Source organism: Erigeron canadensis, chromosome 2 (genome assembly GCF_010389155.1).
Source record: "Erigeron canadensis isolate Cc75 chromosome 2, C_canadensis_v1, whole genome shotgun sequence".
NCBI classification, from domain to species: Eukaryota; Viridiplantae; Streptophyta; class Magnoliopsida; order Asterales; family Asteraceae; genus Erigeron; species Erigeron canadensis.
Genome location: NC_057762.1, coordinates 35437895 through 35509983, shown reverse-complemented (window position 1 = coordinate 35509983; position 72089 = coordinate 35437895). Strand labels below are relative to the sequence as shown.

The 72089-nt window shown below is 33.3% G+C and overlaps 6 protein-coding genes and 1 long non-coding RNA gene across 8 annotated transcripts; 4 read left to right on the top strand and 3 right to left on the bottom strand.

Moving 5' to 3' along the window:
• Positions 1 to 5431: 5431 nt before the first annotated feature.
• On the bottom strand, positions 5432 to 6139 carry LOC122586415. The gene is made up of 2 exons (XR_006321987.1): positions 6050 to 6139; positions 5432 to 5659 (listed from the first exon to the last, which is right to left on the bottom strand). It is a non-coding gene; the product is annotated as an uncharacterized LOC122586415 (long non-coding RNA).
• Positions 6140 to 16311: 10172 nt separating this feature from the next.
• Positions 16312 to 19818, top strand: LOC122587503 (leucine-rich repeat receptor-like serine/threonine-protein kinase BAM1). The gene is made up of 2 exons (XM_043759690.1): positions 16312 to 18963; positions 19060 to 19818. The coding sequence occupies exons 1-2, from the start codon at positions 16389 to 16391 to the stop codon at positions 19482 to 19484; spliced, it is 3000 nt and encodes a 999-aa protein (XP_043615625.1). The 5' UTR covers positions 16312 to 16388; the 3' UTR covers positions 19485 to 19818.
• Positions 19819 to 31836: 12018 nt separating this feature from the next.
• Positions 31837 to 34793, top strand: LOC122586661 (tubulin alpha-4 chain-like). The gene is made up of 4 exons (XM_043758639.1): positions 31837 to 32074; positions 33141 to 33375; positions 33458 to 33828; positions 33900 to 34793. The coding sequence occupies exons 1-4, from the start codon at positions 31982 to 31984 to the stop codon at positions 34551 to 34553; spliced, it is 1353 nt and encodes a 450-aa protein (XP_043614574.1). The 5' UTR covers positions 31837 to 31981; the 3' UTR covers positions 34554 to 34793.
• Positions 34794 to 37211: 2418 nt separating this feature from the next.
• On the top strand, positions 37212 to 42291 carry LOC122588552 (cytochrome c oxidase subunit 6a, mitochondrial-like). The gene is made up of 4 exons (XM_043760688.1): positions 37212 to 37420; positions 37988 to 38094; positions 38174 to 38216; positions 41959 to 42291. Exons 1-4 carry the CDS (start codon positions 37300 to 37302, stop codon positions 41994 to 41996), a joined length of 309 nt encoding a protein of 102 aa, XP_043616623.1. The 5' UTR covers positions 37212 to 37299; the 3' UTR covers positions 41997 to 42291.
• LOC122588554 lies at positions 42258 to 43521 on the top strand. The gene is made up of 3 exons (XM_043760689.1): positions 42258 to 42319; positions 42463 to 42665; positions 43384 to 43521. The coding sequence occupies exons 1-3, from the start codon at positions 42258 to 42260 to the stop codon at positions 43425 to 43427; spliced, it is 309 nt and encodes a 102-aa protein (XP_043616624.1). The 3' UTR covers positions 43428 to 43521.
• Positions 43522 to 54349: 10828 nt separating this feature from the next.
• Positions 54350 to 57438, bottom strand: LOC122586957 (dentin sialophosphoprotein-like). Of its 2 annotated transcripts, none has more exons than XM_043759000.1 (2): positions 57236 to 57438; positions 54350 to 56869 (listed from the first exon to the last, which is right to left on the bottom strand). In XM_043759000.1, the coding sequence occupies exon 2, from the start codon at positions 56854 to 56856 to the stop codon at positions 54472 to 54474; it is 2385 nt and encodes a 794-aa protein (XP_043614935.1). In that variant the 5' UTR covers positions 56857 to 56869; positions 57236 to 57438; the 3' UTR covers positions 54350 to 54471. The 2 variants fall into 2 exon arrangements, with proteins under 2 accessions (XP_043614935.1, XP_043614936.1); XM_043759001.1 differs by having other exon boundaries at positions 54350 to 56866.
• A 10150-nt stretch (positions 57439 to 67588) lies between these two features.
• LOC122590184 (EPIDERMAL PATTERNING FACTOR-like protein 2) lies at positions 67589 to 68546 on the bottom strand. The gene is made up of 3 exons (XM_043762519.1): positions 68331 to 68546; positions 68128 to 68168; positions 67589 to 68027 (listed from the first exon to the last, which is right to left on the bottom strand). Exons 1-3 carry the CDS (start codon positions 68446 to 68448, stop codon positions 67776 to 67778), a joined length of 411 nt encoding a protein of 136 aa, XP_043618454.1. The 5' UTR covers positions 68449 to 68546; the 3' UTR covers positions 67589 to 67775.
• Positions 68547 to 72089: the final 3543 nt, after the last annotated feature.

Here is a 72089-nt window from a genome sequence, read left to right as displayed (position 1 = left end):
TTCAAAGGTGACTTCTGGTCGTTTTAAAAACCAAAACTGCTGCTGTTAAACAGCTTTGACCTTACTGACTTCAAATGACCATAACTTGAGTTCTACACAATATTTTGACCTCATTCCAGTGGCCACTGATGGTGTATCCATATTACGCTGCGAAAGACCTACCAAACGGACAAGTGTTAACCCACAGCGTTACGAAGGAACCTGCGTGGGGAAGGCGCCCAACTGGAAATAATATTTGAATAAAAAAGAGATTGTCTAAATCTCTTCTTCCCTAAAATGCGGACGATCAGTTCCAATTAATTTGGGAAGTTAAATCTATCCCTAAAAATCACGGAAAAAACCAATTGACAAGTTTCTCTCTCCCGATCCTCCTATAAAAGCGACTCAAAAGAGTTCGCAAGGGGAGGACTCATCTGCTTATTTTTCATTCACACATAAACTCAAAAAACAACACAACAACACGATCTTAATCGGCTAACATCGCAAACCCTATTCAATTGGTGTAAAGAGGCTTACTCTCTACCATAAGGGAATCGCCAACAAATAGTTCGAACCCCCTAAAAACCCCTTTTTTAACCCTAATGCGATTTGGTGTACAAACAGCCGCTTCTACTTAACACATTTTAACACATTTTATCTTCAGTGACCAACACAAGATTTGACCCAAATACGTGAGTTTTACTCGCTTTAAAAACTGACATAGAATCATTTTTGCTGAAAGATTAGCATGACGCTACTAAATTCAAAAGTTCATAACTGGAGTTCTACTTCGTATTTTTAACTCATTCCAGTGGCATAATTTTCTTAACACACTTAGGTACATTTTCTTTTTAGGACTCAACAAGTGAAAACTTTGTCATAGTGGTGTTAAACTCGTTTCAAGACCAGGGATAGAATCTGTCTAGCTTGTTCTCACTAGTATCCATCAAAATCTATCATGCAACCTAATTAAAACCCTAAATTTGATTAAATTACAAGAACCCTAACTTGTATAGAAGCAATTTAACTGAATTCAATAAAACCCCCAATTTCCAAATAAAATAGTTGCATGAACCCTAATTCTTGAAATTAAAATCAAACTAGGTTAAAAGAAATTATTACCTTAAGAATTAAGAATTGGAATTACAAAGTTTTCTTCCTTCCTCCTATGAAGATGTCGACACACACACAACACCTACAATTCTCCCACTTGAAATACCTTAATTGAGGATTATGATTATTGTTATTATGTTATTTTCTCGAAGGATTTGATTTAGTTAGAAAGAAATAAGAATCATTCACACAAGAAATTCTTGAGAAAAAGGAAGAATCAAGGTGATGGTAATGCAAGTGGTGGAGCTATGAATCATCAAAGAATAAATGGCCTGGTCTTTCCTTCCTTTGCCACGTAACTAAATAATATAAGTGGGTAAAGTCCCCACTACCCGCTAAAGTTCCAACTAAATTAACCCCGTATCTAAAAATAAAATACTAGGAAACTATTTTAATGTTAAAACTATAATAAATATTAATTTTCATTGGCCTAAAAATATTAGGATGTTATAACTCTCTCCTACTTGTAACGGATCACGACCTCGTGATTCAAGCCGCATCTAATGCCGACATTTCAGTAAAGCTTTTCTCTCAATTTTCCCATTAACACATATGACATTCTTCCATGCTTCCATAGCACTTTGGACTATAATATAGTCTTGATTTACACTCTTCTTAGATATGTCATCACAAGGCCAAAGACCCATCAACATTGTTTTATTTAAACTCATTTTGAAGTTTAATTGCTTTTAAAAGTACAGGTGCAACCTTGACGGTACAACACTTCATTAATTAAAAATCGTGAAAGGTAGAAATAATTTCTGAAAGTTTTTCGGACAAATAAAAACAATCAGTAATCTCGTCGTCTCGAGCATGTGTTCTGAAAGAACAATTAAAGCAAGATTTAGCTTCTTCACGTGTAGAATCGTAAAACACTTCTCCATATTATATATATCTATATAAAATTTGATATGGATAAGTTTCTCTCTTTTATCCACCTAAGATTTTTGCTGATTACGACCCTCTTTAAGTTGTTATCTTATCGCTATAACTTTCTTAGTCGATACTCATGTCGTACACCTCTAGTTACTCCACTTCTCTCCGAAAATCAAGAGATCAACATAACCCACCAGCATCATTCCACACGGTAACATCCAAAACTAGCGCGATAGCAATTGCTATACGAGTATTCTATTAGGAATGAGTGTAAATTCTATGTTCCACCAAAGATCAACTATTCATGCTCACAACACGTCTTTAAAATTTTGGAGGATTCTCTCGCGCGACCATCCACTCTAGGGTAATACGCAGTGCTTGTCATTCAACTTGTCCATTTCGTTCTTAATATTTACTTTAAAAGCATGAAGCAAAACGCACATATCTGCCAGAAACATTGAAAACTGAAACTCCATGCCTCGCTACTACTTTCTCGACATAAATGATGACTACAATTCCTGACTTGTGAGCATTCGAATTTGGTAGGGTTTCATGGAGCAAATTCGCTTTGATTCGTTAAAGAGAGGATTCTGAGTTCATTCATGACGTCTAGTAAGATTGCATAATTATTTAGAAAATATATATTTTTTTTTTGTGTGATTCGACTTCTCATTAGTTTAGGTTCTCGTTGCAAAATCTTTTCTTGAGTCTCCTCAGGGCGACACCAAACTTCATAGCCATAATACTTTGAAAGAATTAATCAACTCCTTAAACAGTTGTTGAGTTTTCGTTGTTCAATAAGAAAAGAAAACACTTAAGACTCGTATGATCGAAAACAAGTGGTAAATTTTGACATTTTACTTGTGAAACACTAAAATTTTAAAGTGAAAGCAACTCCAGTGGACTTTAAACCGTGAATGAAACGATTCTTCTTGAGTTCTTTTAGTACTTCGTTCAACTTCTCATTCTTTTCTCCTAGTTCACTTCACATTCTTTCTAATTAATTCGGTCAACGGCGAGGCTATCTTCAAAAAGCCGAAAGTAACGCGACATTTGTCACCTGACAACTACGAAACTTCTAATCTATATTGATCTTGTAGGTTGTCTCCACTTCAACACCGCACTAAACCAAGCCAAATCAACCTCATTTCTTCCTTTAGGTAATCACACGATAGAGATGATCACACTTCTTCTAATCAGACCGCTCATCCAACGAATTGACATGAAATTTTTCCTTTCTATAGTATCTCCTTTACTTCGAGTAAAAGACCTCAGTGGCCGTGTTGACTTTTAGAAAAAATATCATCAATGGAAACAATTTCGAACTTATCACACAACAGAAACAATTGCGGTTCGTAAGACTCATGTGAAATTGCAAAATCATGGATAAAAGTGAAGAGCATAACTACGAATTCAAAGTGCTCAAAACAAGTATAGATATCATTCCCAGAAACATCTTCATCGCGCGCCCTAAGTTGATGATTAAAAGAAGCAAAGGTTCATCTTAGAGTAAGAAAAAGATCGAGTAAAACATAAATTTCGGCAACGGGTACCCATCTTTGATTGTTACTTTGTCGAGCTCACGAATAGATAAACACAAGCGCATAATACCATCTTTGATTTTATTGAAAAGAAATTATACCTCTTGGGTATGACTAGATCGAATAAATTCATGAAAAAGAGGCATTGAGTAAATCACGAACAACAGGAGTATTCGCCGTAGAACGTGGTTTCCTTTCGGCGTCGATGATCCAAACACATGAGACTTGACTGCCATAAAACGATTATCAAGATGCACGAGAAAAAGTATCAACAGAAATCGACCGTTTCTTTTTTTAAGCTGAAGACAATTGTTTTCTTTATAATAGGAATATTCAACTGGGTCGTCTTCTCCTCTCATGAAATTAGGAATCATTCACGCTTAGCCTATCTATTCTCAAACATTATATCACACGCTCCCGACGGAAAAAGAGAACAAATTGGTTCAAAGATTTTAGATTAGGTTTTAACTTCATTACTACCATACTTATCATTTACAAGTTCATTATTACCATAATATTCTTATGTTCTTACTATACAAATTTTATCTTAGTGTCTATCATCATGCATCAAGTAGTCAAAAAACTCGTTCAAGAAGACATTTCAATCAAAATCAAAAAGACATTCGTCATTTTAACATACACTTAAATAGTCATATTAAAACCAGGATTCGCAATTTCCATGACTTTATACTAACATCTAACATGCATCCATCACATTAAACTTGCCAATTTAAACATGTTACTACCCTAATTACTTTTCATTGCAATACCTCGTATGATGTTTCAACATATCATCTAAACAAACGTAATTATACAAGGAGTCTACAACTCTACAACCTTATATTAACACATATTATGTGCATTCAACATTAACCAACCAATTAAATCATATCACTGCATAACTGATTCTTATTATCATACTTGTATGGTCTTTTAACACAATAATGATGCCACGGGTCTCACTACCCAATGGTCTTACACTAAATAATAACCACAACTCATTCGCATACATTCAACATTCATCAATTATCCAACATACTTTTTTTTTTCTACATAAACGACAAACCATCTCTTAAACTTATAAATCATGTCAAATTTTTGCTTTTACGACCTCATCACTGATTATTCAAGAAAAATTTATGCTCTATCACATTCGCATATACCCAAACAAATACACATTAACATACATTCCACATTTATCATGTATTTATCAATCCCATTCCTTTAAATTCATCATATGGCATATTAAACTCAAAAAATCAATTCCAAATTTTTAATCATTATCGCTCAACAAACCATTTAGTCAAGCAAGCTTTTCTAAGGAACCTACAAATCAACAAGCAAGGCTATAAATAAAAATCACATTACCAAGCAAGGTCTCCAATCTTATAGTTTCATGCTAACATACTTCCATATTTAACGGGTTTGACTTGAGCTATTATAATATACAATGATAATAATGCTGCAGTCATTATTATGATTACATATTATATTATGTCTCAAGTCAAATTTGTTAAATACTTTCATATGTCACGGAAAACAAACTAAACACATAAGGCCAAGTCTCATCTACGGTTTAAGTCTAGATATCCATGTATTCGTAAAACACCTAAATCCCTTAAACCTTGGCTCTGATTACCAACTTGTAAGGACCAAACTCGACTCGACCATATTATATGATTTTTTTTAAAACAATATCCCACTGCGGCGCAGTGGGAAAATTCGGCCCAAATTTATCAAAACCCGATTTTGACACTTTTCACGACTTGCACCCTTTCAAACTCAATTCCAAACTTTAGACCATAACATTTATGAGTTCAATCAAATATCTATACCTAAAACTCATTATAAAGGACAACGTACAAATATTAGAAATTTCGGCATGACCCATTCGTAAAATCATCGTCAAAACCTGTTACGGATTAAGAGTTTTCCAAAGGTACATTTCAAACACAATCCAACACATTTCTAATACAAAATGACTCGATAGAAGTAACCAATCAATGTATCATGAGCCATAGTTCAAAGGGGTCTCTACGGGTCCTATCAACGTTACCATTATCCGCATTTAGCTAAAGCAACCAATATCCATAAAGCAACTTTAACTTCAATCTTTACATTACTTAACTTTCTTCCGCACCCGGGACAACCTATAAAAAGGGTAAACAACTAAAAAGAATAAGCTAAACGCTTAGTGAATGCATACACATACAATCATAAACAAGTTACCATAAAAAAGTGCATCAATTATAGCATATCAATTGATAGTCATCTCATTCATATCATTCATAATACTAGTAGGACTTTACCCACCTACTAGCTCTCATAAACAATTTAGCTAGTAGGAATTTACCCACCTACTAGCTCACACAATCAATTTGGCTAGTAGGAATTTACCTACCTATTAGCTCTTACAACAACATGACTAGTAGGAATTTACCCACCTACTAGTTCTTACAAACAATCAACTATGGGTCATAGAAATTTACCCACCTATAACCTCAAATAACAAGAATATGATTATAAGCATATACACTCACCTTATTTGCGACCACAATTGCAAGATGACCATAAAACAACGTATTTGCAATCAACCTATCAATTCACATTAAAAACACACATATGGTCATTCATCACGTATAAGGTCACATAGCCATAATCACTAGCATTCCAACACCCAACCCATCATTTACACTCTTACATTAATCTTCGGTTAGTTCACATAACATGTATCTCTTAAATTATTTTCATATGGTCAGCTCACTTTCATACAAAAAGTACCATTTTCATCATTTGACCAAGCTGCCTTCAAACGAGTGTAACTCAAGTTCTACTTACTCTTTTAACATGATTCCAGTGGCCAAATTTACACGACACATATACCTACCTTTTATCTTTAGTGACCAATACGTGAATTGTCCTTCAAAGGTGACTTCTGGTCGTTTTAAAAACCAAAACTGCTGCTGTTAAACAGCTTTGACCTTACTGACTTCAAATGACCATAACTTGAGTTCTACACAATATTTTGACCTCATTCCAGTGGCCATTTCTACTTAACACATTTTAACACATTTTATCTTCAGTACCAACACAAGATTTGACCCAAATACGTGAGTTTTACTCGCTTTAGAAACTGACATAGAATCATTTTTGCTGAAAGATTAGCATGACGCTACTGAATTCAAAAGTTCATAACTGGAGTTCTACTTCGTATTTTTAACTCATTCCAGTGGCATAAATTTCTTAACACACTTAGGTACATTTTCTTTTATAGGACTCAACAAGTGAAAACTCTGTCATAGTGGTGTTAAACTCGTTTCAAGATCAGGGATAGAATCTGTCCAGCTTGTTCTCACTAGTATCCATCAAAATCTATCATGCAACCTAATTAAAACCCTAAATTACAAGAACCTAACTTGTATAGTAGCAATTTAACTCAATTCAATAAAACCCCCAATTTCCAAATAAAATAGTTGCATGAACCCTAATTCTTGAAATTAAAATCAAACTAGGTTAAAAGAAATTATTACCTTAAGAATTAAGAATTGGAATTACAAAGTTTTCTTTCTTCCTCATATGAAGATTTCGACACACACACAACACCCACAATTCTCCCACTTGAAATACCTCCTATGAAGATGTCGACACACACACAACACCCACAATTCTCCCACTTGAAATACCTTAATTGAGGATTATGATTATTGTTATTATGTTATTTTCTCGAAGGATTTGATTGAGTTAGAAAGAAATAAGAATCATTCACACAAGAAATTCTTGAGAAAAAGGAAGAATCGAGGTGATGGTAATGCAAGTGGTGGAGCTATGAATCATCAAAGAATAAATGGCCTGGTCTTCCTTCCTTTGCCACGTAACTAAACAATATAAGTGGGTAAAATCCCCACTACCCGCTAAAGTTCCAACTAAATTAACCCCGTATCTAAAAATAAAATACTAGAAAACTATTTTAATGTTAAAACTATAAATAAATGTTAATTTTCATTGGCCTAAAAATATTAGGATGTTACAGACAAATAGTCTCAAAATGTATATATCAAAGGTTATATCAAAATAATAAATTACAAAACAGATGAAAAGTAACAAAACATGAACAAAACAAATTTAAAAGAATAAACCCTTTTGTAATAGAGTAGGAAGCTAAAATCAAACTATAATTGATAACAAACTGAACTAAAATATATGAAAAATAACAATAACATAACAATTGAATATATCAAATAATAAACAAATACGAACAAAATAGCAAAAATAAAAATAAAGTAATATAAAAAGAACCGTAGGTTTTTTTGTTAAGAAATTTACTGAAATTGGTTTGTTTGTTAAAGATTGGAAGGAGGTGAATAATATGAATGGAAATGATTAATAAAAATTTATGTTGTATATATAGTATTTTAAAAAAGTAATTGGATGATAATGTATATATAATAATTTATTTGAAGAATTTTAAGGATATTATATAGCTATAAAATTTAAAATGATTTGTTTTGATTAGAAAAAGATTTATGGTAGAGTGTCAAATATAATTATTTATTTAATAAACAAATAAAAAATAATAAAAATAATTTAGATAATAGGAAAAATCTATAGAGTAATTAAGAGAGAATTTTAGGCTTAAAAAAGTGACAACCTTCTGTTTTAATTATAAGAAAAATATATGTGTGTATCCTCGAAATAATAGTGATTTGTTTATAGTTTAGAGATTTGGATTACCTCTACTTAAGAGACATAATTACATATTTATCCAAAGTACAAATTTTTAATGCATAAATACAATGTTTTTAAAACATGCTTTGAATATATATGTAATTATGTCTTAAAATTAGGATATATATGTAAATCTTTCTGAAATTAAAATAGATCGTGAGAGAGTCGATCAATCCCTAATACGTTTGTTAGTTTAATCTGGTTACGAGCATTAATTTGTTACGTATCTATAAGTATCATAGCAATTTTCTGGGTCAATCATCTATAATAAAAATAAAAATCGAAGTGAATGTTCACCTAAATCAAATGTTCACTCAAAACACAGTACACTATTCACCCCCAAAACTATTGTTCATAACTACTGTTGTTCGTGTAAAAAAAGGAATCCTTTTAATTAAGGAAAAGGAGCACGTTATCACTAGACGAGAACATGGTGGAAGAAATCGACGAAAGAATTAAATCCACTAGTAATTAAGCAGACTAAAACTCTATTTACGAAGGTTCAACCACACCCTTGACTCCTTGAGGCCATGACATTGGAAGAATCTTGTGACAATGGTTTTTTAGAAAAATTATATACCGTAGAAAATTGCAAAGAAGAAAAAAATTATATATATTTATATATGTGAGCCAAGGGGGACAATCATATAAGAACAGTCTTAAAATAAGAACGGTGAGATCACTTAAAAAACATCATTTTGATGCATTAAAAGTCCATAAAACTAACATACTGCATAACTAATTATCATTATTTAAGTGTATAGCAACACATTGGCCTATCAAAATCAAGAAAATCATGTTTTTTATTTTGTGCATCCATCTTGGATGCATATTCTTCAAAATGATGCATCCACCAAAAAAGTGAGTTTTTCGATTTTGACGGATCAATGTGTTGTTAAACACTTAAATGATGATAATTAGCTCTGCACTATGTTAGTTTTATGGACTTTTAATGCATCAAAATGATGTTTTTTAAGTGTTCTTACCGTTCTTATTTTAAGAATGTTCTCACCGGAGTGTTACCCTGTAAGCCAATATAATATATATAATTTTAGGATCGTCCGATCCTGTGGTCCCACTAATAGTAAACTGTGTAATATCGTGATAGGATCCCTTGTATAATAGGAATGCACTAGTCAATTTACCTGCGAGTTGCTGCGGAACATGTTTTTCAAACAACAGAATTTGAATATAAACATGATAAAATTATCAACAAACAGAGCTTGTAGTTGTTGCTATACATAAAGAAAAGTTAATGACTACTTTCAAGGAAGATAAAAACAATTTCAACAAACACAGCAAATATGGATATAACTATATAATGTCTCAATGTGATACAATAAAAATACATCTAAAAGTGAGTAATGGATAATAAAACCAAATCTTAAGAAAAACCATGATTGAAAATCGTAAGGTTATAAAGTTCGAAGATGAGAAAGAAAATAAAAAAAACAAATACAAAATTCTTAAGAGTAAAATCGTAAACATGTAAAACTTATGTGATAAAAACATGAGATCATAAAGTTAGTTATTATTAAATATAGACATAAAAATTTTTGGGGGTTAAATGTTAAAAAGTAAAAACTACAAGAAGAAACTAGAAAAAAAAATTGTGGGACATGATGCATTAGCTATGTTGTACTTTATGTAATTTAACTTGTAAAATTTAAGTTAGTTTTTAGTATAGGTAACAACTAGATTTTAGACCCGTGTCCAACACTGGACACAGGATTTACGATATTAACAATATTATATCTTCTTACATTTAAGTCATAAAAACTTACAATTTTAAAAAAACACGGTTTTAAGTATTATATTTTGCAAGTTGTAGTACAATAATCATAAGTTCCTCACTGTCATTATTAGCCTAGACATATTGATGAAATTATTTGTCGTAGTCATTCCACAAGGCACATGCTATATATAATAATTTCTCCATTATAATATATTTTGAAACAGATTTACTCATAATGTGATATTATTAGGAAAAATAATTAAGAATTAAAAAATAAACATATTTGTGATCCCGAACTTGACATTCAAGTATATGTATTTAATCATGATGCGCGTTCATAATACGCATATGTTTATTTTCAATCACTTGTTCTATGATAATATGATAACAATTAGGATTGTTTTTATATTCTTTGATAACAATTAGGACTCTTTTAATATTTGTTAATAAGTCATTAGGTTTTCAAATAATTTTTTTAGAAAATATTTCATATGTTCAAATTTTTTTTATTTAATTAAATGATTGTAAATTTTAAAAAATTCTCTATGTAAAAATAAATATAAATTAAGTATCCAGGGCTAAAAAGTGTAAATTATTGATGGAAAACAAAAAAGTGTAAATTAATGATACTTTTTTTACAAATTAATATAAATATTAATATAATAATATATTTGGATAATGATTATTAGGATTTTTAATTTGTAGCTTATCTAAATGATGACATCATCAAAAGTCAATTTGATGAAATCGAACGATGTGGTTGGTTAATTAGTCATCAGTTCAACTGTCTCATAGTATATAGTAAGATTAAGATTAAGATTAAAATTAAAATTAAAATTAAAATTGTACAATTACTACTAAAATCTTAATATATTTACAATAAATTTAATTTATTTTTATATAACTAATTTTATATATATGATAGAACATATTATTGGATATATATTAGCTATTATTTTATTGGATAAATATTAGTTATTATTTTATCGGATATATATAAGCTATTATTTATTTATTTATTATATTAAAACTGTTGGGTAAAAAGTGTAAATTTGTAATGGAAAACAAAAAAGTGTAAATTAAAGTCAAAATTGAAAAAAAAAAGTCAACTTTAAGAAATCGAGAGCTGTGATTGGTCGATAAGTTATTAAAGCAATTGTGCTTTAGTATAATAAAATATGTCGGGATAGTAAGATCGTTTGTATGATCGTAGGGTCGAACAACAATAAAACCCTACAAAATAGTCCCATTTTTGTGAGTTGTAATCACTTATCTCTTTTTCTTTAATGTGTTAAGTCTTAAACATATAGATTATATGTTGATTTCATACTATATTGTCTTGTTTGTGAAGTGAAGGGGCCAAAAAACTGCCAAAGTATAATAATTAATCATGCATTTGAAACCCAAATAATTGATATGATTCTTGAAGTTTAAAAACTATTCAACAGTCATCCCTAGTAAGTAGTAAGAGACAAAGAGGGAACGATTTGAGACATGGAAAATGAAACCAATATGGTCTGGCAAAAGCCTATTGGCCCAGCACCAACTAAGCCCAATACTATATAATACTCCTATCTACCATTCTACCCAACAAGAACATACTGTATTAATTAAACTTTTTGGGGACCATCCTTTGTTATATATTTTACGAGTAATTTAATTTTAACTTAAGTTGATTATTAAAAAGGTTAACTTAGAATTCGATGAACTAAAGTTGTCGATTTAAGAACATAGAGTAGGCAAAAGTTTGTTTATTTATACATAGAGAAATGCTAAATACAGCCCTAAGGGCAAGGGCTGTATTTAACGTGCATAAAAATACTTGTACATTTCATATTAAAAGTCTGCCCCCTGATTTTCATGGTAAATGTACAAATAATTTATGCACCTTAAACACAGCCCTAAAGACTGTATTTAGCAAACCCCTTATAAATAAATCCTATAAATTGTTATTATCTAAGTATTCAAGTTTGTCCAAACAAAATTGTAGTTAAGATAGTGATAAACTAAAACACCTATTATAATATCCATACAATTTAATTCATTTCTTACAACACCATACGACAAGCCACAAAGTTATATATCCAGAACAATGAGTAAAAAGGTTAAGTGATTCAAAATGTAACTAACTATGATCAAATGTTTATAGTAGCAACCAACTATCAGATTGGATATTATGTATTATTAAAAACTTGGTAAAAATGTTCAAATCATGAGCTGACCAATCAAAACTTGCATGTGGCGGCTCATATGGGTTGTTACGTATGTCATATTACATAATATAGACAATTTATCAAGTTGTTGACATACAATGTCCAAAACCTTATTTCCTTCCTATTATAGACATTTGATTATATTTAGTTACATTTCAAGTACTTAACTCTAAGTAAAATGCTAAACTAAAGTACTCGAAATATAGATACTTTTGTACCTGTGTTTCTAAATTAATTGTCAATCTGGGTGTAATTAAGTTGATACATTGGCTTGATTTTGACTTGTTTATCAGCTTTGAAACTCGCAATAGAGCTCATTAGCTCAAGCCTTTATCAGAGAAATTGATAGTTTGATACTTGTAAGGGTAGTCGAGCTGTATTGGGCTTGATTATTGATAAATTCATACTGACCCGGTTTAATAGTTTTGAACTCGACTAGATTAGACAAGATTATAGTTATGTAGCAATATATACTAGTTGAGTATTTTGATGTTCGAGCTCAACACAATTTAAACATAGTCAACTTCGAGTGCTTATCAAGTCAATCTCGCTTGGCTCGTGAATTTGCATGAATCAATTGCACACTCAGATAAGTGTCTCATATAGGTCTAATTAATTAGGGGCATTTCTTGTCAAACACAGTGTATTTTCATTACAAAAAATACTTGCAGATTGATGATAAGCTTATTGTTCACTTGAAAAAGAAAAAGATAACGACCAATTATTGGTTGCTGCTGATAACTATATCCAGTATCTATACCACTTTACCACCATCATCCACAATTGACTTATTTGTTGATCCCGGACAACTTATTTGTGTTTTAACACCATCTATGTTTATTAGTATAAATTGTCGATCCAGTTTTACTTTTTGGTAGCGTTTCATGAGGTGTGTAGTGTTTTAAATCAAAGTACCGCAGAAATTAGTGATCATGATTAGCTAGACTTGCTGAAGTAACCCAAAGGCTTTTACATGAAAGCATGTTTAAAAGTTGAATCTCTGATTTAAGCATTGCGAAATGAATTACGAGGTAATTTTCCCTTAATATTTTAATAGTTCAAGATAGAAGACTAATTTATCATTTTCTAGTGTTATTGAAGTGATATGCTTCTTTAAAACCCATGAAAGCAACATTTCGACATACAATGATACAATATATATAATATATTGATGATCATTAAATATACAGTGGTTGACATACGAGTTCACAATTTTAATTAGTTTTAAAATCCTATCATTTGCCTATACCTTTTCAGATGCTAGCTATGACGTAGCTTAAAATTTTCCCAAACGTTGTTGAGAAGTTTATATAAATTCCATGAAACAGTCAAATTAAAATTTGTATAAGATGCCAAAATTACAAAAATAAAATGGTAATGTTAAAACCTTACATCTTTAACATGCAGTGGAGTGTTTGGTAATATAGATGAAAAGAGGTAGTGTGAAGCTATCTCAATATATATTATGGGGTCCCCTGTCTATCCCTGCCGATCAGTCACTCCATCACTATGCTGGCACTTCTTTAACCTATGCACCCCGTCAATATGTTATGGAAGGTGAATTTTGTAACTTTCATATTTACTTTATACGGCATCAACAATATGTTATATCTTATATGTAATTGTATAATTAATGTGGCACTTATTTTTATAGTTTTGGTGTGTGAATATATACTTTTGGTCTATGCCCAAGTGTGCCAACTACCATCATGAAGGAAGTTTAATGGTTGAACACTCAAACGTTCTATTGTCTCACATTTTTATGTTCGAATGTTCCCAGTAAACCTTGAAGATAGGTTTTAAAAAAATATATTAATGAACCTAGATTATATGCTTAAACATCAATCTAAAGTCTTTAGAACTTGACATATCGATTCTATTAAGTTTCTTTTCTAATTTTAACTCTTTATTTTCTCAAATGTTATCATTTCATGATTATGATAATTTTTAGGCGTACAAAATTTATCATTACTTAAAATAAATTCTACGGATTTCCCGTTTAGGACACGTACATTTGTAAACATGAAAAAACTCGTCCAATTATAATCGCCCAAATCCGATTTACCAATAAGTCCTTGCAGTTTTAATAATGTTACAAAAGATTCCAGTTCTTATGAAACTTCATTTTCTTTGTGATTCCATCAATCATGGTCATTATTCTCACAGACATTGAAGATTTCAGTGATTATGCTATTACAATATGAGCGGGGCCATATATAACGATCTAGAAACTAGAATTCATATGTATGATCCATATATATAAATAGAAAGCATTTATATTGTATGATGGTCTCCAAATTCTAAAGCAGTGCTTTTAATGTTAAAGACATGTTATTTCAATTATTGACATGTGTTGCATATGAATAATGCAATTGAACACGAATATGAGACTACATTAAACACCTAAAATCATCGAGTTTTAAATCAAGAAATAAAATTAGATGCTTGCTTTAGACGGACTTGATCAAACACCCAAAGCCTCTTTTAATTTTTATCTTCTCTTTCTCTTTTTCTTTTTTTTTTCCATAAAAATTCAATTGATTGAGTAGTCTATGGTTTTTTAACATATACGAAATATAAACTAAAATAGAAAAGAATAAACATAAGATAAGGTATATTAGGTGAAATGATTCTCTAGATGGTTGGTCATGTTGTTAGCATGGTTTTAGTTAGTAGGCCCAAATTATTATTAAAATGAAAACATTTTTTTTTTCATAAAAGCAACCTTTTTACTGTTTTTCATCAGCAAGATTATCGCCCTCTATCACATTTTGGGGCAGTTGGACGTGACTACTAACAAAACGAGTTCATAACCAGGGCAAAGATGTCAGAAGTTGTTACGCATTAGACTTAATTTGCTAATGAATTGAAAGGATTTTGTAAAAAGTTTAACTAGTTATTTGAGCATTTATTAATTAACTTGCAACAATTTATTTGATATCAGGGTGACCCATAAATTAACATGTTGTAAGTAACATAGTCATTGATCAATAACTCTTGCTCGTTAGTCTAGTCTCTAATCAACTCACGCTAATTAATTACCAGTTTGATCTCTAATTAGCTAAGTCACTCGACATTTTAAATCCACGATGAAATTGATGATCTAAAATTACACACCAGGCTCATGTAAGTCAGATGCATACAGCATACCCTCATGGCCTCTAAACCCGCTAAGGGCATTGCACCTAGCTAGGAATGTACAAGGAAAAACATGTGAGGATAAGATATTTTATGTTCTTGAATTACCTTAGGAAAGATAATTTTGCCTAATCTTCACAAATGAAAAGATTGTCTTCTCTCTTTCTTAATTTTTTTTCCTTAATTTTAGTATGAGGTCTAAGGTGAACCATTGATGTAGTATAAAAATGAACTAAAGGGACTAAGATATAAGGAACTTTGTCAATAAAATTGATAAATAGCCAAGCATTGTACTTTATAGCGAAAAATATGATAGTTAACGACTTAACATATATAAACCGCTATAACTATACGTATATGCATATAAAACTTGCTTTCATGCTATGTTTCGAAATAAAGCAGTGATTGGGGCATTATTGCCCTTCTCAAATCTCTACTGTCGAACCTGAAAGTTGACAACGACCAATTTGTTACTTGAATTAAATGTCGTCTTGTATAAAGATGTGTCATATACTCTGTATTAATTAAGTTGCAAAAAGAGAAAACCAAGCAAATATGAAAAGCTATTGTTGAACATAAAAGCTAATCTGTTAAAAGTTTTTACCGATGTTGAAGTTAAAAGCTTTAGACCAATGTTGTCATCTTTACAACAAAAATTAATTATATACACATGTATGATACACTATAGCAAAATCATTTTTATATACGAGTAACTTTTTAAGAGCATTATATTTTCTTCAAATGAAATCTCCTCCATTTATAACTTTTTCATTCTTGATTGATGATCGTAAAAAAAAAAACAATTCTAACTTTTCCATTACCAAAAATAAACCAATTCAAAGTAAAAAACCAAAAAACATGACAACACAAAAAAGCACTCAAAAGACCCTTTTGACCTCCCATTATCCTATACACACATCCTAGAAATCTGCTTTTCCAAAAAGAATTTAAAAAATAAAATCCTATAGTATACACATCCTTTTTGGCTTGTCATTTTCCCTCATTTTAGCCTCCTCGATTTTTAAACACACTCTGTGTCTGTGCAACAAACACCATAAAATTATAATAATGAAACTTTTCTTTCTTTTTCTTTTCCTTTTTCTAGCCACCGGAAAACCACTCCGATTACCGGAATACAAAGCCTTACTTTCATTAAAAACCTCCATAACACAAGACCCACAGTCCTCACTTTCTTCATGGAAAATAACCACCCGCCATTGCACGTGGTCTGGCGTCACGTGCGATACTAACCGTCACGTGACCGGTTTGGATATCTCCGGCCTTAACCTTACCGGTATTCTCTCTTCCGACATTGCCCACCTCAGATATCTAAGAAACCTCACCGTCGCCGCCAACAACTTCGCCGGACCTATCCCGCCGGAACTTTCTTCCATCTCCGGTCTCCGGTTTCTCAACTTATCAAACAATATCTTCAATGAAACGTTTCCGCCGGAGCTCGGAAGTCTTAAGTATCTTCAAGTTCTTGATCTCTACAACAACAATCTCACCGGCGAACTTCCGGCGAGTGTTTCTAACCTCACATCAATCCGCCACCTTCATCTCGGCGGAAACTACTTTTCCGGCGAGATTCCGCCGTCATACGGCGGATTTCCGTCGCTCGAATACCTCGCCGTTTCCGGCAATGAGCTAACCGGATTCATCCCGCCGGAGCTCGGAAACTTGACCACACTCAAACAGCTGTATCTAGGCTACTACAACACATACTCGGGCGGAATACCGCCGGAGCTCGGTAAGCTTAAAAACCTCATCCGACTTGACGCCGCTAACTGCGGGCTCACCGGGAAAGTCCCACCGGAAGTCGGAAAGTTACAAAACCTAGATACATTATTTTTACAAGTTAACGGACTTAACGGACCGTTAACGGAAGAGTTAGGAACGTTAAAGTCGTTAAAATCAATGGATTTATCAAACAATATATTCACTGGTGAAATACCGGAATCGTTTAAAAACTTAACGAACTTGACGTTACTAAACTTATTTCGTAACAAGCTGTACGGATCTATTCCTATATATATAGGTGATTTACCTGAATTGGAAGTTTTACAGCTGTGGGAAAATAATTTTACTGGGGTAATTCCTCAACAGCTTGGAATGAATGGGAAGTTAAGAATACTTGATTTGTCTTCAAATAAATTAACCGGTTCATTACCGCTTAATTTATGTTTTGGAAACAAACTTGAGACTTTAATTCTGTTGGGGAACTTTTTGTTTGGTAAAATTCCGGATTCATTAGGGGAATGTAAGTCGTTGAGTCGAATTCGGATGGGTGAGAATTACTTAAACGGGTCGATTCCGGTTGGGTTGTTTGGTTTGCCTGCCTTGTCACAAGTCGAGTTACAAGATAATGATTTGTCTGGGGGTTTATATGTGTCGAATTTAGTTAGTACTAGTCTGGGACAGGTTAGTTTGTCGAATAATAGGTTAAATGGTTCTTTACCTGCTAGTATTAGTAAGTTAGGAGGTGTTCAGAAGCTTTTGCTTGATGGTAATAGGTTTAGTGGGCGGGTTCCGAAGGAGATTGGGGAGTTGAAGCAGTTGTCTAAGATTGATTTGAGTGATAATGAGTTTACGGGTGAGATAACGCCTGAGATTAGTAAGTGTAAGTTGTTGACGTATGTTGATCTTAGTAGGAATGAGTTTTCGGGTGAGATACCAGCTGAAATTACTAGTATGCATATTTTGAATTATTTGAATGTGTCAAGAAATCGTTTGGTTGGAAGGATTCCGACGTCTGTTGGATCGATGCAAAGCTTGACGTCGGTTGACTTTTCATATAATAATCTTTCGGGGTTGGTTCCTGGTACTGGTCAGTTTAGTTATTTCAATTATACTTCATTTTTAGGGAATGCAGATCTTTGTGGACCGTATTTAGGACCTTGTAAAACCGGGGTTATGAATGGTACTCATGAAGAACATTCGAAAGAGCACCTTTCTGCTTCTGTGAAGCTTTTACTTGTTATTGGGTTGCTTGTTTGCTCTATTGCATTTGCTGTTGCAGCAATCTTTAAGGCTCGATCGATAAAAAGAGGAAGTGTGGCGCGGTCATGGAAGCTTACTACTTTCCAACGGTTGGATTTCACTTGTGATGATGTTCTTAATAGCTTGAAGGAAGACAACATTATTGGAAAAGGTGGAGCTGGGATCGTTTACAAAGGGGTTATGCCAAATAACGAGCAGGTGGCTGTGAAAAGATTGCCAGTAATGAGCCGTGGTTCAGCTCATGATCATGGGTTCAATGCTGAGATTCAAACTTTAGGGAGAATCAGACACCGTCATATTGTGAGGTTATTAGGTTTTTGCTCAAACCATGAGACAAATCTTTTGGTTTATGAGTATATGCCGAATGGAAGTTTGGGAGAGATGTTACATGGTAAGAAAGGTGGTCATTTGCATTGGGACACTCGGTATAAGATAGCATTGGAGGCTGCAAAGGGTCTTTGCTATCTCCACCATGATTGCTCGCCTTTGATCCTACATCGCGATGTTAAATCCAACAACATACTTTTGGATTCTAACTTTGAAGCTCATGTCGCGGATTTTGGACTTGCTAAGTTTATGCAGGATTCGGGCACTTCAGAATGCATGTCAGCCATTGCTGGTTCTTATGGCTACATCGCACCAGGTATATATAGCATTCTGAACATTAGCTTTTACATATTGCTTTATATTTCATATGATATGAGTACTGATGTTAAAGACTGTGTATTATTGTTTGTAGAATATGCATACACTTTAAAGGTTGATGAAAAGAGCGATGTATACAGTTTTGGGGTGGTTCTTTTAGAGCTAGTAACTGGAAAGAAGCCTGTTGGAGAATTTGGTGACGGTGTAGACATTGTTCAATGGGTAAGGAAGATCACTGATGGTAAGAAGGAAGGCGTTTTAAAAATCTTGGATGCTAGACTCTCCACTGTTCCAATCCATGAGGTGATGCACATGTTCTATGCAGCAATGTTGTGTGTTGAAGAACAGGCAGTAGAGCGCCCAACAATGAGAGAAGTTGTTCAAATCTTAACCGAGCTACCAAAGCCTCCAACAACCACCACCACAGGTTCACCGTCTCCAGCATCATCCCCAGCCAATGCAGTGTCACCAGAAGAAAATGAAGGGGAAAACCAGCCGGCAGACCTTCTAAACTTGTAGAACTATAAAGGTTGCTGTTAAGTTTTATGGATTTGGGTATTGAGGCTTAGGTTTGGTATTTATATTTCTTTTATCTTGGTTTATGTTGTTTGGGGTTTAAGTATGGTTTAAGGGGAGGGTTTTAGTGTTGAAATGTTTAGATTGATTTGGAGATATCTGTGTATAGCAGTATTGGTTGGCGGTTTTAAGTTAATATTAGTATTAAGCAGTGTTCCATAATTAGGTAATCTAAAATCATCTCTTATGTGACATTACACAAGTGAAGTAATCTTAAGAGCATGTTTTCAGTGAATTGATTAATATATTTTCCGAGTGCAATTAGTATTTCTGTTAACATAGCTCTCAGTTTTTACTGTATGCATTTTGACTTTTGAGTCGTCTGTATTTATGCCAATATTTATGGTAGTAAAACAAGACGATTTGCCAAAATGCCTAGCACTCGCATTTTGTTGATCACTTGTTTGTTGTTACTATAAAATGAGACAATTTGTCAAATTGCTTAGCAATATCGAGTCTGCATTGCGCATGAGCCAAGCTGAGTTTGGACTTTGGATACATATAACAATTTCAAAATGGGAAAAAGCTACTCGCACTAGTTCACAATAAAAAGTCAATTCTCCGAGTAAATATAGTTTTCAACCAAGGATATCTATACTAGAATACTAGGCATATGATATGTATATCAGCATTTCATGTAAATAACATTCAGCTTAACGATATTTAGAGTTGCCATACAACCAAAGAGCTGTAAACTGCCAATCTTACTAGCACAAATTTATAAATATCGGTGTGATTTCAAAAGATGTAAAAGGTGAAGACCTAAAGTGTAGGTAAATGTGCGATTATAATATTTTACATATTATTTTAACGAATGTGGTTTTCTGTGTTTAAAATTTAAATTAATCGAGTAGAGTGAGACTTTTGACTCATATGTAGTTATGTACCGTCTACAAGTCACGGCCTAATAAGGGTATCCATTGACCATTTTGATCAACTCCAAAGTATTTTACTTCAAGAGGTAAAGAACCTAGGCTATCTTGTAAAAACATCAAGATGAGTGACCATCAAAACGCTTTAAAGATGGTAATTATTTTATGCTGTCATTAACTTTTTACAATCAATATTGTATATCTTCTCAATAATAATCTGCAAAAAAGGAGAGAACATTTAAGTATGTTGACTTTGAGAATGCCAATAGTAGATGAAAATGAAGATCAAAGAGGCTGGGTTGGAGAAGGTATTGAATGAATTGAATTCAAGTTATACTGCAAGGTCAATGAGTGGTGTCAGTTGCCTTCAAACCAAGCTATAATCTCTCTCCCAGCAGCAGCATTTATATCATATAATCTGCATCTATGTCTATATAATATATTTAATACATCTATACTACTGCAATCAATCATCCAACCTATTACATATTTCTGGCATGCCATCTTCTTCTGATTTGGTCCCAACATGATCGACCTATTTTGGTTTTAAAACAGAACAATTTTTTGGGTCTTGTATAGTTGTTTATTTTATAACTTTACAAGTCAAGAATGCAATGCACCTCAAATTAACTTTATACATTCTTTTTATCGATACTAGTTACTCTCAAGTCACACAAACAAAAAAATGTTAACAATGGGAAATGTAAGAACATCTTTTTCTTAACAGCGAGTTGGTCGTTAGTAGTTATCATTCAAGACACCACAGTGACATCTAATTGGGCAGTATACACGCATATTTGCGATGAAACTCGAGACTCTTGAACCCCCCCCCCCCCCCTCCCCCACCACTCCTACAAATGTAATAAGTAGGATTCGAATCATGGTGGATTTCACCAAGGTCTAAGATCTTACCAATGGGTCACCAACTTATTGGCAAGACTGTCTGACATCCAAGTTCATAAACATTCACATACTAGTTTTTTAATCTATAGGACAACTTTATATTCATCTTTTCCTATTATAAATGAAGATGATATTATGTCGGTGCTTAGGTAGTATGTCTCTTTCAACGATTTATGACAAACATTCTTCCGTGTAAAAGAGAAAGCACATATGAGAAACATTCTTTCGTGTAAAATGAAAAATCACATCTATCTATAATACTAGTATATAGTGTACACATTTTGATACAATAGAAGTTAATTTCTAGATGTTAGCATAATAAAATGAGAATGTGACACACAAAAGCTTAATAGAACACATCTTAATTAGTAGTTTAGTACACACTAATTATCTAATACCTATGCATTGTTTCAAATTGTGTAATAAATTCAATTATTATTGGTTCTGTTTGCCTTTTAGTTGACCAATGAAATTAAAAAATAGTCAATAAGTTAATAAAAGAGTGGAACAACAAAGTAATCCATGGCTATCAATTATATGTATGTTAAAAGACAAAAACAACTTTAATCACTCGATGGAAAGTGATTAGTATGCATTATATGGGTTATTCAGGTAACTTTATCAATCATTTTGCTTTGTCTATACAAACAATGGTATCAAGTATCAACGCATGAATCTTAGTTTGTGTGTATTCATTAATATTTATTCTACATGAAGTAAATCAGAGATGGGAACCAAATATATTTATGAGAGGAGACAAACTTAGTGGGTATTATCACGTCACTTTCATAGTTATTATTTTATAATAGAAAGATAATAGTATAAGTATTAATGATTTTTTATTTATTTTGCGAAATAGACACTTGTGATGATCTTTACGTTGGGTTTTCGAAATAGTGTAAATGACCCCTTCTCATCACAATGAAAATCTATATAATCCTAGTATCCTACTCCGGTTTGGTCCAATGTGAAATGAACATTACAATCATAGAATTAACACAATCATGAGATTATAGATAAATGTAATGTAAAAAATTACTCGTAGATTACAGAAAACCACCGGCCTACATTGTCGTCAAGCTAACTTTGCTCTAAAACTAAATAAACATATGTGCTAACAAATTAGTTGCACAGTTTTCATGTACTAATGAGTAATGAGTGACTGAGTGAGACACTTTGGATCCCAACTTAATCCTTTATATATACTTTGTATATAATTAAGAAAGTAATATGGTTCCTTAAAAAGTAATACTCGAGCCTTTTAAATAATTAAAAAACAGAAAAATAATCCGTATTGCAGACTTTACCTAAGCTTATGTACTGTCACATTAAAAAAAGTTACAAATTAAACCTTTGAATTTGATAAACATACATGACCCCCCTCTGAATTTTACCTAAACTCTCCCTGAATTTTACGTAATTCCCCTTGCTTTACCTAAGATGGGTACTGCATGCTTTATCTAACATTACTCCTTTAAAAACAGTATAAATTAACAAAGTTGAAAGGAAACACATGCGACTTGTACTTGATTTTGGACAAAAAGCAAATACAAAATAGTAGAGACTTTTTTTCTTTCATTTTCATTCTTTTGAAAATTCTATTTGGAAAAAGATCTACCCCCACTATCTTTTTCTTTTTAATAATACTTCTGGATAGAAAAATGTGACAGAAAGTACAATAATAGTAAAATGGGGGACTGAAAGTAAACATGGGATCCATCAGTGTGGCCTATGTGGGGGAGGAAGAATGAGATTGGATATCCTCAAGTGTCAAGTTTACTGTCTTTACATAAAGAGTACCTAATCTTTGAGCTAATAACAAAGTACTAGTAATTACAACATCGTAACCGACACATGTTTTTCAAAAGGCAGGTCGCAGGTGGTATTCCGTATTTGTACTATTAATATACAGTACAAACTTATACAGTTAGATGTACAATTTATACGATGTGGTAGATCTATCAAATATAATGATACGAATATCACTTTTCTTTTCTAATACATCTATTTAACTGTATATTAATAATAACTTATATATTATAACAGAAGCTATTAATTAAGTAGTGTAATAAATATATTTTAAAAAGTTTTAAAAACAATCACCTCTCTTTACAAAATGAGTTGCTTCAAAGTCATTAGGGGGGAGGGAGTGGTCACCCTTTTTCCCCCAACACTAACCAATAAAAATTTGTCACCTCATTTTTCTTCATCCTTCCACCATCTTCCCCCAATCACTGGCACCACTTTCCCTCATCTCCACCTCATCATTTCTTTTCCATTTATTTTTAATACTATTTTTCAAACTATATAAATAAATAACATAAAACATATATATATAAATACAATCAATAATATAAAAAAACAAAATACAAGGACTGATATGTAATTAACATAAATAAATAAATAGTTATATTGATTAACATGTAAATAGATAAATAGTTATAGGGACCAAAAGATAAGTAACAATAAATAAAAATAATTAAAAAAAATAGAACAGATCAAGATCAGGCTGCTGGTTGTGTGCTTCTATCTTCTTCAATGTATAGATATATCTATACATATATATCTTTTTCCATCATTTTTAATCAAAAAAGGAAAAAAAAAAAAAAAAACTAGACAATCACATTCTCCCTCTCTCTTCCCTCCTTTCTCTATCCTTCCTTCCCCCCATCGGGGTTCTTCCCCGTTTTTCTTCCTCTCTCTCCTGCGGTGAGCCGCCGGCGACGGTGTGCCCGCGCGGCCCCGCTTCCCCGCGACCACTCCCTCCCCCCTTATAAGACAACAATGCCCGATAGCTATCTAAACACTTTAAATCTACAACCTTAATAAATGGAGTAATAATTACGATAAGCCATAAGATTTACTAGGTATGATCCCAACTCCCAAGCATAAAAAAAAATCCATAATGGTTCACATGATGACATGAACCACACGAAAAAATCAGCATACACAACCATAAAACAATTACTAGATTTTCAGTGCTAACAATTTTACCAAAAAGTATAACTCACGATAATATATATATGTGTGTGATACACTTGTAAGAACACCATTCAACAAAAGAACATTTTATTGATAATCAAACTCGAAATACAACAAGATTACAATGAAATTTAATTACTAATTAATCAATACAAGAAAGTAAAAGAAACATAAACATAAAACATAAAAGAAGAAGGCAAAACGGGATGAGGATATGATTAAACCAAGGTCCCTTAAAACTTATTTCGGGCCACCCAAGTGAAACCGTCAGTTTCCCAGGGTACAACAGCCAAAGCAGATTGTACTGCCGGAGTAAACCACAACCCAGAATTTATCTTCAAGAACAGTAAGAAGATTAAAGAAAGAAAAAGAGTTTTGTTGATGATCCAGGATGAGTGTTAGTGTTATCATTATTATTTTGATAAAAACAAAACATATATGTATATCAGATTTTAAGTGGGAAACACTTGTTACTTGTTAACCTTAGGTTCACAACATCTTAAGAACAAGTGTCACTTGCTGAACTAAAGCAAGTGTTGTTCCAGGTGTTAAACCAAGAACAAATGAACCCACTTAAGCCATAAACAACTTAACACTTGAGTCATACTAAGCCATGGAAGCCATAATCGAACTAGCCAAAAATAAATACGGACCAATAGTGTGCTAAGTGCAAAGTGAGCCACTAAAACGCCACATTACCCCCACGACCCCGACCACAGTCTCGGGCGCATCGGGTGCTTCGCACCCTCCTTGCCCACTTGGGGTGTAGCCCCTTATAAGGAATTATAATTCCCCTAACATTCCTTCTTATAAACACACTTAATGTTTATACCTCTTATAATGTGGAACAAACTCACATTAGTTAAACACTCTCTCAACTCCTTTTAACATATCTATTCACTTGAATAATTTTATGTTTTAAACATAAATTTTCCAACATATATATGATACACTTATATAGTTATACCCAGAGGCGGAGATAATAGGGACTAGCCGGTGCTTAGCTCCCCTCCCCCCACCCCCACCAACACCCATAGTTTAACCGGAAGTTACAAGTAATGCCCGGAGATATTGGCGGTTTGTCATGTGCCAAGCCACCCCCAACTTGCAACAAACTTTTTTAACATCAATACTTTTATGCTTTCTTGAATGAGAATGAAGTCAATTAGAAGTACAAGATCTTTGTTGTTGTTTTCCGATGAAAATATATCGCACACTCTCAGGCGGTAATACTCATACTTTGAGTGAAGAAGAAATGCTTTTTGACCATTGACTCGTACATATTTTATACAATTTTTCGTTTTCAACCACTGAAGTGTTATTAAATCTTTTTCTAAACCTTATGTTTGTAATGCATGTTTTATTTCAACTTGTATTAAGTTTATTGTAAATATGAGCAAATCTTTTAAATAATATGGTTCTTAATTTAATTAATAAAATGTTTTTTTAAAATTTAAGAGTCTTCTTGACAGCAATAAACTAAAGTTTCATTTTCTTTCTAATTTATAAAACATGAAATATCTATTTAAAGCTTTTAAACCAACAAATCCTTGCTTCGATGTAGTTAAAGTAACCACTATTAGTATTTGAATTCAATACAAATGTAAATTATAAGGGAAATAACTAGTTACTTACCAATGATATTGAGTTATTATATAATCAATTAAATTTCACGCATAAGCTAGGAAAAATAGTATGTATGTTTGTTGTACGTGATAATTACATGTCAGTCCTCTCAACGTTCGTTAAATACTGCCTCTGTCTTTAGGGTTAGAGCTCCCCTCAACACCAAATCCTGGCTCCGCCTCTGGCTATACCCCAAATTGTACACTATATACAAAAGGAAAATGAATACAATAATATACCTTTTACAAACACCTCCTAATTTGGGCTCGCCGTTTATATATATTCTCAAAAAAAAAGTTGTAACCATTTAATTTTCAAATGATTGGATTTTGTTTTTTTTTTTTTTACACCGAACCTTGGTCCTAGAACGGGGAGGATGAGGGGTTTATGGTTGTATGTTGGTGATTCCCTTTCGGTAAGGTATGAGAACCTTTTGTACGCCAACTATGTGTTGTATGTGTGTTGAGAGTGCAGAGAATGATCTGATTTGTGTATATTGTGTCCCTATTTATGGGTGAAAGTGTCTTGTCCTCCAAGTAGGATTTCCCCTATTAGAGTAGATTTGTTTCCTTCTTTTGAGGAGATTCGTAGCTATCCAGCTTCTTATGAGATAAGTGCAGATCTTTATATTGGGAGAATGTATATCCTTTCCATAATAGTCGGACCCAAGGTAGTCTGTGTAGGTTCCGTAGTGAGGTTACGTGTAGGCTCCGTAGTGAAGCTGAGTGGGTAACATCAACAGTTTTTAAGCGTTCGTAAGTATAATAAAGATGGCAATTGGCAAATAAATATAGAATAACTATGGATATGACAGCATATTTATATAAAATAATTATGGTTTGAAGTATCGAAGATATAAACACACAAGGTATAGTATAGTCGATTTAGGTACGTACATGAAGTCAAAACAACTATATTTAGAACGAAACTTTCAAAATAAGGACCACAACTGCAAAAGGTATGATCGAAAGGGCTAAGACCCAAGAAATATGATATACGACATGAACCAGTTATGTAATTTACTCTATTATACATACGACTTTTATCTTCTATATTGAATTGAAAAATGGCTCAATCATTGGTTCGGTGTTCAATATTGGAAAAAGTTGAGATAAATAATGCGAGATTAAAGAAATATTGATAAACCACTCATGTGCCTGAATATGACGGATTAACTAAAGTAAAGTTATCACGTTCAAAATCATGTGTGCAAGACACTGGTAGAAGCTAATAAAGTCAAAGCATAAACAGGATACTAAATATAGAATCAGATACTAATACAGTCGTAAATGTTAATATCTATAGTAGTTTCTGTTATAGTAGTTTCAACAATTTATTTATTTTTAGTAATATTCTAACATGAAAAGGGCCATAAGACCATAATGAATGATTGATATATGCATGCTACGGGACCTTTAATTATGAAACTGAATCATGGTATCTTCATCCTATGAAGCAAAAATAAGAATTATAAAAGAAAAAAAATCCTTGAATCTTGATTTATGTGGTAATTAGTATGTGTGGCAATCGATCGATTTATAATTTTCTTTTAAAATTTGATGTCATGTATGTGGTAATTTGACGGTTGGTGGTTGCGACGTTAGAGGAAGCAGTATTGATGCAGTATTTGATGTAGAAGAAAGTAGTGTAAACGTGTAGTTATTATTTTAAAAATTGAGGAATGTATGTAGTAATAATTTTATAAAAGGTATTACAGGTAAATTAGGTGATGTTATTTAAATTAGTACTCGTAAATAAAAAAATTTATAAGATAGATCAAGTTTTTTTTTTTTAAAGAAAATGTGAGAAGTCATACTTTATAAGATTGTACTATAAGTATAAAATATATAAGCTTGTTTTTGACAAAAAAAAAATGATTATTTTAATTAGCTCAAATAAATTGAAATTGAAATTTAACTATTTATTTAACTTAATATTTATTTAATGAATTTACTAGAAAGGCGAGGTAAGTAATGTAATATGCCTATGCCTAAGCCTAAGTAGGATAAGTATCTTTACTATGTGTGTTTGGCATTGCATTTTTAAAATTACTTTTTCGTTTTCATAAAGCATATCGTTACCTATTGTTGTGTTTTTTTTAAGCTATGTTTTATTACTTTATATGCTAATGCAAATAGTCATTTTTGGAGTTAAACTTTTTTCTATTATTATTTGTGCTTACCAACACGGTATTTATATAATCTCTTCATAGTGGAATTCCAAACACCCCAATAGGATAATTTTTTTCAAAAAAACATGGTTAATGCTTTCTTTTCAAACCTATATCGATTAAACACAACATTAAATTGAATTAAACATGACATAAAATTTTGAATATTTGTTACAGTCTTACAGTAGGATACAATTATATGGATTGAGCTAGAATCTTTTTGGTCTTTTGGATAAACAAAACCGTGAAGATGCGGATCGGGAAGTTCGGCTCATAAGGCCCAATATTTTATAGTCCATCCATGATACAAGTAATATAATTCTAGTTTGAATATTGGTCCTAAAATTTCATGGCATATTTGGGTTCTCATGCTGTGATTGTTGGATGCGTGGCTGCCCAAGAACCCATAACTTGTGGTCTTGTGTCAGGGCTAAAAATAATACACCATCCATCCCATTAAATGTGCCTTATTTTAAATATTCATATTATGTTTTTGAGTTAAAATTTAAAAGAAAATAATTGAAATGATAAGATGAGAAGAAAAAAGATATAATCCTTCCAAATTATCTCAAAAATAAGAAGAAGATTTTTAAAACAAAAACAACTAAATAATCCTTTCAAATCATATCACTTCATTTCCTTTCCAGCATTAAAAAAAAAAACTCAATAACTCAAATTATACAAAAATCATTTGGAATCTTTTCTTTTCTCCCCTAAGAAAAACTTAAGAACACAGTGTCAAAGTCTTTTATTATAAACTTTGTTATCTTAAATATTTTGATTTGTGTTATATAATATTTGGTGAAAGTTACATGATTTGATTGAGTTTTAAATATACTTTTTATTGGTATAACTTTCATCAAATATTATATAACACAAATCAAAATATTTAAGGTCAAATTTTATAAAGACTTTGAAAATTCAAACTAAGACACATTTCAAACTAAGACACATTTAATGGGACGAATGGAGTATAAGGATAATCGTATATATGCTTAATTTATATGCCTAAAAATAGGTTTACTTCATACATCACATAATACATGTTTTTCACTCATTTTCTTTCATCATCTCTACCTTTGATATTGCCATATGGCTTGATCTCTATTTTAGGTCCATATTTAGGCATATAGATTAGTCACATTAATCATTTTCTGTAATATAAAGATCTATGATGGTAATCATAGTTGTAAACTCTTACTAGTCACAACTCGACTTTTATGAGCCGAGTCCATTTACACAAAAAACAATTCGACTTGTTAGGTGACTCGTTTTTGCCCATACTCTTACGAGTCGTTGTATTAACTTCGACCAAGTCACGAGTCGTAAACTTATAATTATTATAGTTTAATATACTATGGTTATCTATTATATACTATATTTATTTCTACATTATTTTGTATGTTATTTATGTAGTTTTAATCTTTTTATTGCAAATTTAGAGAGAAATTGTAAGTTTGTGACTTAAAACTGTCAAATTTGTAATATTACGGTAAATCTATTGAGATAATAAACTTATATTTTGTTTCCAAAGACGTCACATTTACATAATAATATAAAATTATGTAATATTTTAAAATATCTATACTTTTACGAGTCAAGTTATATTCCGAGTCACAGTTTTCGAGTCGAGTAAAAAATTATGAGTTCACAACTATGATGGTAATATCTAGATAATGAATGAGTTTGGCAGATGACTTTCAAAAAATTAATATTGTTTTTGTAAGGTAATTAAAAAGGGAAACTTTATTGCTAAAAAATCTCTAAAATAGTGGCAGCAATGGTTAGTTTATCCATTTCGTTATAAACTAATTATCCATCATATAATGAATATACACTACTATTATATGTGACTAACGGTCTGCACGACGAATGTGAAAAAACTTTTTTTTTCTTTCCCTGATATATGTGTATATATATATATATATAGTTAAAGTGTAGTGTTAAATATTTAGTGTGTTTCATATCAATGGTTAAGTAATTATGTATTATGTATGGAGGTTGTTATATACGATAAGTGGTTTATTAGTGATTGGGGGATTTTTGAGATGTGATGACGACTAGTTAGGTTAGTTTTGAGATACCTTTCTCTGTCTTTTGGCTAGATCAAGTGTGGAGTGTAATGATGGTAAGTGCCCTAAGAGTCTTAAGGGATGGTATATTATAGGTAATATCAGACACCTAATAACCACCAACATGTACGCTGCCTCACCTATTACGCATCGATGAGGTGAGGAGCAAATTAGGGATCATGTTGCTTATTTTTTATGAACCGATGTTTTAGTCGTCATATGCACTGTATTCTTTACTGATTTACTTATATCTATTGTCTTTTTCAGGTGGGAAAGAGATAGGATTGAATAGGTAGACATTTATTGCAACTAGAAAGATTTAAGCACTTGAATGAGAAGTAGGAAGAAGGAAGTAGACACTATACCTACTCTAATATAAAAGTTATGTTATGAAGATTACAAATAAATAAAAAACTTCACCCATATAATCTTCAACCACACTTCCATACTAAAAATCTGATAGGTGACAAAAACCACAACTTAATAATTATTAGTTTTTAAAAAATGTTATTAAAAACCGTGTATTTAACATGAAATTAAACTTAAATGCTTTAACGTTTACACAAATATATTGCCTAACAAGATGTTAAAACTTTATCCGCTTAAAGGGTACCCAATGGTGAGGACTCATCCCCCAAAGACTAGCCTCTGTCAGCGCCACATCAGCAAAAAACACTATAAGGACTAATCCCCCCGAAATGTATCTAATGGACTCATCCCTTAAGGACTAGTCTTGGACCCAATAATTTTGTTGTCTTCTTCTTTGTATATAGCATTAAAATAAAATAAAAACCATAAAAAGACTCGTCCCTACAGGGACTAATGACCCGAACAAGCACCAAGGACGAGTGGAGGGCTAGTCCCACCCAATGGTGTAGACTAGTCCCTCCATGACGGACTAGTGAGGAACGAGCCCCATTGGGCACCCTCTTATGTCAAATGCCAAAATCAAATTGTTTCATCATATTTGATAACTGAAGACGAAATATACATACGTTCAACGTCATTGAAATTTAAAAGTGACATCCACCATTTTGATCAATTATGGTTGATGTTAGACAAAGGCAAATTTTATATACATAAAAGATTGATGTTTGGAATCTATGGTGCTTAACAGTTGTTTTTCAATGAAAGATTCATGTCTTGAATCATTGTCAGATTTTTTAAATTCATTTCGAATTAAAGAAATGAATGAGATAAAAGTACTTAATGATAGGATAAAACAAGTTTTGGACTACATACATGAGCAAACCATGGTAACAACTTTATAAGTTTTTATCTCACATTAACTAACTTTCTTTAATTGATTTTTCATTTATAATAATCTCCTAAGTTTTGTATACCCAATAGAATTTAAATCTAAATCGTAACTTATGAATCTTATATATTACATTCAGACTAAATTCAGATTATAAAAGAAAATATTAGACCATTGAATTCAAGATGCCTAAAAAATTCGAAAAAACGATATTGAACGAAATTCAACCTTTTCGTTTAAAGTCGAAGATTCAAATTTTAAAATTTCAAATTTCGAAAATATCAGCCAAAAGCCCAAAAAAGTCTTGAAAAATCACAAAACAAAAGGGGTCCAATATGTAACTTACCACAACCTCTAGATCCACGTTCTCCATCTCTACTTACTATAAATAATCACTTATAATCCCTGGAACCGTCACATGACCCATTTGAAATCAATTTGAGAGGCGTCTTCATAAACGCCCTTCAATCTCTTTCTTTCAAACCCTAGATCTCCGATCTCACATTTCTTCTTCTTTTTTTTAAAAAAAAAAAATATAAAATCAAAATCAAGCGAAAATGAGAGAATGCATTTCTGTTCACATCGGTCAGGCCGGAATCCAAGTCGGTAATGCCTGTTGGGAACTCTACTGCCTCGAGCACGGCATTTCGGTATATCATTTCCTCTTCATTTTCAGATCTATTTCTATTTATACATATTATATATCTATATATGTTTCTGTATATGTCTGATCTATCGTTGCTGTGATTTATGTTCGTATCCTTCTGGATTTGATGCATTATTAGCTTCTGCTATCGTTTTTAATCTGTTTATATCTTTATATGTATGAAATATCTTATATACTGCTTGTATTGTTATTTGATATATATGTATATATATATGTGTGTGTGTGTCTGTATCTGTCTGATCTATCGTTTTATATATGCTGTTGCTGTGATTTGTGTTCATATGCTTCCGGATTTGATGCATCATTAGCTTCTGCTATTGTTTTCAATCTGTATATGTATAACGTATCTTATATACGGCTTGTATTGTTGTTATTTGATTGATGTATGAGTATATTCCTTCAGATTTGATGCTTATACTGTTAGATTTATGTATGTCTATGTACACGCATGTATATTATGGCTACAGATTTGAATGGAGATAGACCTGATCCGTAGTATGATATTTCAGATCTGTATGTTTTCAAGCATTTTTGTAGCGAATAATCGTTTTGTTATATAATGTTTCAAAATGATGATGTGCTATTGAAGTTTAATATTTCAGATCTCAATTTATGTTATAAATCTAGATCTAGTATTTCTAAATTAAATGTTTATCGTATTATTTTGTATCTATGTTGATATACATAGTCATTGTGAAGATGATGAGAAGTTACATTTCTGTAGATAATGGTATAGGATTTTTGGATCAATAGAATGTTAGGAGGTATAATTTATATAATATGTGTTTAATGTTATAGTCATCTGCCGATATGAGCGAAACATTCACTTTCCACTTGTATGTTTGTTTCAGATCTTCATGTTTTGATGTGTAATTTGTATGACTGTCATTTTTTTTGTTGACCTCCATTTGATTGTGATTCTGAGGTTAATGTAGCTGTATCGTTTGCATTTATGAAGATAAGGACTATAGCGCTATTGTTTTTGGTTTATGCTATAGTCGCTTGAATTTGTTTGATCTAAATGTTGAACATGTTTGTGTTTTCAACAGCCTGATGGCCAGATGCCTAGTGACAAGACTGTTGGAGGAGGTGATGATGCCTTCAACACTTTCTTCAGTGAAACAGGAGCCGGGAAGCATGTTCCCCGTGCTATCTTTGTAGATCTTGAGCCCACTGTCATTGATGAGGTGAGGACTGGAACATACCGCCAGCTTTTTCACCCTGAGCAACTCATCAGTGGGAAAGAGGATGCTGCTAACAACTTTGCACGTGGACACTACACCAGTACTTACTTTGCCTTACTTACTGGTCTCTTTTGTCTGACAATTGATATTTGAGATTTCTGATTTAACTTCTAATGTTGCAGTTGGAAAGGAGATTGTTGACTTATGCCTTGACCGCATCCGAAAGCTTGCTGACAACTGCACTGGTCTTCAGGGATTTTTGGTGTTCAACGCTGTAGGTGGAGGAACTGGTTCCGGTCTTGGATCTCTTCTGTTGGAGCGTTTGTCGGTTGACTATGGAAAGAAGTCAAAGCTGGGTTTCACTGTGTATCCTTCACCCCAGGTGTCTACCTCTGTTGTGGAGCCATACAACAGTGTGCTTTCAACTCACTCTCTATTGGAGCATACTGATGTTTCTGTGCTACTCGACAATGAGGCTATCTATGATATCTGCAGGAAGTCTCTTGATATTGAGCGTCCCACTTACACCAATCTTAACCGTTTGGTTTCTCAGGTATATATCATACAGTTTGCCATTTAAGCTCATTAACATTTATGGGTTTGGTACTAATGTATTATTTACAGGTTATTTCCTCATTGACCACCTCTTTGAGGTTTGATGGTGCTTTGAATGTGGATGTTACTGAGTTTCAAACCAATCTTGTGCCGTATCCAAGAATTCACTTTATGCTTTCATCATATGCTCCTGTTATCTCTGCTGAGAAGGCATACCATGAGCAGCTGTCTGTTGCCGAGATCACCAACACTGCTTTTGAGCCATCGTCTATGATGGCTAAGTGTGATCCTCGTCATGGTAAGTACATGGCTTGCTGTCTGATGTACAGGGGAGATGTTGCCCCCAAGGATGTGAATGCAGCTGTTGGTACCATCAAGACCAAGCGTACCATTCAGTTTGTGGACTGGTGCCCTACTGGGTTCAAATGTGGTATTAACTACCAGTCACCAACTGTTGTGCCTGGTGGGGATCTTGCTAAGGTTCAGAGGGCAGTGTGCATGATTTCCAATTCTACAAGTGTTGCTGAGGTCTTCTCCCGCATTGACCACAAGTTTGATCTTATGTATGCTAAGAGAGCTTTTGTTCATTGGTATGTGGGTGAGGGTATGGAGGAAGGTGAGTTCTCTGAGGCTCGTGAGGATTTGGCTGCATTGGAAAAGGATTATGAAGAAGTCGGTCTTGAGTCGGGTGAGGGTGAAGACGATGATGAAGAGGAGTACTGAGTGGATCAATTCTGTTCGACCTGCTTGCTTATCTTGATCCTTTGTTCTAAAGTTACTCTGTCTGTTTTTTAGTACTTGTTATGTCTCATGACTTTTGTTATGTTCTTGTTTTAGTCTTCAGACAAATGGATGGTAGGAGGTCATTTAGCTACTCCTTTTGAATTCTTGTTTATCTGTTTGGCGTTGGCTACTCTGTGTAATCTCCCTACCAGTTTTCAATATATCTACTTTTAGCTTAAATGTGTCATATCATGAAAAGAAATGTTGATTTTAAGCATATGCTTAGGTATGGTGGATTCATACATGAAATTCATGTGTGGTTTATGCTGATAGATTTTTGTTTCCTGGAGCAGATGTATATCTGGTGGCAATGGTAGAACAAACTTTGGATATATCACCTGTTGTGTAGAAGCTGCATCCTCATAATTTAAGTTGTATGCCTGTAAACATGTTAGAGCTTTCATCATTAAGACATTATGGTTATGTTTCAGTACCGTTTGTTGTCATGACTTTAATGGTAAGTGCATGACATTTTTTTGCTAGACAATGTTAAACGTTTCTTGCTGACATGGAGTTTTGGGTGTCAACTACTCATCTATATGTAGTGGTTGAAATCAAGTCATTACCGATGCAATTTCATTTGTTTGGATGGGTAGTAAACAATGACTCCTTTGAACTTGGTTCCAAAAAATTACTGTATCATCATAATCTTCCATTTCATACGAAGTGGTACTGGATATCTTTTGACACTTCAAGTAAAGATGAGTTATTGACTTATTTCCAACTCCCCTTTCAAAATAATACCCTTCATCCCGTTTTGTTTCTCCACTAATATAAAATGTAGTAATATTCAATATCTCTCGAGTTATTGAGCACTCACATGAGCATATGTTTTTGCATAGTTCTCATGAGATCTGCTGTCCGTGAAGCTCCAAAACAAGTCATATGAAACTAAAATTATACCTCGATCTTGGGTGATCACTTCGCTTACATTTTGAAACCCGACTGTTTACTTTCAAGCTTATTATCTCCTGCGCTTGTAATGTAGCGAGTAGTGACTATTCTTGAATGACACGGCCAATCTTCTCACCCCCTTCGATAGAAATCAGACCAATATAAACACTTTAGTACTTGAAATAATTTTACCCCCGCTTTAGTACTAAATGTTATTTTTTTAAGTTTATCATAAATAAACGCTTTAAACATTTTATAACGCAATAAAATTGTAATTGTAATAGAAATATACGGAGATTTTCATATATATCATGTTTTAAAGATATAATTACATATATGTCTAAAGCATGCTTTAAAAGCATTGTATTTATACATTAAAAACTTACACCTAAAGTATATATATATATATAATTATGTATTTAAAATGGGATATATATATATATATATATATATAAAATTTTCCCAAATATATATTTTAGTAATACCAAAACTTGTAATAGTGACTTTCAAGAAAGAACCAGACCAGGCCAACCAAGAGATAGGATCAGATGAAGGAGAGAGAGAACTACTATTGAAAGAAGGCGAATCGCTACTTATTGTTGCTATAAAAAGGAAAAAGACTACTTCTTGGACTGTGCCATGGGAAAAGCATAACCATAGATTTCGTAGGACGATTGCCCTATCTCTTAAATTAAAGGGGGGAAGAACTACGTTTTTGTCGTAGTCGACCTTTCGGATTCAGTAAGATGTCCATTTTTTTTGTACCAGGTTGACGCGCTGGCCGAATTCTGCTTCTTTCCCCCCCTTTTTTGAAAAAAATGGAAGATTTTCTTTTTCCTATATCCAACCTAATGAAACTTTTTTGTAATATTAAAGATTGGTTGGGTAAAAAGTCAGAATTCGAAATTTTAGATCAACAGTTCTAAATTAAAAAAAATAATCAGGAAGATGCAATGGAATTCTGGGATAACATTCCATATGCACAAAAAACAAGAAGTGTTATGTTACTAGGTCAATCAATTTTTAGAAGATATATTAAATTACCCTTATTCATAATAGTTAAGAATATTGGCCGTATTTTATTACGGCAATCTCCGGAATGGTATGAAGATTTCCAAGATTGGAATAGAGAAATTTATCTAAAGTGCAGCTATAATGGTCTTCAATTCTCCAAAACGGAATTTCCCAAAAATTGGTTAAGAGAAGGTTTTCAGATCAAAATCCTATATCCTTTTCATTTGAAACCTTGGCACAGATCTAAACTACGACTCTCTGATAGCGATCGAAAGCAAGAGGAGGATTTTGATTCTTGTTTTTTAACAGTTTTGGGAATGGAAACAGAATATCCTTTTGGGCCTCCCCGAAAAACACCTTTCTTTTTTGAACCTATTTTTAAAGATGTAGACTATAAAGTCGAAATCAGAGTTCGGCTAAGGGAAGAGTACAATGGAAGGGGCCTAGGAAGATGTTCAACAACCATCTCCTTTCCGTGCAGAATGTAATGTAGAAAAACAAAAAATCTTTCCTGCTTCAGAGCTAATAGGATAGATATTTTATTTGAAATAAGGGGCTACCCTAAGGTGGGATATTTCACTTACTTTATGGCCTTGCCGCCTTTATAAAATTTTCCCAAATATATATTTTAGTAATACCAAAACTTGTAATACTGACTTTCCACTTATATGGGCCTCTGATGTTGATCCATTTTACATACGCATTATTAATCCTCCATTAGAGAATACTTGCTCTCTCTCATCCATGAATTAAGGTTTAAAAAAGGCAAATTAAAAAGATGTCATCGGCGATTATAAGGTCCACTCTCCTCCGGTCATCTCTTCGCGGTGGCGCCCGCCCCAATCCAATAGCTTCCAAAAGATCGTTTTCTTCCGGCGCATCAGTCGAGGATGAAGCTCGTACGATCCTTTTTCCCTCTTCTTATTTAATTCAATATATAATTTCATTTTCAATTTTATTATGTTCTTGTTAAATTTTAGTGTTTCTTTTATTATAATTTCTCATTTCTTTCTCTTCTAAATGGTTGATTTTATTAGATCATTTTGTATGTGTGTATAACTTACATGTTCAATTGTCCCAATAATAACTATTTTTTGGGCAAAGTTGAGTCAGGTGATCACAATTAAAACTTATACCGGAATTTAACTCTTAACATGATTTTCGTTATGTTGCACATATATATATATATATATATATATACATACATACTATATCTATCGAAGTGTATGAAAAGTTAGGGTCGGAACGAGTTAAAAATGACACCTTAAACAACAAGGTGTACATTTTATTTTTTCCTCCATATTTTTCAACATATTTGACCACATCAAGTCATCGGGTTCATGTCACGGCATAAGCTTTGAGTTAGTTACACAGTCAACTAGTTAATAAGTTGCCCAAAATGTTAAGTATGTGTCGGCTGCGACAATCGAAAAAGTAGCTAAAAACTACCCTTAAATGATATCTAGGCGAGGCTTCGAAATGGGAGAAGATTACATATGTAGGGATTGTTGCTTGCTCTGTTCTTGCATTTGTTAACTTATCCAAAGGCCATCCTCATTTTGAAGAACCACCCGTAAGCCCTCTTATTTATTTATTTTTTCTTCTTCACTTTCTCTTTATATATATTGAGCTCTTCTGGTCTACATTTGCAGCCATATCCATACTTGCACATTCGCAACAAGGAGTTTCCATGGGGTATGTTTCTATACTTTTATTTAACTGCCACGGGGCTCATTATTATCATAATCGGTTTGCGACTTTCGCATATAACTGCTTTTGCCTGTGGCCTTTTCTAATTTTGTTGGACACATGTGCATACTCTTACAAGTGTTTGTTTGTATAGTTATTTGATTATAGATACAGGTTACGGTTGCAAACATGTTGTGGCCATTGATTATCTAGATAGGGTTGGCTTTGCTTACTCATAGTGGCGTTCTAAAGTTTCATAAAGAATTCTTTTTCTGTAATTTGTGGCTAGACTTTGAATACAGATATAACATTCAATAGCTTGTCTTAAAGATTTATAGTACATCAACTTTCAAACATCCAGGGACAAGCATATAACTAACCTTTTCATCCAGGGACATGTCCCCGGGTTACTAAAGTTAGTCGAACATAATCAAATCTATACATCATTGATTTTTCAAATTCCGAGCCACTCATACTATCTCTTGTTATACGTTACTATATACTTGTATTACCTATACAAAAGAACCATTTATCTTTTAAGCCTGTATATTTTCATTCGTACATCAGTCTAAGCATGCTTTAGTTCCTTATTCTTCATAGCAGCCTCTTTCTCTTTTTATCTTGGGATTGCTCTTAACGGAATCCCCATACTTGAATTGCTTTCACAGCATCACTAGATGATCTGATTGTAGGACTTCAACACATCATGCTTCATTACAACTATTTGTTGGTGTGTTGCTTCCCATGGATTCTCCTTACTTTTCTTACCTTCCACACATAGTATACCCAACAGCTAAATTCGGTCTTTGTATCACACTCCATATGCCATTGTCACATTACAACTCGATCATTTTGTAATATTTCACCCATACTTCTGGTGCTCCAAACAAGTTGTCGCTTTCGTTTAACTTATCCCACATCTTTAATGAATACCCACATTCAATAGTGATGGTTTTGTGAATTTCTCACCAGTTTGCAACATCGGCAAATAAAGTTTCCTTTGGAAACCATCTTTTACCATTATCTTTCAAGTTTGCAATTTTCCTCTCATTTCCCATTCATAATACATACGGCTCGGTACACATTGACTTTAGCAAATCAATTTAGTTCATGACAGTTCACGCAAATTGAAGTTCTTCAAACAACCATGTCTTCAGTATTTTCAATAATTTAGCCATGAGATAGGCATTTGTATGCACTGCCAGATCTGCTTTCCCAATTGTTTGGCCTCTTCAAGCGTCAGCCAATCTAACTTCATATAATGTTCTTTTGCTAATAATTATTATGCATAATGGTCCTCATGAACAACCATATGTCATACTACATTGAAACACCAGTACCATGCCGTATTTTGTTTATAACATATTAACATTCTTCCCGCTCATATCTCTTGATTCTAACATGCTTTTCCAGCTTCAAGAACTCTTGTTTTCCACTCACATCCCATACACTTTTCCTTTTAGTCTACCTCTATGAATCCAGTTGAGTAGTTGACTCACAATACTTATTTGGGTAATGGGATACCCCGATGATTTTATAGCAACACGTAAGTAATGTTCGGTACAAGAAATGTGACAGAGTATCACATTCATTTATATATGGCATACCATATATATATTACAAGCATTAAGCAACAATAAACACTATTACTTCCAAGATGGTAAGTACGGTAACAATAACTAGGAATTAGGGCAAGGTAATCTCCAATTTGTGACAATGCCAAGTAGCTGCTACGATAACATCTTCCAATGCATTAGGGCTGATTAATCTGCTCCTCGGCATTTTCCAAGCTTCCAAGTGATGTAAATTCCTCCCTTGATCTTTGAACTTGAAATTCAACAAACGCAATCTAACCGTGTCAAGGATTAAGTCACATATCTGAACATGGCTTCTCTTATCTCTTGTGAACAACCTTGCATTGCGTTCCTGCCAGATGAAATATGTGGAAGCTGCAACCAATAACTTCCCTATAATACTTTGTGTCGATCTCTTCTTAGAGATGGGAGTTAAGTAGCTAATTATGTTCTCCCATTTTGCTGGTACAAGTTGCATTTGAGCAAACGGCTTCACTAATGTCCATACTTGCATTGAGAACTGAAATTCAAAGAATAGATGGTTATGTGAGTCAATTCCGGTGTTACATAGGGGGTAACACATGAGGTTCAAGTTTACAGCCCCTCCGACATCCCATGGCTTCATTCTATCTTGCGTCCTGAGCTTCATATTAAGAACCAACCACATATGGAAAGAGTGCCTGGGGATACACTCTGAAAACCAAACCAATTTAACCCACTCTACATTTGGCTGCTTTTGTCTTATAGTATTCCACACTACACTGGCCGAGAATGGCTGCTCGACACCATTAGTGTCATACCAAGTAAGTTCATCCCTTTTATTGATCAATTGCGGGGGTTGGAGGTTTAATAAGACCGGGTATAGATCATACCAGGCCCGTGGCCATTTCCACTCTCCATCATTTACAACCTCAGCAACTTTGGAGTTTAAATTGAAACCCGCTCTGGCAATATCCCTTGGTGTAATTACAGCTCTAAGAGGACCCTGGGAGGACCAGGTGTCGCTCCACACATGTGTGTCTAAGCCATTACCAATGCGTTTCCAAATATAGGGTCTAATAATATCACGAACTTGGAGCAGTTTTCTCCAACCCCAACTCATATTTCCTTTTGGGACAACCTCCCAGAAGCTGTTTCCTTTTAACTTATAGGAGTAGATCCATTCAACCCATAGAGAGTTTCGTCTAGTGAGGATGCTCCATATATGAGTAGCCATTAAGGCTTTATTAACTTCAGTTATTGTCTTTATACCCAACCCACCTTCAGTCTTGGGGAGACATACCTGTTTCCAGGAGACTTTTGCTTTTCCTTTTGTCACCGAGCCTTGAGACCATAAGAAACCTCTCATCTTTTTTTCAAGACTCACAATACTTATTTTGTCAACTATATTCTGTATTTTTTTAACTAGCAAAGCCTTGTTCCATTGTTACAAGGATTTTAAGCCCAACCTCCCTTGATCTTGTACACACTCTTTCTCATCGTTATTCGTTAATAAAATCAAAATAAAGCCAACCTGTTTAACAGTTGTTTCTCTTTGTTTAACAGTATGAGGTATTAAATTCTTAGAGTAGCAGGTTAGGCATGGAGCATCAAATGTTATTCATGACTCATTAATGGTTGGCACATGTACTAGATAATAGTCTCTAAGGTTCTCATACAAAATTGTTTAAAGTGTCAAATGTTTGGATAACCAAACAGTTGTGAAGGTCATCTGTAGCACTAGTTATTGAACTTCCTGATGTACATGAAGTTGGTTTTGTATATTTTATTTTTCAAAATATGCAAACAAAAAGTGTAATGTCTTGAGCAAAGTGCCGGTTGTACTATTATGTCGTCATGTTGGTTTGGCGTTCCTTGCAACATGGTAATACTCTCTAAAAAGTTGCAAAGTCAGGACATGTAATAGGCACATAACAAAGGACTTGTGTCCAAGATGTGATTGCACTCGTTAGAAATGATATGGGTCATTTACAAGCAGAGTATTAACTCAGATACTGCTGAATATGAAAGTGGTTTGTTTCATTGAATAGTTAGGTTGTATGGTTAACATTCGAAGAATTCATACAGCTTCCTTATTTGTATTATGTACTCATCCATGCAACTGTTCTGTTTTAATCAGTCACATTTAGTGTAAATAGATAACTGTTTAATCCTAATTTCTATGGTTTTCTCAGGTCCAGATGGCCTCTTTGAAGTCAAGGAACACCACTGAAGTGTAAAGGTCGACCTTGCACCACGGGTCTATGGGAATAACTGATCATCACTTTTCTGTCAATCAGTGTTGTCTTTTCTTCAAGACTATGTAATGATAATTTCATCATTCTATGGTGTTATTGGTTTTGGTTGATATCCGTTCTCATGTTGCTTCCTGTGCAAATAAAGAGTTAATGAATGCACTTCTTCATGTATTTCAGAAATTGGCTTATAGTTATGTTACCCTTTGTACCTGTGGTTGACTATAAGTTTTGATGCAATGTACCTATCTAAACATCGCTTGCTGTTTTTTAGTTTTTTTGGCTCTATTGGAAATATCATGTTAGTTGGCAAACTAAAAGTTTTTATTATGATATTTTTACTTGGCATTGAACATAGATTCATAAGATTAAGAATAAGTTTGATAAATACATTTATATACTTTGTATAAGTAACACTAATAAGTTTGCTGCTTTTGTTATTAGGAGTGACGAATGGCATAACGAAAACATATCAACATTGAACGTAATCGCAATACTTGAAGCGACACAAAGCACAAATCAACAGCAGCAAAACAGAGACATTTTATGCAGCAACGTGCATCAGGCAGCTTCCAACTTAACCAGTTCATTCTCTCCAAGCTTCATATCCGTCACAAGGAAAAATGTTTCGCTTAATTCTTCTCATCGTAAGAGAGTTCCAATTCTTGTTTAAACATTAGCATTCTCTTTAGGTCTTGGCTGAAATCTCTTCCATGGGGTATGTTACTATATATGTTTTTATATAACTGCGGGCTATGATGATCTGATATTATCATTATCGGCTTGTTCACATAAAATCAAAATAAAGCCAACCTGTTTGACAGTTGTTCCTCTTTGTTTAACAGAATGAGGTATTAACCCCTAAGATAGCAGGTTAGGCATGGAACATCAAGTGTTTTTCATCACTCATTTATGATTGGGTCTTGTACATTTTACTTATCAAAATTATGCTAAAAAAATTGTATTTTTTGAGCAAAATGCCGGTTAATTGTACTATTATGCTGTCATGTTGGTTCGGGGTTCCTTGCAACATGATAATTAATACTCTTTAAAAAAGTTACAAAACTAGAAGACATAACAGGCACATGACAAAGGACCTGCGTACAAGATGTGATTGAGCTCGTTAGAAATGATATAGGTCATGAAAAAGGTCATCGCGAGTTATTAACTCAGGCATTGGTAAATATCAACTTAGTTAGGCTGGGTGTTTCATTGAAATAGGTAGGTTGTATGGTTAACATTCGGAGAATTCATACAGCTTCCTTATTTGTATTATGTGCTCATCTATAAAACTGTTTGGTTTTAAACAGTCACATTTAGTGTAACTAAATAACTGTTTAATCCTAACTTCTATGGTTTTCTCAGGTCCAGATGGCTTCTATGAAGTCAAGAACACCATTGGAGCGTAAGGTCGGCCTTGCAGAACGGGTCTATGGGAATAACTTGTTGGGTTATATAACTATTTATCAAATCAAATCACAAAGTACGCAACGGAAGACAAGATCTATGCAGTTTAATTAATTAACCAAAGTATAGAATATGTACCTTATAATGGAGAGATTAAAACGAGAAAAAGGTTTAAATTAACGTCTCTACGATTGCACACTCAACGTTGGAACGTACGTATGCTAGTACTTGATCACGAACAAACAACCCTTTGTTAATACCCTTTCACACGAACCAAACAAAACCCGAAACCCTTTGTTTTTGTGAGGAGTGGCCGAAACCAAGAGAGAGGGGGGAGGAGAGAATTTTAGGGTTTTAGAAAACCTTAATAATTGTGTCTGAAAAACTTAAGAAAAGGGTTTGTATTTATAGCCAAACTTTTGCTTGAAAAACAAGTTTAGGGTTTTCTAAAAAAAACCCCTATGTGTAGCCGTCCCCCCTCTAGGAAGATTCTAGGGGGTTTCTTAATTTTTCATTTAATCACAATTGTCTCATCCGTTAAGTCCGTCAGTTAAGTACCGTTAACTATTAACATTTAACAGACGACCGTTAGTTTTTCGTGATCAAATTAATTAATAAATTACATTTAATATATTAATTAATTATAGTTACATTCATGTTGATGTGTGACCCCGTAGGCTTAAATACTTTTCAGACATACGTTCATTTTACGTGATCATATTCTAAAAGCTCCCACTTGAGCTCGTAACGAATGAAGGTAATAACATTGGTAAGCGTCTAGCAACACGCTAATGCTCCTGAAAACATTTAAGTATAGTTTTAAATGGTTAAGGTATTTATTATCCCTTTGTTCCGATACCTTTGTTAAATATGAATATGGATCGAGATCATTTCATAATTTAACGATTATGTTTCTCATTCTATAACTAATTAATGATTACCAAATATAATTGAGAACTATCTGGATTTATTTGGGCACGGCCATGCAAACATCTTAATTAGTCCTAATGAGGGCGCCACACGGTATCATACTTCAATTTCAAATTGAAGGTACAAATCCTATATTGACTACACGTGTCAGTCATCATATTTCACGACGCTTTCTGAAAATAGCCCTTTATGTATCCCCTTATTCAGGTGAGTTAGAACTATATCTAGTAAGTGCGATTCATATATGCTGACCTACTTGTATCTCAAGTCAAAGGATCAATAAAAGTAACCATTTGCGAATTTCACTTAATGACGTCAATCCATAAAGTGATAATTCGTTAGTGGGGTAGTTTGATATGCATCCGCTATGGATATCATGTAAGTTTGGTGGGAACCATCCATTACATATTCCAATAATATAACCAATCACTCACATTTGTCTTAGTTTAACTATATTCCCATATAATTAATCGACAATGGATAATTTAGAATATTCAATAATATATAAATATTAAATGAAATATTCAAAGATTAAACATGCAAATATAGGACACAATTTAATATTGAATGAAATCAAACATATCAAGTATTTTATTTCATTATAGAAAATATAAATTGTTTAACATCCCTTATCCAAATACCGAAACAACAGATTTACATGAAATAACTAGTTAATTTATGTCCTATGCCCTCGGCATGCCTTTCAAGCTTGGGCCTAGACAAAGCTTTTGTGAAAGGATCAGCTAAGTTAAAATCTGTGTGAACTTTGAGTAATAATGTCTGGCACCTTTCTGAACTCCGGGTTCGTTGGCAATGATTAATGCACCGGTATTATCACAGTACATATCATTGGGTAAGTCACTGGAGGGGATCACGTCAAGCCCGCTAGTGAACTTCCTTATCCAGACTGCTTCCATTGCGGCTTCTGAGACGACAATGTACTCAGACTCTGTTGTAGGTACGGCAACTGTGGTTTTTAGCTCATAGCATTCCACCGTGCCTTCATTTAAACAATGAAGACGTATCCCGATTGATATTTTGAATCACATTTATCAGTCTAAAATCCAACATCACAGTATCTATTCACTTTGAATTCTGGATCAGGATTTCTTCCATACACCAAGAATAACTCTTTAGTAGCACACATGTACATAAGAATATTCTTTACAGCAATTCAATGATCCTATCCAGGATTTTGCTGATAGTGGCTAACTACATTTTGCGCGAACGCAATATCAGGTCTAGTGCATCTTACCGCATACATAACAGATCCCACAGCCGACGCATAAGGGATTTTTCGCATACGCTCCACCTCATTAGGTGTAGTGTAACACCCCACCGTTGGTGGAAACATGAGGTGTCATGAAAAGTACAGTACGACATGGAATTACATAGATACTGCTAAATGAAATAGAATATAATAAATATATTCCCAAATACATGAGTTCAAAGTCATAACAGTGCTAAAATAGCTTATTACAACCAAGTCCATAAAGAAATATTCCAAGGCATGTAGTCTTAAAGTCTGAAAATAAATAGAGGAGCACTAATCTCCGAAGTCCAAGCCTAGCATAGCAGTCTTTATCCTTGATTAACCTGAGCACCTGAAAAGTATACTAAAACGCGTCAACACAAAGGTTGGTGAGTTCGTAGGTTTTAATCAAAAGTCTAGTCAAAGAGATATGTCTTTTGTCGATTATTTTAAGTCTAAACCAGTAATAGTTCAATATATAACGAGCAGAGTTACGCCATAATAAGTCCAAAAGTCTCAATGTCACAAAGTCTGGTCTTACGGTACCTGCCTTAGTCCAAAGTCTCAAGTCTCAACACACACATTAAGTACGTCCAAAGCACAACAAATAAACACATAATCACACACATACCCAAGATCAAGCACGTCAAATGGCACAAGTAACTCTATACGCACAGGCTCAATATTGAACATAAAACAGAAATCGACAAAACTGTTTGAAAATAAGTATACTTTCCACCCCAAAACTTATAAAAAGAGGTGCTACGAAACTCACCTGAAAGCAGCACAAGCACAAATACCCTAGATGAACGAACAAGAACACGAACAGTCAAATACACTTGAAATGAGTTCACTATCTGTCCAAAAGTCCTACATTGTCCACAAGTCATCCAGTAAGTACTTACTAAATTGTATAAGTCCATGTCCTATACTAGTTTCTTAGGAAATGCCATTATATCTCATCAAATGTCATACTATTATTAATAGTCTTTTTGTCCTTATAAGTTGTCCAAGGAAATAGTTCATTTAATAATGTCCCGTTTTATTGTTTATATCCGTTAAGTTTTCGTGTCAACGTCATTATAAAATATATTAAGTCCGGAATGTCATATAGTTGGTACATCGTCTTTACAAAGTCTTTTTTTTTTATTCTTTGTCTATATATATATAGTCGTTATAAAGTCTAAGAAGTCCGATAAGTCATTACTGTCGTTTAACGAATGTATAATTTATAAATGGTCCTTTCAACGTCTTTTTAATATATATGTATATGCTTAAATTGGTCTTTTAATATATTTATGTATATATATATTCAAATTAGTCTTTAATGTATCTATATATATATATACATATATATATAAATATATATATATATATATATATTAATTTCTTTATTATAAAAATTTGGGATTAAATTTTAAATATAGATCAATTAATTCAAATACCATTTAACTTTGTTTAAATACTTTAATTTTTGACTAAATGACCAAATAATACCCAAAACCCTAATCCTTATCAATAAGCCGTCGTTGACCAAGTTTGACCGAACCAAAAATTTGACCTAACACCAAAATACAAATCAAATCCAATTTTTGAACCAAAACTCTTTTCTGGCCGGTTTGACCAAGTTTGACCGGCGGTTTGACTAATGTTGACCGAACGAAAATCAAGTTTCCGGTGGATCTATGAACCATAACCGATTTCCAAGACCAAAAACTAAACCAAAGTCACATATAATTCGGATTTCGGATATATATATGCAACCGAAAACTTATTTATGTTAACAACGATTTCGGATCCAACGATATACACACATACAACGATATAATGGTGGATGGTGGTGGCCGATCGCTGGTATAGAGAGAGAGGGAGGAGGCGGCTGTGGAGAGAAGAGAGGGAGGAGAGGGAGTGAAGTGAGAAGGGGAGGGGGAAGAAATGAGAGAAATGGAGTTAGGGTTAGGGTTTTGTTAGTTCCCACCCATGACCCTTGACCGAGTTGACCATCTTTGACCTTCACAAAACTCGTTTGACTCGACCATTTTACAAGACTCATGACCCATAAATTTATTTTGTCATCATATTTAAACGTAACTTTTTAATAGCTTTCTAACGGATATAAACATGTCTATTTTTACTTATTAAATCTTTACTTGATTTAATTTTAAGTATTTTACTAAGTTTGGCATTTCCACAAGACAACTAGCATTCCTCCTGTTCTCGAGTCCACATACAATTTTTCTAACGTCTAAACGCTCAATAAGCCCAAATCTAATAGAAATTCATTTATTCCGTGATAAAGTCTTATTAGACTAATTACGTACATAAACAATACGAACTAAAAATGACCGGAAAGTGCTTTCGGAAAATACGGTCAGATGACGGTTGTCACATGTAGAAACACTGTTCTTGCTAGATAAATTAAGTCTTTCTAGCATGGGAACGAAACCACGCTCAGAATTCTCAATCTTGAAATGCTTCAAGATCTTATCAATATAAGCACTTTGACTTAAACTAAACAACCGCTTTGATCTATCTCGGTAGATCTTGATTCCAAGAATAAATGCTGCTTCACCTAAATCTTTCATGGCAAAACACTTTTCAAGATGGGATTTAACATCTTGCAACATTGGAATATGTTTTCCTATGATTAATATGTCATCGACATACAAGACAAGGAAAGTAACATTACTCCCACTAGCTTTGCGATATACACATGGCTCATCAGGATTTTGAACGAAACCAAACTTTTTGATTTCTTCATCAAACTGTTTATTCCAACTTCTTGATGCTTGCTTTAGTCCATAAATGGATCTTTGAAGCTTGCATACTTTGTTGGGATGTTTTGGATCAATAAAACCTTCTGGTTGATCCATATAGATTTCTTCATCCAAGTAACCATTTAAGAAGACAGTCTTAACATCCATTTGTCATATCTCAAAGTCATAGTATGCTGCTATGGCCAAGAGAATCCTAATAGCTCTAATGTCCGCAACTGGAGAAAAGGTTTCTTCATAATCAACACCGAAACGTTAAGTATAACCTTTCACCACGAGACGAGCTTTATAGGTTTGTACATTTCCATCCATGTCCGTCTTCTTCTTGAAGATCCACTTACACCCAACAGTTTGAGCATTTTGTGGAAGATCAACCAAGCTCCAGACTTGATTGTCTTTCATGGATTTCATTTCCACCTTCGTAGCTTCAAGCCATTTGTCAGATTCCGGATCTGATAATGCAGCGTTGAAATTCAGAGGCTCATCGAGATCTCCAACAACGTCTTCTTCTACCATCAGACATAGTCTTTCGGTAGGACGTCTTGTCTTTTCGGACCTACGAAGTGGAATCGCTTCATTATCATCGACTTGAGGTTCATCACTTTGAACATTTTCCCCCCCAAGTTGATGATTGCTAGTATCTTCAGAAGGTGACACATCTTCCTCTTCAGTCTCATCAAGTTCTACAACCCTCCCATTGTTCTCTTGAACTAACTTCTTTTCAAAAAACTCAGCATATCGAGCAACACGAACAGTGTTTTTGGCGGGATCATAGAAGTCGTAACCCATCGTTTCCTTAGGGTATCCGACAAAGATGCACTTAGTAGTTCTGGGTTCAAGTTTGTCAGGCGTATCGTGCTGCACAAGTGCCTCACATCCCCAGACTCTTAAGTAAGACAAATTAGGGACATCACCATGCCATCATTCGTACGGTGTCTTGTCAACCTTCTTGGTTGGAACCATATTGAGAATGCGTACAGCAGTCTCTAGAGCATAATCCCAAAACGAAAATGGGAGAGTTGTACGGGTCATCATAGATCTTACCATGTCTAGCAAGGTTCGATTTCTCCTTTCAGACACTCCATTATGCTGAGGAGTATATGGAGGAGTAAGCTGTTGGACAATTCCACATGCTTTAAGATAATCCTTAAACTCTTGGCTTAAGTATTCACCACCTCGATCTGAACGAAGAATCTTGATGGTTTTACCGAGTCGATTTTCTACTTCATTTTTAAATTCTTTGAATGTTTCAAAGACTTCATGTTTATGTTTAAGCAAGTAAACATAACCATAACGACTGAAATTATTCATAGAATGATGAAGTAGCTAGCATTTTTCCTTGACATATGTCTAAAAGGGCCACATACATCGAAATGTATTAGTCCAAGTAGTTCCTTAATCCTCTCCGGTTTTATGCGGAAAAGATATACTTGTCATCTTTCCGAAAATACAAGATATGCATTTGTCAAATGATTCATCATTTGATTGTAAGATCCCTTCACGTTGAAGTTTTTCAATACTTTTCTTGCTAACGGTAATTCGTAAGACACGCATTTATCAAACGATTCATCATTTGATTTGTAAGATCTCTTCACATTGAAGACTTTTAATGCGTTTCTTGCTAATGATAATGCCAAAGACACGCATTTATCAAATGATTCATCATTTGATTAGTAAGATATCTTCACATGGAAGTCTTTTAAATGCGTTTCTTGACAAAATTAAACAAGATGACCATGTCAAAGATAGAGTCCAAGTTAACTTGACTCTTTTGCTATTGAATTATCATTTGAATCTCATCAACATTTATAATTCAGTTAAGAAGATACTTGAAGAACTGGTTAAACCAACTTGCTTCTTATTCTTGTTCAACTCAGCTAGATACTTAGGACAATTCCTCTTCCAGTGTCTCACTATAGCATAGTGATGACAAGACTGGTCTTTAGCCGTATGCTCCTTTTTCTAAAGGGTCTTTTAAGGTTTTGAGACTAAACACTTTGTTTTCTCTTACCTAAGTTCTTGCCTTTAGCTTTACGGTTGTTTTGCTTTCTAAACCATTCCCCCCTTGATCATAAGAACTTGGGGTATCTCTGATTTCTTTGACGGTTTTCTTCATACTCAATCAACTTGATATGAAGTCCAACTATGCTATGCAAATCTGCAATTATCTCTTATGCCAATAAGAATCGACAGAAGATACGCATAGTTTAAACCTTTCCATAATGCTCAAAGTGACTCTTCATCTTGAGTACATGAGCACTCACCGGTTTCCCATACTCGTGTTCAAGTTATAGAGTGACTCAATTAGCTAAAGTAATTCATCTCCAACTTGTTTTCCGTACATAGACTTGAGTTATTTGATCATATCACACGGATTTTGCAATCCGAATTGCTTTTTGAAGCTCAGGAGACATGCTTCTAGCATCAAATAAGCAACCTCAATATGTCTATTGTACCGAGTATTTTATGCTTCCAACTGCAAAGCAGTGGCATTTTCATCAGGAATAGCGGCATCTGAGTTTCAATGACACGAGTTTTCTTTTCAAGTCTTAGAACAATTCTCCATTGACAAAACAGTCATTGAAATTGGTTTCAGAAAGTTTTCTCTATCTAGCATCGACCTGAAAGCCGATTGGTATATGTTTTGTGAAGGATTTGTTGCCATTTACAAAACAGATTTAAGTTCAATTATCGGTATTTTCGATAATAAATCCTTAAGAAATTAATTACCCAGTGTTTATAAAATAAACAATTAATTTCATTAAGGCTAGGATCCAATTGACATGCAACCATTTCATCAGTTGATCTGCTAGAAATGATTACACTCAAAAGGTAACTGACGAGCAATAATTGCATTACAAGTGCAATTCCTAGAAAGTATGGGACTTATGTAAGACACTCGATTCATCAAGTGATCTTTTGTAGTCATGTTTTGTCCCATCTTTTGCCACGGGTCAAGGTCTCACCGCTTAATTCGCTTTATGTCGTCCAACTAAGAACGTGCAAAATTTGACCACCACTGTGTACCAGTGAATGGGTTTTGCCATGCAATCGTCATTTCACCACTTTGTACCAGTGAGTAAAACGACAACCCCATGTGTCCTTGACAAATTGGATGACAAATGACTTAAGTTTATTGGGTCATTCAATTTGATATGTGATCAAAAAGTTATGTTTAGAAGATTCATGCATATCTTCTAAACATAATATTTAATAAAATCATTTGTATAGTCTTAACAACACAAGAGAGCTCGGTAGCTCCATTTGAACGCACAAAGAAGCGCAAGGGCAAAGGTTTGCGATGAACGCAATTAAAAACCCGCCCTTTTAGAAGGCTAGCGCACTCCGGCTTATACCTCTTTTAGAGTTTGTTCAAATGGGTGAGCCGGTGTATCTCAAGGTTGTAAGACTCCAATTTTATTAAAAAATCTCTATTTCGATATTGCTTAGTCAAGTTTATATTTTCTCAAAAACAATTTTACATCACAATTTATATCACAATAAATATGTAAAATCATAAACTTACTAAAAATACAACTTAACAATTTAAGGTAAGTTACTAAATATACAACTTAACGATTTAAGGTAACTTACTAAATTTACAACTTAACAATTAAGGTAATCAACCTAATTTTGGTCACTATGGTATAAGATTTGGCTCCTCTTTCATAAGGAAAGAGACCACATACATCAAGTTTCCTTGATTGCGTAAGCCAAAAATCTAATAACAAATTATCTACCATAAATAAACAAGTTGCTGATCTGGAAAATCCAGCAGCTTCACGACCAAATCTGGCCCTGTAGAAGTCCGAACTGGGCTTAGCACAAAACACGAAAGTTGTAGCCCTATGAGTCAAGCATCTACTGTAAAAAATTTACCTTCCAACTTCTTACGGTTGATTAGTTATGATTTTTTTAGTGAACTGGTGTCAAACAGGAAATTTCACAAAACATAATCACATTGTCACACAATTAATTCTTCAATTATCTAGCATAATTAACCCTAATGATCAAGATTTCATATCAATATATCTAAGTAAGAATCATGAATGATTTGCATGAAAAATTCATGATTTTTACTTCTTTTTAACAATTAAAATTAAAGATACATCATATAAACATGCAATTTATCACATAAACATGTTTAGTTAATCAAAACTTGGATTAGGAACTCTAAAAAAAAAATTTTTTTTTTTATTTTTTGGAAAATTTCGATCCATATATATATATATTTAAAACTTTTTTCATATTTAAATAATGTAATTAAATTACAAAATCAATTTAACAATATATATATATATATATATATAATCGAAATTATTTAATTCAAGAACCCTAAACCCCCTTCAAGTTTTGATCTTTTGGTAATCAAAAAACATACATAGTAGGCTCGTGATACCACTGTTGGGTTATATAACTATTTATCAAATCAAATCACAAAGCACGCAACGGAAGACAAGATCTATGCAGTTTAATTAATTAACCAAAGTATAGAATATGTACCTTATAATGGAGAGATTAAAGCGAGAAAAAGGTTTAAATTAACCTCTCTACGATTGCACACTCAACGTTGGAACGTACGTATGCTAGTACTTGATCACGAACAAACAACCCTTTGTTAATACCCTTTCACACGAACCAAACAAAACCCGAAACCCTTTGTTTTTGTGAGGAGTGGCCGAAACCAAGAGAGAGGGAGGGGGAGAGAATTTTAGGGTTTTAGAAAACCTTAATAATTGTGTGTGAAAAACTTAAGAAAAGGGTTTGTATTTATAGCCAAACTTTTGCTTGAAAAACAAGTTTAGGGTTTTCTAAAAAAAACCCCTATGTGTAGCCGTCCCCCCTCTAGGAAGATTCTAGGGGGTTTCTTAATTTTTCATTTAATCACAATTGTCTCCTCCGTTAAGTCTGTCAGTTAAGTACCGTTAACTATTAACATTTAACAGACGACCGTTAGTTTTTCATGATCAAATTAATTAATAAATTACATTTAATATATTAATTAATTATAGTTACATTCACGTTGAGGTGTGACCCCGTAGGCTTAAATACTTTTCGGACATACGTTCATTTTACGTGATCATATTCTAACATAACTGAACATCACTTTTCTGTAAATCAGTATTGTCTTTTATTCAAGACTATGTAATGATAATTTCATCATTCTATGGTGTTATTGGTTTTGGTTGTTATCCATCATATATTTCTCTTCTTGTGCAAATAAAGAGTTAATGATTGCACTTCTACATGTATTTTCAGAAATTGGGGTAGTTATATTACTTTTTTATTTGATTTAACCTACAGATCTAAGCATCGCTATTTTTCGTTTAGTTTTGGGCTCTATTGGAAAGATAATCCGTATCATGTTAGTTGGCAAACTAAAGTGTTTATTATGGTATTCCTACTTAGCATTGAACATTTGAACATAGATTCGTAAGATTAAGAATAAGTTTGATAAATACATTTATTAGTTTGTGTTATTCCTTTCAACAATCTTAAAACAGAATGAGAAACTTCAAGTCCAATTAGGCCTGGCTACATGGGTGGGGGGTGGGGGGGGGGGGGGGTTGGGTAACAGGTCAAAATGGGTGCAGGTTCAAACTGGGTGCAGGTTCAAACGGGTCATTGCAAGAATGCGGGTAAAATATATGCATCACTGTTTGAGTGGCAGTCTTGACCCCCCCCCCCCCCCCCCCTCTCTCTCTCTCTCCCTCTCCTTCTCTCAACCCGCAAATGACATATCGGAAGTTCATGGGGGTGTATCTGAAACCCGTTTTCTTTTCCTTCCTAGTACCCAAATCAACCCAACAACCGAAAAAGTTTACCCAATTTGATCTATTTATTTTGTTGCGGGTCTCCATTGCCAAGTCCAACTCCAATATATAAAGAAAGATTTCTAATATTAAACCGTATGAAGTAATGTCTCATTTAACTTGTGCAACCAAACATCAACAAACATGACCAGAGGTAACACCAGATACATACATTATATTAGCTTTGCAGTAGAACTGGAAGAACACAAAAGAATAGAAATGAAACATTAACAGACTATAAGGCGTAAAAATGGGGAAAAACCCGTAGCATGTAACTCTACTCTGCGGCTGCTGTATCATGGCTGCTGCTTCCTTCATTTCCAGCTGGCAATGTATCCAGGTCTGTACGAGCATCCTTTTCGTCTTGTGGTATCGACGAACTTGAAGATTCATCTTTCTGTTCATTCTGATCCGACACTGTATTGTTCTCATTAGAGGCTTGTTCATGTTTTTGTGCTCCTTGAGAATTAGAATCTGCTGAGTTTGTGCCCTCGCGCTCTGTGGTATCGTTGTTGCTGAAGTCTGAACCTTGAGTGTGCTCCTTGGCATCGGTCTGGGATGACTCATTTTGTGTTGTATTAGAATCTGAACTTGCACCGCTGTTAGAGTCTGTGCTTTGAGTCTGTTCCTTGAGATCTGTCTGGGTTGACTCGTTTTGTGCTGAATTTGAATCTGAACTAGCACCGTTGTTAGAGTCTGTGCTTTGAGTCTGCTCATTGGATCCTGTCTGAGTAGGCTCCTTTTGCGCTACATTGGATTCTGAACTTGCTCCATTATTATTCGACTCTGTACTTAGAGTTTGCTCATTGGATCCTGTCTGGGTAGGCTCGTTTTGTGCTGTGTTTGATTCTGAACTTGCTCCGTTATTATTTGACTCTGTGCTTTGAGTTTGCGCATTGGATTGTGTCTGTGTTGACTCGTTCTGTGCTGCGTTGGACTCTGAACTTGCTCCGTTGTTAGATTCGGTGCTTTGAGTCTGCACAATGGACTGTGTCTGAGTTGATTCGTTTTGAGCAGAGTTGGAATCTGAACTTCCTCCGTTGGTGTCGGTATTATGAGTTTGCTCCTTGGACTCTGCCTGTGTTGACTCATTTTGGGCTGATTTTGAATCTGAACTTTCTCCATTGTTGGCAGAGTCATTATTTGAAGTTTCCTCATGGGTTGACTCATTTTGTGCAGAGTTTGAATCTGAAGTTGATCCGTTGTTAGTGTCTGTATTTTGAGTTTGCACCCCAGACTCTGTCTGTGTTGAGGTTGCTTCTGAACTTTCTTCTTTGTTGGTAGAATCTGTACTCACGGTTTGCTCCTTGGACTCTGTTGGTGTTGACTCGTTTTGTGATGAATTTGAATCTGAACTCGATTCATTGTTGGTAGAATCAGTATTCCCGCTTTGATCCGTGGAGTCAGTCTGTGGTGATTCATTTTGAGTTAAGTTTGAGTCTGAATTTGCTTCACTGTTGGTACTCCCCCCTTGTTCCTTGGACTCTGTTGCATTCACATCTGAACTTGCTCCATTATTCGTAGAGTCTGTACCGTCAGTTTGCACCTTTGATTCTGTCTGAGTTGACTCATTTTCTGCCGAGCTTGAATCTGATCTTACGTCATTGTTGGTATCATCAGTTTGCTCCTTCAACTCTGTCTGAGTTGACTGCGTCTCTTGTGCTCCGTTGGAGTTAGAGTCTGTATGTTCAGTCTTTTGATCATCGGTCTCTGGATGTGCTGATTCATCTGGAGTTGCATTCGAATCTGAACTTTCACCATTGTTAGTAGAGTCCGTTCCTTCAGTATGCTCCGTGGAGTCCGTCTGTGTTGATTCGCCTTGTGCAGAATTCGGGTCTGAACTGATATTTGTAGAGTCTGTAAATACTGTTTGCTCTTTCGACTCTGTTTCCACCGTCTTCTGTGATTCATCGACCACTTCACTCGACGCATCATCTTCTTTCCTATTCTCCTCTCTCACACTTTGATCATTTCCATCACTTCTTTTTTCATTTTGATCACCTAAGTTCTCGATATTCTCCCCTTCCTTGACCTTATCTTTTTCATCGTGGTTACCTTCATCCTCCGCTTTCGTCTCTTCACCTTCACCCTTTTCGTTTTTTTCTACTCTACTCAACCCACCGTCTTCTCCATCAGTCTTCTCCACTTCCTTGGCATCACTATCTCCACCTTCACCTTCTTTCTTATCCATTTCTTGTGCCTCCTCACTTCCATTCACAGTTTCATTCATCTTCTCGATCCCATCCTCCTTTTCTCTACTCTCGTCTCCATCATCTTTATTATCACCTTCATCGCTACTTCTCACGCCATTCTCCTCTTCAACCTTTTGCTGTTCACTTCCCTCGTCCTCTTCACTACTATCATTTTCATGATCCCGAACACCCTCATCCGAATTACTTTCTTCCACATCTTCATCTTCATGATGATCATCATTCCCTTCCTCCACTTTCGGGTCAAGCCCTTTCCTTCCCAACTTTATCACATTACTATCACTCTCCAACCTCTCTGACACCGTTGTTGCAGAAATCGGTTTCTTACTACCGGAATGTTGTAACTGATAAAGCAACCACACACTCACACCAAGCAAAACACATATCTGCAATACATGCTTTATTTTTAACCCTTTACTTCTCCCGTTTCTCCGTGGCGATTGCCTAAACATGATTTATCCCCTTCTGTCACAATTCAAACATACAACAAATCAAAAAATCTACAAGACCACTAACACATTATCAATCCTAGATCTAAATTAAACACTAACCTAAATTCTAAAGATGTAAACTTTATTCACTTAACCAAATCTAAACAAAATGGGTAACATCCTAAATGAAAAAATACACTTAAAAATTATATAATCTAAATCTAAATGAAAGATATATAATATTAGGGATAAAAATGAAGCATACCCAGTTCAAAAAAACAACAAATAGGTTCAGGTCAATATTGAAAATGCAGATAACAAATGCAAACAGAAATATAATAGTAATGATAATGATAATAATAAAGTAGTAATCTTGAAGATGAAAAAGGTAAAGTTTTACCTTTTTTTGGAAAATACTCAAAACAGACAGTTGGGCTGTGTTGAAAATGAAGTAAAAGGCTTAAGATTCAAGTTTGACAATTTTCTTCTTCCCAATGAGAGACACTAGTAGCAATATACACACCCACCCAAACAGAGTCTTTTACTCGTATTTTCTAATTTCTATCTCTCCCGGTTTGAGAAATTAGATCCGATCTACGAAAGTGTATATTTTCCATGTTTATATAATCTAATATTAGTTGTATATTATATTATTATTTTGATATGAATGTAAATTTACCTGTAAGTCAACGTGTTCAACTTTTGATTTTTTACTCCACCGACGTCTTGAAATGCTTCTTTTCCAACTATACCCGATTTTTTAGTCGGTTTTTCCCCATTACGTGTGATTACGAATGAATATTAAAATGTTGTTATTTATAGTTATTTACGATAATGAGTCAGATCGACCTTTCATGGTTATAACCATATTTGATGACGTCAAACGAAGATAAGTCCAACTGGTCAGAAGCACTACCGGTTTTGCCTAAGGTCTAGAGTTCGATCCTTAGGGATGGTAAAACCTTGAGGTTTTCCCTCTGAATAATTGTAACGGCTCATGGTCAACATCTCGTTGTCTAGGGTACGTGCAAGCAAGGACGCAACTACATAGGGGAGGGGAGCGCCCGACCACCCGATTATTTTTTTTTTTTTGCGATTTAGGGGGTATATTGATTTCGTGTAGAAAAAAATTTGATATACTCAGTTTCGACCCCCCATTTTAAAAAAAAAGTGTTAGGGAAAAAAAATTTAAATCCCGACCCCCCACTGGAAACTTTCAAGCTTCGCCACTACGTGCAATGTTTCACTATTATACGATGAAGTTTCTTCGATGTCGTGTTCGACTGAATGTTCGAAAAAAAAAACATATTTGATGACTAGGGAATAAGAGAGTTTGGATGACTAGTTATAATTTTATATCTCTTAATAATATGAAAAAGAAAAGGTTGAAAAGCCACATATACAATTGGTTGAAAAGAACCATAACCTCTATGAATTTGTATATATACATATTTATTTATTCGTCGTATACTTTGGTTTAAAAGTATTGTCGGGTGAAATAATAAACTCATGACATATTTCTTTACTAATTGCGATAAACAACATAGGATGAAAATGAATCTTTATTAATTGTGATAAGCAACATGGTTATGAAAATGAATCTTTATTAATTGTGATAAGCAACATGGTTTGCCTGTGAAAACAAAGTCATGGCTTCGATTATCATGTCGTGCAAAGGTTGGAAGACATTTTCTACCATTTAGGTAGAAAATTGAAACAACCGTACTACTTATGTAGAAGTTAAGGTTTGCCTACATCATAACCTTCTCCATACACTGTCGAATTATTAGGGCTCAAAAACCACATAAAACGACACTGAATACTTTTATTCTTTCTTTAAGAAGCTTCATTATGAAAGTCTAAATGGTCTTAGCGACAGCAGCCTGAATTCTTGTCAAATGAGTTCATTTTTAAAATTATCAAGACTCGTGGATTAAATTAGGCCGTTCAAATCTAAACTTACATGAAATTTACACTAAGTTAAATTATAACTATGAATAACAAATCTTGTTCAATAGATTCGACTGCACCCCTTAGGTATGTGTGATGCTCCATCCACGGTATTAAGTCTAGGATTGTGCAAGAAAAATCTACATGTAAACTTGGGATGAACAAACTAAAATTTTTCGCTACAAAGACATTAAACTGAACATATAATGTAAAAATTTATATGTGGCAACTATATGAGTTGCCCATGTATTTTATTGACCAACGTAAAAATTTTAAATTAAGTGTTCAATTTTAACGAGATAATTACATAAAACGTTCAAAAATTTTTATGCATACACAAAATAAAAAAAGTTGTAAAGTTACTTACACTCCGGGATACTAAACCCAATAAATATAATATCAACAATCATGTAAAAGAATTTTGTTTTCTTTAACGAGCATTGCACTACACAAACAATAAACGACATGTAAATCAAGGAGAAAACAAAATGATACGTTTTCTATTACTTCATTCTTGGTACATATGGAAGACTTGAAACCTCAATTTAAAGAATGAACCAAGAAACATTCATGTGTCACTACCAAGTACCAACTACCAAGGACAATCATCGCGCTTTTACGACTAATAATATAACCTTTTATCCTTGATTTATAGAAGGAATCACAAAGGTCCACATAGAATGATTCCCCAAGAAACTAATACATTTATTTCATAACATGCATCCACACACACAAGTACACATACACAACACATAAAAGTAGCCCAATTTGAAACTCGAAAGGCCTAATGGGTGTGAAGTGATTACCAGCCTTTCTGGATCTTTGGGTCTGAAGACTTTGTAGGCCCGTTTGTAGACCTTGATTTCTAAATTTCTGACTTTATGCTCAAAGCCCAAAACCTTTTATCCAGACCACTAGTAAATTCATATTTCACAAATCATTGCAAACGAGGTCCAAGAACTCGCATGTTGTCGTGAGTCTTTTATATTATTACCTTTCTGTTCTTGAAAATAATTCCATTGTTTTTATTTTATCAAAAGATTACTCTATACTTGGCAGGCAGTCAAATATAATTACAAATTATAGAGATATTATAGACAAATTATTATAAACATCCTTTTAATATAACGAGAGTAAGCGTTGAGGCGGTGAGATGGTGAAGGTGATAAGTCATAGATTATGATAGATCATAGGAGGTGATAAGTGATAGAGTGTCTTAGCCGTACGGGGCTCCGCCCTCGGATTTAAAAATTCGTCGAAAATATATCGAATGACAACTCTAATGAAAGAGCATGAAATTTTAAGAAGACCCATAAATTTTTATAATTTATCGATGTACGGTTTTTGAGATAAAGATTTTGAAAGAATTAGAGAAATAAAATGATTTATGGAAGAGAGAGAAAGTTGTAGGCATTGATGTATGGTACATTATGTATTATCATGTAGGGGTGTTCATTCGGTCGGGTTTTGGGGGAAAAGAGTTATTCGGTTTGGATTGATCGGTTTTTTCACAATTAGTAAATCACCCAATACCCAATCCATATATGTGACCACCCAATCCAAACCATCCAATTAAAGTTCGGTTTATTTGATCGGGTTTTGGATTATCCAAATAAAAGCCGCTTGGCAAATTTTAATTTAGTATATATGAATGATCATGCAATCCGAATGTCAATCTACACTGATTTATTTATTCATTTGAGGTTATTCAATTAACTACGTACATTTAGACTTTTAGGATTAACGTATTTAAATAACTAAAGTTGTATTTATGTCATTTAGATTAGGTTATTATAGTTGTTATTAAACACTAAATGCTTAATCGGGTTTCGGTTGGGTCCCAATTGAAAATTTTCTAAACCAAAACTAAACCATTTAACGACTTCCTTATTCAGTTTCACCCAAACACCAAACCAAATCCGATTAACCCAATCCAAATAGTACATATGTCAAATGGATTGGGCGGATTATTTGATTAATCCGAATAATGAACACCCCTGTTATCATGCATACATTGTTGAAATTGAAAGTTGAAACCTATTTGCTTTATAATATAGTATAGATACAAGATAATAGTAAGTTTAGTGTTTTGAATGATGCAACAAAAATTTGATTTTGTATGTTGGTAAAAGATATTAATCAATATCAACATGTAAATTTGTATAGTTATAACTTATAATCTTTTTATTGAATCTTCATACATAGTTTTTCACTTTTACCAATAATGTTAGTATACCAACATAACGTAACTATTATTTACTAGCTGTATATTAACTTTTCAACGATATGGTCACATACCAACCAAGATGTAACAATCATTTCAACCATATTAAGCGAAATACAAATGAATACATAATAACTTCATTCAAAACCATAACCCTGTATGAAAAATAATAACAAAACTGGAAAACAACATAAAGAAAAGAAAAGGCTAGCAAGTATCAAAAAATCAACGTATTACATAATATATTTAATTGGGGTAACCATGAGTATTTAATTATCATCTATGTTAGGTCTAGTCGATTAAATAAAATAAAGTATGTTAGACCTCTTGTTATTTGTAAATAACTAGTTAATCAGTCTGGCTTTAACTCGGTCATTTTTAATAAAATTTTTAAAGCAATAAAAATCTTAAAAAATGTATATAATTTTTGTTATTGATATATTATAACCCGGCTTGAAAATATTAAATTGATTAACACAATAATTATATATATTACTACCTATTGCATTAATAAAACATAAAAAAATATTTATGATATTATATAAAAAAATATTTATTTTGTTTTCTAATTAAAACAATAAATCTGTAGACATCATAAATAAAATAAAACATTTTAAAAATATTTAATTGGCTATTTATTTTTAAAATTTTATTAATTAGATATGACATCATAAATAAAATAAAACATTTTATAAAAAAATGTAGCCATACCACATCATAATTAAGATATATATAAAAAACAATTATTCTTTATTATATATAAAGATTTCTACATTTAAAAAAAAATTAAGATATATCATTTTTTTTATATATCACAACTTTTTTTTTTGTCCATATGTACGTTCATATTGTGGTTAGATAAGATATTACACATGCAAAGTTTTTTGTTACAGTTCTATTTTTGTTGTTATTTCTGTGATGATTTAAAATAAAATAACCTGAGAAAGAGACTAGTGGGATGTGGTTGGTTTCTAGGATTTTGGAGTTCGTAATATTGTGAGGATGATTGAGCAACGTCAGTTCACTTCATGTGATTGTTACATGTCCAAGCTGTACCGCTTAATATATTTTAATCCCATTCGCATTTTGTAACCAAAACAATTCAAAAATGATCATCACTTGAAATAAATCTTATAAAAGGTTAAAATAAACCAATAGGCTCAAAGCCTCAAACATAAGAAACATTTATAACTCGATTACTTTAATAAAATCCATGTTGTTTTAACCTCCAATTCTTACATGTTTTGTTTATAGTCCAACTTCCACTTCTGTTTAAGTTAAACGAGCATAGTGTTTGCGCGTTGCAGCGTCTAGAAGTGATGACAATATAAAAGAGAGACGGTAGTAGAGATCGAGGGAGGCGGTGAAGAAGGAAGGGGCGACGCAGGGTGATAGAAGGTCGATGAAGTGTGTAATGATTAGAGAGAATGAAAAAATGAGGGTATATAATGCTTTTTATGTTTAAACAAGGGTATTTTGGGAAGAAAAAAAAAGTGCTGAATTTTTAAAAATCCAATACTCTTTATAAGGGAGTATAGATAAGAAGATGATTTTATTATCAAGAAATAGTATTAAAATGAAATTAAAGATTTTTTTTTCTATATATCTCTAGGAAAAAAATATTTAAAAAATCTTTTTTAAAAAGGGATAACTGTAGAAAATAGAAAGCACATTTTGACCAATTCATGAAAATAGCAGTGACATTTAAAAGTTTTACTTTATAGAAATAAACTTTCATTCATTCACGAAAATAGTAACATTTGACACGTGTATATGATGACATATACATTTTGTTGATGACGTGACATATTTTATAACTACAAAAAATCAAAAAGACCGTTCGACCAATTTACGAAAATAATGACCTTTAAAAGTTTTACTTTCCAGCAATAAACTCTCATTTATTTTCGGATTACTCCAACACTGACAACAGTTGTGTTGGAGGTGGAGGTGGTTTCTTCTCTATTTTTTCAACTAATTTAGAAACCGGCGGCGGTCTATTCGAGTTCGAGCTAAGCTCTAGACCTCAGCTATTTGAATTTATGTCATCTATTGATGAACTATTCTTAAACGGTCCAGATCCGGCCAATGAAACTCGCGTCTCGCCTTGAATATCCTCAGGATCTCTCTCCGGCTAAAACGATGATATTTTGGCATCTAATTTTAGAGATTTTTAATCTCGAGATAGACGAAAAAGGGCTAGATCTATGTCCCCTTTAAGATCTTCATACACAGCTTTTCAACTTTTCAAGGCTTGAAATAGGAAGAGACTCAACGAAAATCAATAAAATCAAACTGAAATTAGCTTGAGAAGAAATTGAAGAAAAGAAATACCTTGTTAGAACTGAGACTGAAATAGAGCCATGTCATTTTTTGGGGAAAATGACATGGCTGATAAAAATTACATAATAAGTAATTAAAAAATAATGCCATGTCATTAAAAAATGCTACGTAATTAAAAAAATGTCCACGTCATCATGTACACGTGTCAAATGTTACTAGTTTCGGGAATAAATGAAAGTTTACTGCTAAAAAGTAAAACTTTTAATGGTCACTGCTATTTTCGTGAATTAGTCGAAATGTGTTTTTTATTTTCTGGAGTTATCCTTATTAAAAAATATATGAGTTACTCATGAATATCAGTGGGTTTAACATATGTTGTTTTTACTAGGTCCACGTTAAAGAGTCTCTTATAAAATAGATTATTAATTTAAATCACTCAATAAAAAAACCTATATAGATGGGTAGGGATGATAATGGGTCAGGGCCCCATCCCTGTAACCGGTTTTTAATTGTAATCCTCGTCTCCATTCCTATCGAGAAATTAAATCCTCATAACCGTACCTATCGGATATTGGGATACCTTTTTTGAATAACTATAACTCATGGTAACAAATGAAAAGTTTAATAAAAGGCTTGTATGTCCAATTTATACGGTCTATGTTTTATTGGATGTCATATCTAAGAGTAACTTTACGATTGAGTCAAACGCAAATGTCTTATCATCATGAGTTTTTTTATTTTATACTCCATAACTATTATAATATTTATGTGTAAAAATACAGAGTTGAATTTAGCTGAGGCGAAGCTAATACCAAGCTAAATGATACTAACTTTATGTAAATTTTTTATGTTAAAAATTAAATTAACAAATTTTTTAATAATCTATAATCGCCACTTTCAGTTAAGCATATGGTCTTTCATAAATTCATAATATAAAGTCTTGGCCCTCCATCCCAATGTTTAACGTGGATAGGATGAATAAAAGGAAAAGGACACAAAAAGGCAAATCATGGGGGGGGGGGGGGGGGGGGGGGGGGGGGGGGGGGGGTTGATGAAAGATCCCATCCGTCTTACTCCCCTATTCCTACTTTTGTCCACACAACATTTCTCCCATTTCTAATAGTAGAAATTTAAATAATTACTCCTGTTTGAAATTTAGAGTTATATTTCTTTTTGTAAGACTTTATATGTCAAAACAAAATAAGCATATACTTTGAGAGTTTGAGTAGATGTTTTTACATCAAGACTATATGACCGTGTCAATAATTGTTATTTAAAGTATAAAGTTATTCAATGAGGTTAAACAATTATGAACCATCCATAATTCCCGATTAAGCTGCACACATAAGACTAAAAGATATATACTCTTCCTCCCTTTGATTACCTGAAAAGCAAATATTATCCGTATATCTAGTAATTTCTAAGTATATGAAAAAACTCATAATATGAAAGAAAAAAAATTAAAGCAGTATGACTAGAAAGCCAAAGGTATAAAAGTATGAAACTATGGACGAACTGGAATATGAAGTACAAGTAAAGTAAGTAACGCCAAATGCCGTCTTCTACGGGTTTTTGGGTCTTAATACCTCGACGGTGTATGGGGGAGGTTAAGAGGTAGACAACCTTACCCCTATCACGATAGTATAGAGAAGATGCTTCTAGGTTCTAACTAAAGATAGAAAAGGACATCCGGCCTTAAAAAGGATGAGGATAGAAACCACGGCCTCTGTCTCTAGAGACAATGGTGTTAACTACTTGATCCAACCTTGCTGCTTGGGCTCAAAACTATATAGAGGCAAAAAAAACACCAAATTAAAAGTTTTTACCACGGCTCCTATATAGTGTAATAACTTTGCAACTAACATAAAATCATCTTCATACCTCCAAATTAAAGTTTGAACAAAATCCTGACAAATAGTTGATATGACTATAAGCTACATAGCTAGGATAATTTATTTTCATTTTTGAAATATGAGAAAGAAGTAGAATATGAAATAGTAAACTTGGTATTTTTTAATTTCTGTTGTGATTAGCTTTAGCATGAAGATATCTCACATTCTCACCCAATTCACAGAAGATCTATTGACTTGCAAGACAAGTAAACCAAAACCACCCCCAATACACTTACTACATCCCAAATAAACAACAGAATCACTCTATTTCAATCACATTTGCCACCCGACTGTCTTTTTATTTTTAATTTAATTAATGTATAGTACTAAGCTTATAAACTATCAATAAAACTAATACTGAGTTTAGTGAAACGCCTACTTATTAAGATATTCAGAAGGAACGGAACAATCCACAATGCATTAAAGGGTTAACTGTAATTGATAAAAGTTTAAAAAAAGACTTCCATTAAGTGGTTCACGTTATTATCTTTGGAGATAAAAGTTAATAAGTTCATTTTTAATTTCATGTAAAACCCGAGATCTTTTTCTATTTGATAGTAGCCTATCTAATTAAGGTAGGAATAACGCTATTCACATCTCAACCCCATGAAAGACGTTATTGAGATTCATAACTCCTGAAAGATTGTATCATAAAATACTTTACTTTTTTGTTTAGTAATTGAAATCTTCTTACCAATTGATTATAGATCAACAGGTACTGTCACCATGTGAACACATGGTGACACAGATGACTGCAAGTCACAGGTTCAAATCTTACTAAAGGCAAAAGGAGAAACTATATTTAGTGAATCATGTGTGAGAATGATACCGGACATGAGTTCTATGCGATGTACGTTCTGGGTACCAAAATGGCACATGAGACCAGGGGGTTCCCATCCATTTACCCTTTTTATTTTAAATTGAAATTCTCTTGACTAATAGTAGATTTTTTAGTAATGAATTTTATCGAAAGTGTTTTTCCATCGTATTATCATAGTAATTATTACTAGACGTATACCCTCACAATGTGAATGTAATGAACTAATGATGGTAGTGGTTGGCGGTGACGAATGGTGGTAGGGGAGGGGCGACGGCAGTGGCAGTGACGGGTGATGGAGACGGTGGTGGTGTAGGAGGTGATAGGGGATGGTGGCAGCGACGACGGTTGTGGAGACGGTGGTGATGAAAGAGGTGACATGGGATGGTGGTGACCATTTGGTTGCTTTCTTTTCCTTATTAGTAAAGGGGGCTGGGAGATTCTCTCGTTATATAAAACAGTATGGATAAAGTCTTGGAAGTAAAAAATAAAGTTTAGAAGAAAAAATAAACTGATTATATATATTTTTCAATTCATATAGGTGAAGAGTATTAGCATAGCCTATTACTAATGAATTTTGAGTGTAAAGTTATCACACATTTCCAAGTGATAAAATCATGGGACTTGGTAAAACAAAAGAAAAATATATAAATTTTAGTTGTCACTATTTTTTTTTTGTAGTGGCGGAAAAAATAGAAATATAATATCATTTGATATGTAAAGTTACTGTATTGCTAAGAAAATGTTTTTAAGAAAAAGTACTGATAAAAAAGCGCATTAATTTAGATGAGGAAAGAACAGAAGTAACGGTGTCTGATATATCTTTCATTCCTACTCCTACACGCCACCCGCTCCTTTTTCTTTTTAATAAAAGGTTTTTACTTGCTTAATTTCAGTACCAACTCCCAACTTCTTTCTTTCTAGCTCTCTTACACAGATCTTTTTTTTGTTTTTTTTTTAAATAAATACAAAATGGTAATGAAATATAGATATTCAATAAGGTTAAACGTACTAATTTAAACTTGCTAAACTCAAATCAAACATAAGTTGTTATATGATATATCTTGCATAAAGTGAAAGAATTATTGCATTCAAACATGAGACATTTTAGTTCTAGAATGATTTGAAATGATTCAGCGCGTTTGGTTCACGAAATGTTTTTGGATGGAATGTAATCTATTGAAGGAATTAGAATCTGATGGAATGAAATTTGATGAAATGTTTTTCATTTTTTGAAGATTTAAAGGAGAGACGGAATGAGATTCCTTCTCCCATCCCCATGGAATGGAGATTCCATCAAATGAGAGAATGTTGACATTCCAACGGAATGATATTTCTTCATCATTGAGCAACCAAACACACTAAAAAATGAAATTCAATTCCAATTCCAATTCCATTAGAATATGCGAACACCTTAAATTAAAAATTCAATGGAAAAAGGATGATGTATTTGATGACACCATGCACACACCATTAATAACCAAATCTTTGTTTGTGGTTTTCAACAATGTCTACTTTATTTATGACAAAAACAATTATAAAAATTATAAATAAGTCAAAAAGCATTAATACAAAAAATCAGGCCCTCTCATGAAAAAGGCAGGACTCAAACTCAAAGGTTAAAATTTATAACCAAAAGAACCCCTTGGGAGGATAATCTACTTGAACATCAACAATTAATCTTACTACTCCTATATGTACACTTACTAATATATAATTACTTACTTATAATGAAAAATATTTAACTAATATATATAGGATTAATTAGGACTCATCATGGGTTGAAGAGAAAGCTCCCACATTTGCACTTCCAACTCATGGGCTTGTAGTTAGAGGTATAATCACCTCTTGCATATGCAATTGTAGCTATTGCTTTTGGATTAATAACTTCATTTGTGGTAGTCTTGGTTTGTGGAGTTGTGGGCACTTGAATGGCTTCACAATGACCACATGAACCACACCTTCTTTCACATCTTGGAGGTCTTGATCCTATTTGTCCTCTTAGTATTGTCTTCTCTTCATCCACCTTCACATAACAACCAATGTACTTCTTTCATAAGTTTTTTTTTTTTTAAACCAATAATGAAAAATGAAAATAAGATATATTGATTCAAATTAGGAAATACCTGAGAATGAGAATTGGCTGCTTTTCCAATTAGCACTCTACCTGCCATAAATAAGATAAAAGAGAGTGAAGTTATGCTTGAAAGTGTGTGATAAATCTTGAGTCAGGAATAAAAAAAAATATTAATAGGAAAAAAAAATAAAAATCAAGGGGTCATTTATGAGATAGTATAATATAGTATAGTGTGATTGAGACCCATTTTACCTTGAGCAAAAGATATGAATTGGGCTGTGAATAGAATGGAGAGAAAGAGTAGAGGATAAATGGTTAAATGATGATGATGATGATGAATTAGTAATTTGGGGTTGTGACCACAACCCATTTCTGGATGGAGTAAAAGAGTGATGATGCTCAGTGTTAACTGAAGGATTTTTAATGAGTAGAAATAAGTCTGAGAGAGAAATATGGTGAAGAAATTGATCTTTGAAAAAGGTGTGTGTTATATATGTTAATGTGTATGTATGTTGAAATGATTATATCACAATGTGTGAGATCAAAACCGTGTTGAGAAAGAGCAGGTGGAGCAGATCAGAAATCAGAAGGGTCAATTATTATGGAATCCAACACGTGTGTGTGTTTGAGTTGAAGTAGTTACAAAAAATACTAGCTTAAATTGGTGTATTATTCTAAAAAAAATAATGGGCATAACCAGCATTTTTCATGCTAAAATGTATCTTTAATTAATACAAGCTTGACGTCATTTGGTTACTGAATATGTAGTTATGGCTAGCTATATACTACTCGTATATAGACTAGCTAGAGGAGTGTTACATAAGATTACAGGAAAACTAGATAATGGATCGATCAGAATTGCAAGAATACATTTTGGCAGGAGTAGCCACCCCCAAACCTATTTCAGTACACCATCTCCAACCACTAGCTAGCTTTAAAACAGATTTAAAATATATCACATTTAATTTTCATACAAAACAACTTCACTTACTTTTCCTTTGATAGTTAATTTAGTCGAGAATCGAATTTCAAAAACATGAATTATACAATAGACCAACTCAACAAAATACGATCCGATAAAAGTTTATAAGCAGTTACATATTTAAAAAAAAAAACTTATAAACTTGTCACTTTAAAATATATCAAGTCTAAAACCCATAACCTAGAGAAAAAAAACTAATCATACATCTATTAGTTTTGACTTAATTAATCTTCAACAACTTCATATTCAGTTTTGTAAGTTGTAACATTACCTTTTACCTAAAATACAAACAATTATTAATCATAATTAATAGAGAAAATAAGTAATAATAATAATAGCTAAAATAGAGCATCATATCTGACACACAAGTGACACATCAATAAGACCTCATCATTCTTCGTTCGTTTTCTTTATATTAACGGAAATCTTTAATTATAATGCAATGCATAAATGTTAGCATTCCTTATACTATTGAATGAACAATTTTTATTGTAAAAAAAAAAAAACCATTAACCATGATAATAAGAAAGGCTTAGCTTGAATGCAATTAACTGCATTATTTTTTTTTATGAAATTACCTTGAAAATTAAAAAAACATTAATCATTTATATGATATGTGTATGTGACTGCGTCGATGAAATTTGCAGTCAACTGCATATTCAATTTTCCCTAATAGAATTAATAATGATGTTTTAGTTTTGTTTGGGAACAAGTTACCACTAATTTATCGTGATTGTAATTTATTAGAGGTTGCAATGTGTTTGTACATTACCATCATTTGATTATGTCTAAACACTTATCACATTTCGAAATAGGATCAGACAAAATATCAGAAAAATTAAGAAATTCAAACGATACTAGAAAAATCAATCCACTATGCCACCAGGGAATTCAAGTCGATAAGCTACCATTGGTTATCAAATAGATCGAAATCGAACCGAATTGAATGGCAAAAATGAAATAGCTTTAATTTTTAGTTGTATCTTGCTTTGTAATCCCAAACCGATTTTGCTGGTTTTCTTTTATTAATAAAGATGTATGTTAGAAAAAAAAAAAGCAGCACAAACAATGAATTGGTACTACTTGGGTTAGTTTTGAGAACTACGATGCAACCAATGACCCTAACCGAGATGGCTCCTTGGAAGGGGGTTTTAGATTATAGGTATCGCTGCTTGAAAAAGAGAATATAAAAAAAAGGGATGGTAATGGTAGCAAGTCCCAAGAGAAAATGGCATAGTACATAGATGTGAGGTCATTCATAATAGGGTGTGTGTGGTCTCTTCCTTCCTTAAAGAAAGAAAAGAGTATGATGATGGAACATAGCAAGGACAAAGAGATAAGTATAAAAGGAGGGTATAGCATTCGCATCCCATGACCATATCAGACAACTAACAATCACTTGCATTTAAATATTAACACCAATTCATGCAAACACTCTTCACTACTGTTTCAGATGCACTTTCTTCAATAAGACTACATGCCATGCAAACAACACAACATTACAAGCAAGCAAATCTATGAATTAAAATAGGAAACTTTGTAACCTTATTATAAGTATTTTGAAAGCAAAAAAATTTCATTCAAATCACCTTTTTGTATAATTATATATATTAGAGTACCTTTATTGAACTTTTCCTTTTAGAAACATCTGATTTATTCCAATGTGAAATTGGGGGCCAAGTGTACACAATAAGTGTCCAAAAGAGTTGACATTGACCATCACAAAAGAAAAAGAAAATCACACCTCCTGGCTAGATCGATCGTTGTTTGATCACCAAATGCACGTTGTTGCTTAATTTTTCTATGAGTTTGTATATTAGTAGTTCATAATTTTAAAAAGTTATTGCTCATCGTTAACCTTTAATAAGCGGTCAAACTATTTTGGAGAAACCAGCGGAGGAGATATTGATTTGAAGATCCGGGATTAAATCTTGATTTCATGTGGTTTTAGGCATTTATCTCTTCATTATGTGGGCATACTTATCACTCATAATGTTATTCAGGGTGCACAAATTACAACTTAATTTTAGTATACGGCCCACTTTAAATGTCACTGTCAAGATGTACTCGAATTATTTACATTGAACACTTGTCAATCTGAAAGAAAATAAGAAAATAAGCATATCCTCATTTATAATTACTTGAAATATTAGAAAGACAATCGACAAATAAAAAATCAACACAATAATAACATTCATTAATAATGTAAACATGAAAATGTAACACAACTTAACACGAGCATATACTTGATTTAGCACATTGAGCCTAATTACACTCCAATAAAGAGCTACAAACAACATGACCAATTACTACCAAAGAGTGGTAAAATATTAGAAAGACAATCTAATGTAAAATGTAGACAGTTTTGTCTTTATTAAAAAGGTAAGAGATTGTATTCATAAGAGCATCTCCAATGGAACTTGATGAAAAACTTTTTTTTGAAGAAAAAAAGTCTTTGAAAAGTTTGATACCATTGGGTACTAAGACTTTTTTTTATCAAAAGCTTGACAATCTTCAACCCTTTGAAGAAAAACTTTTTTCAATTCACACACACAAAAAAGCTTTGGCACACACAAAAAAGCTTTTGAAAAAGCTTTTGCATTGGAGTGAATGACCTTTTTCCTATTTTAAATTAATAGATTAGTTGGTTGGGAAAATAAAATTAATAGATTGATTGGTTGGGAAAATAAAGACATCTCAAAAAACTAATGTCCTAAAAACCTATATAATAAGACGAATGAATGTTTATGGTCATATTATAATATAATATACTCTGCTAAACTAGTGTCTAAAAAACTATTTAATACAATGAATAATTGTTTGGGGTCTTATTATTATATAGTTTAATAATAAGATCATTAATATATGGATCCTAGTAAAGTATTTATTAAAACATCTAATTGTTGATGTCTCATTATGTGTTATTATAATAGGACACTTGATCACATAAGTCACATGGTCCTATTATAATATAATTTAACAGTATACTTGATAATTAATTCATACGAGTAAAAAGATTAGTTTTATAG

Excerpts from the sequence above, each read along its gene's own strand:
- LOC122587503 (XM_043759690.1), top strand. The coding sequence starts at position 16,389 with ATGAAACTTTTCTTTCTTTTTCTTTTCCTTTTTCTAGCCACCGGAAAA. Across the intron at positions 18,964-19,059 it reads TTATGGCTACATCGCACCAG|AATATGCATACACTTTAAAG; the intron begins GTATATATAGCA and ends TATTGTTTGTAG.
- LOC122586661 (XM_043758639.1), top strand. The coding sequence starts at position 31,982 with ATGAGAGAATGCATTTCTGTTCACATCGGTCAGGCCGGAATCCAAGTC. Across the intron at positions 32,075-33,140 it reads GCCTCGAGCACGGCATTTCG|CCTGATGGCCAGATGCCTAG; the intron begins GTATATCATTTC and ends TGTTTTCAACAG. Across the intron at positions 33,829-33,899 it reads TTAACCGTTTGGTTTCTCAG|GTTATTTCCTCATTGACCAC; the intron begins GTATATATCATA and ends TATTATTTACAG.
- LOC122588552 (XM_043760688.1), top strand. The coding sequence starts at position 37,300 with ATGTCATCGGCGATTATAAGGTCCACTCTCCTCCGGTCATCTCTTCGC. Across the intron at positions 37,421-37,987 it reads ATCAGTCGAGGATGAAGCTC|GCGAGGCTTCGAAATGGGAG; the intron begins GTACGATCCTTT and ends AATGATATCTAG. Across the intron at positions 38,095-38,173 it reads CTCATTTTGAAGAACCACCC|CCATATCCATACTTGCACAT; the intron begins GTAAGCCCTCTT and ends CTACATTTGCAG.
- LOC122588554 (XM_043760689.1), top strand. The coding sequence starts at position 42,258 with ATGTACCTATCTAAACATCGCTTGCTGTTTTTTAGTTTTTTTGGCTCT. Across the intron at positions 42,320-42,462 it reads GGCTCTATTGGAAATATCAT|GAGTGACGAATGGCATAACG; the intron begins GTTAGTTGGCAA and ends TTTTGTTATTAG. Across the intron at positions 42,666-43,383 it reads TTCGCTTAATTCTTCTCATC|GTCCAGATGGCTTCTATGAA; the intron begins GTAAGAGAGTTC and ends TGGTTTTCTCAG.
- LOC122586957 (XM_043759000.1), bottom strand. The coding sequence starts at position 56,856 with ATGTTTAGGCAATCGCCACGGAGAAACGGGAGAAGTAAAGGGTTAAAA.
- LOC122590184 (XM_043762519.1), bottom strand. The coding sequence starts at position 68,448 with ATGGGTTGTGGTCACAACCCCAAATTACTAATTCATCATCATCATCAT. Across the intron at positions 68,169-68,330 it reads ATTCATATCTTTTGCTCAAG|GTAGAGTGCTAATTGGAAAA; the intron begins GTAAAATGGGTC and ends TATTTATGGCAG. Across the intron at positions 68,028-68,127 it reads CAGCCAATTCTCATTCTCAG|GTGGATGAAGAGAAGACAAT; the intron begins GTATTTCCTAAT and ends TGTTATGTGAAG.